At 40.0% G+C, this 72089-nt stretch overlaps 3 protein-coding genes and 3 long non-coding RNA genes across 7 annotated transcripts; 1 reads left to right on the top strand and 5 right to left on the bottom strand.

Moving 5' to 3' along the window:
* Nucleotides 1-6452: 6452 nt before the first annotated feature.
* LOC124256947 lies at nt 6453-6815 on the bottom strand. Its single transcript, XR_006893140.1, has 2 exons — nt 6705-6815; nt 6453-6563 (listed from the first exon to the last, which is right to left on the bottom strand). It is a non-coding gene; the product is annotated as an uncharacterized LOC124256947 (long non-coding RNA).
* Nucleotides 6816-12289: 5474 nt separating this feature from the next.
* On the bottom strand, nt 12290-12670 carry LOC124256965. Its single transcript, XR_006893146.1, has 2 exons — nt 12542-12670; nt 12290-12400 (listed from the first exon to the last, which is right to left on the bottom strand). It is a non-coding gene; the product is annotated as an uncharacterized LOC124256965 (long non-coding RNA).
* A 440-nt stretch (nt 12671-13110) lies between these two features.
* On the bottom strand, nt 13111-15516 carry LOC124256966. 2 transcript variants are annotated; one of them, XR_006893148.1, is made up of 3 exons: nt 14899-15516; nt 13573-13726; nt 13111-13225 (listed from the first exon to the last, which is right to left on the bottom strand). It is a non-coding gene; the product is annotated as an uncharacterized LOC124256966 (long non-coding RNA). The 2 variants fall into 2 exon arrangements; XR_006893149.1 differs by having other exon boundaries at nt 13601-13726.
* A 1449-nt stretch (nt 15517-16965) lies between these two features.
* LOC124256960 lies at nt 16966-26134 on the bottom strand. The gene is made up of 5 exons (XM_046690921.1): nt 25970-26134; nt 21621-21759; nt 18849-18980; nt 18225-18281; nt 16966-17059 (listed from the first exon to the last, which is right to left on the bottom strand). The coding sequence occupies exons 1-5, from the start codon at nt 26117-26119 to the stop codon at nt 17013-17015; spliced, it is 525 nt and encodes a 174-aa protein (XP_046546877.1). The 5' UTR covers nt 26120-26134; the 3' UTR covers nt 16966-17012.
* An 8263-nt stretch (nt 26135-34397) lies between these two features.
* On the bottom strand, nt 34398-50783 carry LOC124256948 (GDP-fucose transporter 1-like). The gene is made up of 6 exons (XM_046690907.1): nt 50644-50783; nt 48735-48795; nt 40782-40922; nt 39514-39630; nt 38568-38676; nt 34398-35546 (listed from the first exon to the last, which is right to left on the bottom strand). Exons 1-6 carry the CDS (start codon nt 50739-50741, stop codon nt 35005-35007), a joined length of 1068 nt encoding a protein of 355 aa, XP_046546863.1. The 5' UTR covers nt 50742-50783; the 3' UTR covers nt 34398-35004.
* An 821-nt stretch (nt 50784-51604) lies between these two features.
* Nucleotides 51605-63180, top strand: LOC124256954 (dolichol-phosphate mannosyltransferase subunit 3-like). The gene is made up of 5 exons (XM_046690913.1): nt 51605-51713; nt 55138-55257; nt 55841-55870; nt 62229-62306; nt 63098-63180. The coding sequence occupies exons 1-5, from the start codon at nt 51711-51713 to the stop codon at nt 63152-63154; spliced, it is 288 nt and encodes a 95-aa protein (XP_046546869.1). The 5' UTR covers nt 51605-51710; the 3' UTR covers nt 63155-63180.
* The last annotated feature ends 8909 nt before the right edge of the window (nt 63181-72089 follow it).

The raw sequence follows: 72089 nt of genomic DNA, 5'->3' as shown, positions 1-72089 counted from the left end.
CGCCGGCACGTTCAGGTTGATATTTACACACAGTGTCGCTCTTATCCCTCACGACTGATCTATGCCGCAGTATGCGATCGTACAGGATGGCCACCTTCCCAGAGTACTGGCTTTGAACCTGCCTGGCCAGCTCCGGGCTAGTGACCATGTCGAACTCCAGAGAGATATTGTCTATGGTGTAACTGGCCTCATCACAGTTCGGCGTACGCACTACTTTGCTGTAGTCGTTAAACGTGAGCTGGTATTCAAGCCTATCCCCCAGCGCAGCCTGGTAAAACGGCGCGTGTCCCGTGAGCAACTCGAAGTCAAGCGGCACGCAGAACCTGTTCCCGTACGCTTGGGCGATGGCCTTTTCACTGTCCGTGATTTTGTCCAGCTGGTCTGCCATAAAGCCATACCCCATGCGCAACCGGGTCGATTTGCTGATACCTTGATACACGTCATTGACGCGTTCTCCCTTGCTTTTCCAGAGGTCCCCGTAGCAGTGAAACACGTCGCTGTCGTCGATGCTCAACACCTCGTTACCACTGATCTTGATGGTGGTTTTCTTGATGATGGCTCGACCTACGTTTCGCACTAGCTCGCGTTTGTCGTTGTCGGAGGTCAGCGTGAGGTTGAACGCCAGTCGAACCGTGCCTGGTACAATGAGGTCATTCTCACCCAGGTTTGGAAATCTAACCAGCAGCGTTTGATTCTGGTCTATCTTGCTGGGATTGTTGGTGATGGTCACCGACTGGCGCACAGCTCTGACGCCTAGAGGCTCTCTTGATCTTCGAAACGAATCTAGCTTCCTACCATACATTGTTATATAAATGAAATATATAAGTTTTAATATTAAATAATGGCTGAAGGCGGTCATGAGTACATCCCTATGGATGATATGTGAGATAATTTCAGGGAGGATGAAACCTCGTTCCCCTTAAGTACTGAACTTGTACAGTTGGCCGTCGATGATTATTACGACACAGTTGAAAATAGAGACAACATCAAGCGGTTGGGGCGGGACTATGCCAAGTTTACCATCGATAAGAAGGGCATGCTGCGATTGAGGGCTCACCCGGGGGGTCGATATCATGAAAAAAGACGGGAAGCCGTATGCTTTGTCAACACTCACCAGTCGCCCTGGTGGGAGTCAACTGATCCGTGATGAACCAGGATTCATAGATTACGGTGGCGCGCGGCCTAAGCTTCCCTCGAAAGTCGTCCAAGATCTGCAAGCAGCCAGGCCCGAACTCAGTAATACCGGGGATGTACCCCAACGTGCTAAAGAAACGTGAGACAGTCTCGACAAAATATTGGCCACGTACCATGCCCACCCCTTGCCGGGTCTCGAATTTCCCCTGTGGGAACTGTACGGTCTAGACGAAGCCTTGAAACATGTGCGCGGACAACTCATGAACAACATGGGGAAACTGAACGAAGTCGATGAGCACATTGCTCGTGAGAAAATAAAACTCACCGAAACCAAGGACGATGATATGAATCGTCGTATCGAGGAGAGAATAAAAAACTTGGAAGACGAGAGACGGACTCGGTTGTAATCCGCTTCCATTACCCGATAAAGCCGACTGGTTTCTCAACATTAGGCTCGGCTCCCCCTACGTGTTCACGGATAACAAAGACAACTACCTAAACAAAGTCGTGAACAACGGAACCCTGCTCGTGGCTACGTCCCGACTCAGAGACGTAGCGTAGTCATCAGCCCAGTCGCCAGTATGGCAGCCCACATGCTATCGAGTAAACCGGGAGTGCAAGACGTGACATTGCAGTTGGTGTCTGAATTTGCTGGCGTGGTCAACATCCTGGAGAGTCTACCGGAGAACGCCACTCTGATCATCAAAGTCTACCTAGGGGAACCATCGCAGGATGAAGTCGAAATCGTGAAGGGGGTCAAACTCGGGTGGGTGAAACGGCACCAGTATCGGGTTTGCACTGTTTACGTGCGGGTGGGTGCCGACTCCAAAACCAGTCTGCAGGGAGTCACCGTGATCGTGGAAGACACGATATCACTAACCAAGATCTTCCTACCCGGCAACATACACTTCATGGGAGTGAAGTGCACCCCTGAACTATTATCAGAAAAACAGTTGGAAATTATCTCGTAATAACATTAAAGCAATGACCAGTCATCACCCCAACGCTATGCTTAACGACCTAAGGGACACGGAGGGATTTGATCAGCCTGGTGAGGAAGGTGGCTCATACGTCCTACACTTCAAAGACAACGTGTATAGGCGGGCGGCAATGGCCGACCATCTTCCCCAAATCACAGTCGGGGATATAGAGGAATTCGATTATCCTGGTCAGGACGACACCTTCCACATCCTATACTTGAAAAACAGCGTGTATAGTCTGGTGTCCCTATCAGACTATCAAGAACCCGAATGGCTGATCAACATGACCCTCACCGGACCTTATATCTCGATAAACAAAGATGGGTTTATCTCCGAAATTAGGAACAACGGTATCTTGCTCGGGGCATTCACTACGAAGTTTAATATAGGTTTCGAGCTAATACCAGGCAACACGGGTAACATGGTAAGTGGGTCTGCGGTGTTATACTTTGGCGTACCCGGTTTCCAATCGGGTTTGATGAATATGAAACCAGGCTCTATACTCGCCATAGAAGGCTATCTCGGGCTAGATACTGGGGGGCTTATGGTATCCGTTTTAGAGGGGTTGCGAATAGGTTGGAAGGACCCCCTATATAACCAACGTTGCCGTATCATCATATTTATGACCTCAGCTGGTTCTGCAAATATCTTAGTAAACCCCGAGTTCGTTCGTGCGGAAACAGCGCCAGTTATTGGCCTCTCACATATTTACATAACCGGTTATCTAAACCTTACAAGCTTCAAATACACTATGCAAGAATTAAATAACACACAATTAAAAAGTATCTCATAAGACATATTACAGGCGCACAGAATGGGGCTGTACCCAGTTGTAGAGGAAGTAGCAAAGACACTGGAAACTATAGACAGGTTCCGCTTGAGACAGTTATGTGACATAAAACACCAACTAGAACAAGACCGCGATAGACGGGCAGCATTGTACAAGAAGTACTATAGGGCTTTCAATGTCGTGGACGGGGCTGATACTGCCCTTATGACAACCAGCATGGGGTTAGGAGCAGTAAGTGTGGGGTTGTTGACCACCATCATAGCTGCACCCGTAGTGCTGGGCATCGAAGTAACAGCTGGGGTGGCAGGGTTGGCAGGGTTGGTGGGTAAGTTTGTATCCCGCAGACTGCATCGTAAAGCGTTGAAGCACGATGAGATCAGGGTTCTAGCTGAAGCAAAGCTGAACACCATAAGCGATCATATTTCTACCGCACTCACTGACAACAAGATCTCAGAGGAGGAGTTTCGTTTGATCCTCTCTGAACTCACAAAATATAACAAAATGAAACAAGAGATTCGATCCAAATCTCGTAAAAGTACTGCTATCAGTGAAGACGAGAAAAAAAAGTACATAGAACAAGAGGTGAAAAAAGCCCAGCAAGCCTTTATTACGAACACCAAAGAGATCATAGGCGATTCACATTAAACTGTTTCATCAAGGTCAACACGTCATAGCGGCACAGTAGTGCCACGTGTGGGCGGGAAATTAACTGGGGGCTCAAAAGTAGTAGATATACTGGGGCGAGATCTAAGGGCCTGACAAAAGCTTTATTTGTGAAATAAGGCTTTGCAGAGGCTTTTGTTGGACTTGATCCCGTACCCCCATTATATATACTACTTCGCAACAATATCATTAACAATATTTACATTCCTTTGACATTTGTCTCTGGAACCAGCTCTCAGTACATAGTTGTAATGGTTTTCCAGGGTGTCGAAAAAGAAACATTAGGTTGAGAGAGGTCCTTTCACTGTTTATTCTCACTCTAGGAGTGGTGCTTATTTTCTAATGTACATCTCAATATCACACACGTCCATGTTGCTATCTGTTTGGCAAAGTAAGTGACGTTACAATGTCACCAAACAGGATTACATCCATTTAAATGGGACAAACGAAATGATGAATCAATTTAGAATAAGTTAATATTATGTCGAAAGTACTAAATCACTTCATGTTGCTATCTGTTTGGCAAAGTAAGTGACGTTACAATGCTACCTAACAATTATATCAAGACGCTACAAATGCTCTCAACCAATTCCCTGCGGAAGGTCGCGGGTTCGATCCCCGATCGCGTTATACCAAAAGACGTTAAAATATGGTACTTGTTGGTCCCTGCCTGACGCTCGGTATTAATGGGTACAACAAGGACTGGTCGGCTCGTAGTCAGTATAATTTGTCTGAGTGGGGTATTCATGCTTCACTGCGGTATGGTATCTCAGTGGGCTAGCACTATAAAACCAGCTTAAGTCTGGGCTAGTACAAGCAGCCACATATACACATACACACGCATGCACGTCGTCATATGAGCGAAATATTCTCAAGCACGACGTAAAACCCAATTTCACCTCAACTCAACCAATTCCCAAACAAGATTAGATAGATTAAAATGAGCCAAAAGAAATGACCAATCTTTTCACAATAACTTACTAATAGAGGAAACAGAATTGGAAACAATATTCTTGCACCAGTTAGCTGTCATTCAAAGTCTGGCTACACTATTTAAAAAGATTGTAGCTGTACCGTCTGACAACTCTTTCAGTATAACCATTACAGGTATGTCTCATCACATCATACGTACGACATATCAAATAATGAAAAACGTGAACCCAGTTTGTTAAGTGAAAAGGGAATTTTCCAAACGTTTCCTTTCAACAATAGACCATACATGTTTTGTACTGGATTCTAAAGCCCCATAAGATCCTTTTAATAGACAAATATTACTGTATATATTGCTTGGTGGACAAAATGGACCACCAAGTCCCCGCCTGACATATTACCCATATTCCTTAGCAGGATCAAAGAAGGACTTTGTTCTTCCTCACAGAAAGATGTTTGAAAGAGGTGGAATGAATACCATATGGACACTCGGAGAGATCTACTTGAATATTTGCAATCTCAGAAAAGTATCAGGCAGGGTCTATTCTTTCAGAAGATTTCATTTCTACACCTCCGTTCCCACTTAAACGTTTCAGGGAAATGCTAGTTGTTTCAACCACAGAGTGTGTGTATGTGAACGTGGCAACGATGTATGGTGGCCTATGATTAGATGTGGATTTAGAAAATGATTATTCCATTTACACCCCAATTCCGTGCAAGCGATTTTCATCGTTTCCACGTTAACATCGTCGGGGTTAGAAATTTACTGTCAAACGTGTCAGCGTATTGTAGTACATGTCAGTTATAAAAGCAAACTGAGAGTTGTTCTCATATTGGTTTGCACACAATTAAACAGGGTGTTTTGCCTTTTCGGCGTCTGTTCAATAGTATGCTTCCAACTGAAACAATACAGAGTACTGTGGCACAAGATCTTAACGTTTCACGGTTGGTGATTAGCAGGTTACAACCAGGATATCGACAAAGAAATAGGGTTGATAACAGATGTTGGTCTGGACAGCCAAGGCCTTTTCACCAGAACGACTGGGTTACGAAACCATAGTCAAAGTGCCTCTTAAATTCACAAGTGACATGTATCACTATATGGGACATTAAAACGTTGGGAAAGGGCCATAAAGTGTAACTTCGGTGCAGATATTTTATGATCTCATATCATCCACACTGGTGTAATAGCCAATTCCTTCCCTCTGATTTAACAACATAGAACCTAGAAATAAACAAGAACATAAAACAGCTTAATCTGTTTCATATGCTAATGGGTTCCAAGTGGTGACAAAAGGTGACCAAAAGCTCCAACAAATACTGTTTGACAACGGAGTGATTTCAATTTTTATTATGTCAAAATGTATACTGTACTATACAACTGGTGGGCAGAGCGACTGACTGACTGAGTTTGATTTTACACCGCTTTTAGCAATATTCCAGCAACATCACGGCGGGGACACCAGAAATGGGCTTCACACATTGTACCCATGTGGGGATTCGAACCGGGTCTTCGGCGTGACGAGCCAACGCTTTAACCATTAGGCTACCCCACCGCCCCCATGGTGGGGCAGAGCGAACCATCAGTGTCAACATGCGTGTAGGTTCATCAATATACACATCGTTCCAACATAATCAAAGGATATTAGAATGATCAAGGTTGCCACTTGTTAGATTGCAACGAAGTCATTATCTGCAGAGGTGATCCAATCTTAGTGTGAAATGCGTTTTGTGTGCAATGCGGAGAGCATTGTTTCATGTTAAAGCAAAGCTATCACATGTCAAACATAACTGACTTTATATACTTTTGGCTGATTATGCATGATTCCGATTACTATTTTCACGAAATGGATGTAGTGAAGACAATGTAAATCAACGAAAAGAAATACATGTTTTATCACCTGCTGTCTTAAATTACTACTGTTGAGTAGTCTAATGAACAAGACATGACAAAGTTGATGGTTATGATGATTTATTGAAATCATACACTTGCAACGGAATCATTCAGAATCATTTACGAGATCAACTTCAATGGTGTAGTGCCACTCTCTCTACAATGGGGTTATCTGCAATAGAAACACATCGAATCACCTAATGTTCCACAATTTGACATAAAATGTTAAACATATATTTCCTGATCTTCTATGGTGACAATGGTGTCTACTCAATAAAACAGAAACATTTCTGTAAGATTTCATATTCCTTACCTCAATTCATTCCTCAATGTTCTCGATGGTCCTGGCGAACTCTTCCAAACTCACGTTTGTGTCTCCTACATGGAGAAATGTTGTTCAGGTCAGTGACAATATATATTCAGAAACTGCCAACGGCTGAAGGGATGATATAAATCCAGCTAGGGTCCATGCAGGAAGTAAAAGTACTGTAAGTCCCCATGGTCCCTAGTATGGTGATCTACTTTCAGTGGTTGGCGATCTATAGCCAATTTTATATTGTATTGTCCAAATAGTGCTATTAGTTTTAAATTTCCACACTAGTTTTAGTTGTAATTGTGATATTCTAGTTGTTATACTGTCCTTTGCAGACAGGTTTTTATAATATACACATATTACATTTCAATGTCTAATATGTTCTCGTCACGATATGGCTGACATATTGCCGATGTGACGTTAAATATTAACTCACTCACTCACTCACTCATATATTCAGATACAGAAGTATTCATCTTCCATCTTGTCAACCCTTCCTGACTCATAAAACATATTTCAGTAAAGATTACATTTGTATAACTGAGATAGTATGCATGAGCTCTAACCATTTTGATCTGCAAAAGAAAGCAACTCCATGGCCGATCGTCTGTCCATTATCGTCTCAGCTTCTGATTGGTCAATTGTTCCATCCATGTTTGCATCAAGGCTTTCCACATCACGTTTGCCTTGAAGGTAAAATAATAATGTTAAGAAAGATACACAGTGAAAGAAAGTCACCTATTGGACCATGAACTGTGTGTTTGTCTGCATGTTTGTTTGTTTGTTTAAATCCCTCAGTTACATTCAAGGTACATAACGGCGATCAGAAATGGACACTGGACCCGACAATTAAGTGACTGACATCATGAGAAGTGAGTCTTCTTTTGATCAGGATATGAGTCTTAATATGAAATAAACATTCAAATATCCATAGATGCATTCCATAACACCATGACGCCGTATAACTTCTCAAGATATACTTGAATACAAAATGCCAAAGACAACCCTGCATTGTTTCTGTTTCTATGTGTCGCTCACCCAACAATACAGATCCAACTTTTACTGCTGTGCCAGCTATTCTGGCAACTCTTCGCCATCGAACACGTCTCCAGGCATCAGACTCTGACACCATCACTGTGGCCACAAGCAGGAGGACAAGGAACAAACGCATTTTGTGGGCTGTATTCTGTAGGGAACATAAATAATCCTTGCACGATTTGAGAATTTTCTTAACAATGAAGTCATGTTAGTATGTTATTTTATAGTCTAAATAATATTTCTATCATAAAGTAACCGATTTTGTTTGAGGAAATAATGTTTGCCTTCCGTTCGGATGTTCACATTGCTGAGTTGTCTAACGTATCCTTAGCAGGTGGAGTTAAGATATCTCCTTAAATTATTAACACAAATACCCTTTAAAGCTATAATGTTATACTTACCAATAGTTGACAAATCACAACACAGTAACAAGGATGGGGCATTCCTCGTATTTATACTCTTCCCTGGGACAATCCCGTGAACTTTATCTGTGTGGGTTATGTGTTAGGTCCGTGTGTAAGAGAAGAGTGTAAATGGAAATGTGATGTCCGATAAGAAAATACATCAGTTCACACTTCCTTGGTATGATTTCAAAGAGGTTTGTGTTTGAAGTATGTTTACATCTGTTGCCAGACTGCCTCTATTAATCACTTATCACAATTTATTTGCTTTCAGGAAAGGGTGCCTGTGTGGGCAGAAGCGATTTAATGCACTAGTCTAATAGAATATATCACATTGATCTTAAAAGGTAGCTAGTGTTTACGGTTGTAACATATTGCTTTGAAACATTTCCACAAGTTGTCAATTAATTTGTCAGACTATAATGTAGATGGAGCCAACAACATTTGGGATAAAAGTTTTCTCTTCGTTGGAATCGTTCACAATACGGTAGGGTTAGTGGAGAAATAACGCTTGTGGATATACTTTAGTTGAGGAAAAGAAGACTTTTCAATATGTTCGTCAGTGAGTTGTCGGAACGTCCGTCATACATTTTGTGCTTGGCAGTCGACATTTTAATAGGTCAGTGCATCAATTTCGTATTGGCTATGCGACATATACTCACGTTTCTACATTTTATATCCCTTGTGAAAAAAGAGTCAAGTTGAGGCTGTGTTGTTTTTAAAGAAATGGAACTGTTTGATAAATTTAGCAACCTATGTTATCACATTAATAAATGGTCGTTTCAGAATTGGTAGATTAAATAAGCAGCTGAGATTCTTAGTGGCGGTATCCTCGAAGTACATGAGCATGTATTATTCTCCTCCTGAGTGTGGGTGGCTGACTTTCAAGTCGCAATTAGCAATATCAGACAATAAAATCCAGCAATTTCATCGTATTGGTCATGCAAAATATACACACGTTCCCACACCCTATATCCCTTGGGATAAAAGAGTCAAGATCATGCCTCTGGGATAGATTTGTTACTATATGACCCTTTCATATAGTCTATTTTAAATTCTATTTCAACTCTACTCAATCACTCCCGCACACGCACATGCAGATACACATTCACACGCACATACACAGGCACACACACACGGACGGACGCACTCACTATCTCTTAACAGGATGGTAAATAAATGGCTTTGTATGTGCTTGATACATCCAGAATATCCTAACGAAGTCAGTTAGGATGTCATTTTCCAGGTAAACTAGCAGAAGGGTAATATTAAATCTTTCCATATATTATAGTGAATTGCATCACAAAATTCAGCTCCTACAAAAACTCATCACCATCTTGTTTTACATAAATATCAACAACCAATTAAAACCGAGAAAAGCATTTCTTTCAGACATCAAAGGTTTCCGATGAAGTTTGATATAACTGTCATGATCGCAACAATATCATTAACAATATTTACATTCCTTTGACAACTGTCTCTGGAACCAGCTCTCAGTACATAGTTGTAATGGTTTTCCAGGGTGTCGAAAAAGAAACATAAGGTTGAGAGAGGTCCTGTCACTGTTTATTCTCACTCTAGGAGTGGTGCTTATTTTCTAATGTACATCTATATATCACAGACGTCCATGTTGCTATCTGTCTGGCAAAGTAAGTGACGTTACAATGTCACCAAACAGGATTACATCCATTTAAATAAGCCAAAGGAAATGATGAATCAATTTAGAATAAGTTAATATTATGTCGAAAGCACTGAAGCACTTCATGTTGCTATCTGTTTGGCAAAGTAAGTGACGTTACAATGCTACCTAACAATTATATCAAGACGCTACAAATGCTCTCAACCAATTCCCTGCGGAAGGTCGCGGGTTCGATCCCCGACCGCGTCATACCAAAAAACGTTAAAATATGGTACTTGTTGGTCCCTGCCTGGCGCTCGGCATTAATGGGTACAACAAGGACTGGTCGGCTCGTAGTCAGTATAATGTGTCTGAGTGGGGTAGTCATGCTTCACTGCGGTATGGTATCTCAGTGGGCTAGCACTATAAAACCAGCTTAAGTCTGGGCTAGTACAAGCAGCCACATATACACATACACACGCAAGCACGTCGTCATATGAGCGAAATATTCTCAAGCACGACGTAAAACCCAATTTCACCTCACCTCAACCGATTCCCAAGCAGGATTAGATAGATTAAAATGAGCCAAAAGAAATGACCAATCTTTTCACAATAACTTACTAATAGAGGAAACAGAATTGGAAACAATATTATTGCACCAGTTAGCTGTCATTCAAAGACTGGCTACACTATTTAAAAAGATTGTAGCTGTACCGTCTGACAACTCTTTCAGTATAACCATTACAGGTATGTCTCATCACATCATACGTACGACATATCAAATAATGAAAAACGTGAACCCAGTTTGTTAAGTGAAAGGGAATTTTCCAAACGTTTCCTTTCAACAATAGACCATACATGTTTTGTACTGGATTCTAAAGCCCCATAAGATCCCTTTTAATAGACAAATATTACTGTATATATTGCTTGGTGGACAAAATGGACCACCAAGTCCCCGCCTGACATATTACCCATATTCCTTAGCAGGATCAAAGAAGGACTTTGTTCTTCCTCACAGAAAGATGTTTGAAAGAGGTGGAATGAATACCATATGGACACTCGGAGAGATCTACTTGAATATTTGCAATCTCAGAAAAGTATCAGGCAGGGTCTATTCTTTCAGAAGATTTCATTTCTACACCTCCGTTCCCACTTAAACGTTTCAGGGGAAATGCTAGTTGTTTCAACCACAGAGTGTGTGTATGTGAACGTGGCAACGATGTATGGTGGCCTATGATGAGATGTGGATTTAGAAAATGATTATTCCATTTACACCCCAATTCCGTGCAAGCGATTTTCATCGTTTCCACGTTAACATCGTCGGGGTTAGAAATTTACTGTCAAACGTGTCAACGTATTGTAGTACATGTCAGTTATAAAAGCAAACTGAGAGTTGTTCTCATATTGGTTTGCACACAATTAAACAGGGTGTTTTGCCTTTTCGGCGTCTGTTCAATAGTATGCTTCCAACTGAAACAATACAGAGTACAGTGGCACAAGTTCTTAACGTTTCACGGTTGGTGATTAGCAGGTTACAACCAGAATATCGACAAAGAAATAGGGTTGATAACAGATGTTGGTCTGGACAGCCAAGGCCTTTTCACCAGAACGACTGGGTTACGAAACCATAGTCAAAGTGCCTCTTAAATTCACAGGTGATATGTATCACTATATGGGACATTAAAACGTTGGGAACGGGCCATAAAGTGTAACTTCGGATGCAGATATTTTATGATCTCATATCATCCACACTGGTGTAATAGCCAATTCCTTCCCTCTGATTTAACAACATAGAACCTAGAAATAAACAAGAACATAAAACAGCTTAATCTGTTTCATATGCTAAAGGGTTCCAAGTGGTGACAAAAAGGGGTGACCAAAAGCTCCAACAAATACTGTTTGACAACGGAGTGATTTCAAATTTTTTTATTGTCAAAATGTATGCTGTACTACACAACTGGTGGGCAGAGCGACTGACTGACTGAGTTTGGTTTTACGCCGCTTTTAGCAATATTCCAGCAACATCACGGCGGGGGACACCAGAAATGGGCTTCACACATTGTACCCATGTGGGATTCGAACCCGGGTCTTCGGCGTGACGAGCCAACGCTTTAACCATTAGGCTACCCCACCGCCCCATGGTGGGCAGAGCGAACCATCGGTGTCAACATGCGTGTAGGTTCATCAATATACACATCGTTCCAACATAATCAAAGGATATTAGAATGATCAAGGTTGCCACTTGTTAGATTGCAACGAAGTCATTATCTGCAGAGGTGATCCAATCTTAGTGTGAAATGCGTTTTGTGTGCAATGCGGAGAGCATTGTTTCATGTTAAAGCAAAGCTATCACATGTCAAACATAATTGACTTTATATACTTTTGGCTGATTATGCATGATTCCGATCACTATTTTCACGAAATGGATGTAGTGAAGACAATGTAAATCAACGAAAGAAATACATGTTTATCACCTGCTGTCTTAAATTACTACTGTTGAGTAGTCTAATGAACAAGACATGACAAAGTTGATGGTTATGATGATTTATTGAAATCATACACTTGCAACGGAATCATTCAGAATCATTTACGAGATCAACTTCAATGGTGTAGTGCCACTCTCTCTACAATGGGGTTATCTGCAATAGAAACACATCGAATCACCTAATGTTCCACAATTTGACATAAAATGTTAAACATATATTTCCTGATCTTCTATGGTGACAATGGTGTCTACTCAATAAAACAGAAACATTTCTGTAAGATTTCATATTCCTTACCTCAATTCATTCCTCAATGTTCTCGGTGGTCCTGGCGAACTCTTCCAAACTCACGTTTGTGTCTCCTACATGGAGAAATGTTGTTCAGGTCAGTGACAATATATATTCAGATACTGCCAGCGGCTGAAGGGATGATATAAATCCAGCTAGGGTCCATGCAGGAAGTAAAAGTACTGTAAGTCCCCATGGTCCCTAGTATGGTGATCTACTTTCAGTGGTTGGCGATCTATAGCCAATTTTTTATATTGTATTGTCCAAATAGTGCTATTAGTTTTAAATTTCCACACTAGTTTTAGTTGTAATTGTGATATTCTAGTTGTTATACTGTCCTTTGCAGACAGGTTTTTATAATATACACATATTACATTTCAATGTCAAATATGTTCTCGTCACGATATGGCTGACATATTGCCGATGTGACGTTAAATATTAACTCACTCACTCACTCATATATTCAGATACAGAAGTATTCATCTTCCATCTTGTCAACCCTTCCTGACTCATAAAACATATTTCAGTAAAGATTACATTTGTATAACTGAGATAGTATGCATGAGCTCTAACCATTTTGATCTGCAAAAGAAAGCAATTCCATGGCCGATCGTCTGTTCATTATCGTCTCAGCTTCTGATTGGTCAATTGTTCCATCCATGTTTGCATCAAGGCTTTCCACATCACGTTTGCCTGAAGGTAAAATAATAATGTTCGGAAAGATACACAGTGAAAGAAAGTCACCTATTGGACCATGAACTGTGTGTTTGTCTGTATGTTTGTTTGTTTAAATCCCTCAGTTACATTCAAGGTACATAACGGCGATCAGAAACCACTGGACCTGACAATTAAGTGACTGACATCATGAGAAGTGAGTCTTCTTTTTGATCAAGATATGAATCTTGATATGAAATAAACATTCAAATGTCCATAGATGCATTCCATAACACCATGACGCCGTGTATAACTTCTCAAGATATACTTGAATACAAAATGCCAAAGACAACCCTGCATTATGTCTGTTTCTATGTGTCGCTCACCCAACAATCCAAGTCCAAATTTTCCTACTTTGAGAGCTATTCTGCCAACCCTTCGCCATCGAACACGAAGACGTCTCCAGGCATCAGACTCTGACACCATCACTGTGGCCACAAGCAGGAGGACAAGGAACAAACGCATTTTGTGGGCTGTATTCTGTAGGGAACATAAATAATCCTTGCACGATTTGAGAATTTTCTTAACAATGAAGTCATGTTAGTATGTTATTTTATAGTCTAAATAATATTTCTATCATAAAGTCACCGATTTTGTTTGAGGAAACAATGTTTGCCTTCCGTTCGGATGTTCACATTGCTGAGTTGTCTAACGTATCCTTAACAAGTGGAGCTCAGATATCTTGTCAAATTATTAACACAAATGCCCTTTAAAGCAATCTGCACAACAAACACAATATCTGTAACTGATGATATAATGTGAAAATAATCAGAGTAAACACTGTACTACTGTATGATTATATGTGTAATAATGTTATACTTACAAGAAATTGACAAGTCATGTTAGCCTGTTATAATATTTTCTAAATAATATTTCTCTCATGAAGTCACCGAACAAGGAGCAAACGCATTGTGGAATGTATTCTGCAGTAAACATGAACAATCCTGGCACGATTTCAGAATTTTGTATACACTGAAGTCAATAATATTTCTCTCATAAAGTCACCGAACAAGGAGCAAACGCATTGTCGAATGTATTCTGCAGTAAACATAAACAATCCACGAAAGATTTCGGAATTTCCTAAACATTGAAAAAATGTCAACTATAAGCATATTACGATGGCTTTTAAACTATATTTCCGTTTATAACTTGCAGTAAAATATACTGAGGAAATAACGTTTCAATAGCGTTAGCGTGTTGATAATGCTACGCCACATAAGCGCATTCTCACCTGGTGGAGTTCCGATCTTGACTGATTATTATTACGAATATACCCGTGAAGACCCGGGTTAGAATTGGCCTTCAGCAACCCAAGGTTGTCGTAAAAGGCGACTAACGGGATCGGGTGGTCAGGCTCGCTGACTTGGTAAACACATGTCATCGTATCCCAGTTTCGTAAATCGATGATAATGCTGTTGATCACTGGATTGTCTGGTCCAGACTCGATTATTTACAGGCCGCCACCATATAGCTGGAATATTGCTGAGTGCGGTGTTAAACAATAAACCATACAACCAAGCAAACATTACGAATACCCTCTAAAGCTATATGCACAATAGAATATATGTAACCCTGGGCAGCTGACATTATGTAAAAAGCGTCTGCAAATGCTGAGATAAGCAGGTTAAATAGTTTCCTGATATATTACTCACCAGAAGTAGACAAATCACAACACAGTAACAATGATGGGATATTCCTTGTATTTATACCCTTCCCTGTGACACTCCTGTGACCCCATCAGTGTGGGCAATGCGTTAGGTCCGTGGTTAAGAGAAGCGTGTAAAAGTGCATGTATTGTCCGATCACAAAATATGGTAGTTCAATATGTCCCAGTCCAACCAGCTGTAAATGGCTACCTCGTAAGGATGGCCACATTATCTTGGTGCGCCCAAAGGCTGCAAGAGTTGTATGATCCCCAAGGAGTTGAATATTGAAAATACGGTGCCGCTGAGATCGATATTCAAGGATCGAGGGAAAAACAAAGCGCCTTGAGCAGCTGAGCTGGATATTGGCGCTATACAAATATTAGTATGTATGGCGTTAGAGCTGCAGAGACATTCGTTCTCGTCACTGTCAGCATAGTGGACAGATACGGTATGTAGAGGTATTGTGGTTGTGCAAACCAAGGCATGATTACGATCAACAGATCCATAAGTACAGCGCACCTAGCAAATGCAAATGAACAACAAAAGACGGGTTTACGAGCAAGTGAGTGAGTGAGTTTTGTTGTTCGCTGCACTGAACAATATTCCAGATATATGGCGGATGTCTGTAAATAATCGAGGCTGGACCAGACAGTCCAGTGATCAACAGCATGCGTTCTACGCAATTGGGATTCGGTGAAATGTGCCAACCAAGTCAATGAGCCTGACCACCCGATCCCATCAGTCGCCTCTTATGACAAGCACGGGTTACTGATGATCAATTTGGTTTCATGAAAAATAAAATAAATTTTAAAAAATAAAAATTCTAACCCGGATCTTTACGGGTAATTTACGAGTAAGACCACACGGAGTGACCAAAATGAGTGACCAAATTCTTCAACAAAGATGGTATGAGAACGATGACTTCAAACTCTATACCATACTATGAAACAGGTAGGCAATCAACCAATTGAATGAGTGAGTTAAAATGTGTAAGTCACATTGGCAATATGTCGTGTCTGATCAGGCCATACGTTAATAACAGATAATGTTATAGTGTAACATCTGTCGACAAGGGACAATAAAGGAACTAAAATATCACAGTTAGACATTTAAAACTAGCATGTAACGTAAAACTTATGTCTGTAACTTTAACACACAACAGTTACCCCTTAATTCGTGTTTTTGTCATTCAGGCGTTTTAAGACCCCCTGATGATCTGGGTTAGAATTGATCTTCAGTTACCCATGCTTGTCGTAAGAGGCGACTAACAGGATCAGGTGGTCAGGCTCGCTGACTTGGTTGACACATGTCATCGTATCCCATTTCACTAGATCGATGCTCATGGTGTTGATCACTGGATTGTCTGGTCCAGACTCGATTATTTACAGACTGACGTCATATAATAATGATAATATAATAAAGTGTACTTCTGTAGGGATAAATTCCATACAACAAGTGCATGCTCGAAGCGCGTACAAACAGTCCATTATTGCCCCTGATAACCCAAGCTGCAGGTGCGGCACTGCAGGTGGCAAGTTGCTGTGTGCAAACTGCGTAGATCGAAGTTCATGAGTGAGTGAGTGAGTGAGTTGAGTTTTACGCCGCACTCAGCAATATTCCAGCTATATGGCGGCGGTCTGTAAATAATCGAGTCTGGACCAGACAATCCAGTGATCAACAGCATGAGCATCGATCTGCGCAATTGGGAACCGATGACATGTGTCAAACAAGTCAGCGAGCCTGACCACCCGATCCCGTTAGTCGCCTTTTACGACAAGCAGTCGCCTTTTTATGACAAGAATGGGTTGCTGAAGACCTATTCTACCCCGGATCTTCACGGGTCTCGAAGTTCATGATGTCAATCACTGGATTGTCTGATCCACACTGAACGATATACAGACTACTGTCATACACAGTTGCTTGAATTATGTGAAACAAACAAACGGATTCATAACGGCCTTTTGGTTCTGCTTTACAAAAATCTTAGCTGAAACTCGCGAGACTCGCTAAACTGTCTCAGTTTATACTAAATCTATGGTGTAGAGGGTCAACCTAAATCAGGACACAAACGAGTGACAGTTTGCAAGTTTATTCATCCACGACATGTTGCCATGGCAACTTTACTCCCCATCTTCCTCTTCCTTGTCTTCCGTCTTAGCATCGGCATCTAAACAGCAAAGAGAGTGTGAGTTAGGTTGTTTTCACGCCGCTTTGAGTGGGTGAGTGCGTTTAGTTTTACGCCGCACTCAGCAATATTCAAGCTATATGGCGGCGACCTGTAAATCATCGAGGCTGGACCAGACAATCCAGTGATCAACAGCATGAACATCGATCTACGCAGTTTGGATACGATGACATGTGTTAACCAAGTCAGCGAGTGTGACCGCCCGATCCCGTTAGGCGCATCTTACGACAAGCATGGGTTACTGAAGACCGATTCTAACACGGATCTTCACGGGTAGTGAGTGAGTGAGTTGGGTTTGTGTTACCACCGCTTTGAGAAGTATTCCAGTTCTATCCCAGCGTGTCAGCCTATTGTATGAGGAAAACCCAGAGTTAGGCACGTCAAAGTGGAAATGGATCAAGTAAACTTAGAACATAAACCAGGGCAACCCGGTATTCGAACCAATAATCATACGATGTGCCGACCCGTGCAGGTCCCGGGTTAGAATTGGTCTTCAGTAACCCATGCTTGTCGTAAAAGGCGACTATGCTTGTCGTAAGAGTCGACTAACGGGATCGGGTGGTCAGGCTCGCTAAAGTTGACACATGTCATCGGTTCCCAGTTGCGCAGATCGATGCTCATGCTGTTGATCACTGGATTGTCTGGTCCAGACTCGATTATTTACAGATCTCCGCCATATAGCTGGAATATTGCTGAGTGCGGCGTAAAACTAAACTCACTCACTCACTCACTCACTCATAAGTTTTGTGGAATGCCGAAAAGGAAACACATCTGCTTCACGAATTGCGGCACAATAGACGGATGGGTCTCCAAGACTGACGTGAGTAAGTTTCTGCATATACAAACTTAACTCGTAACTGTACTTCAGTGTGTTTTATTGGTATGCCTCATTCTTGGAAACAGTTGTCTCCCTTTATACCAAAATCCATTGCGCTGCAGTGCTGTTTGTAGCAGGGTACCGCCTCACTTTCATTTCAATATTTTCAACAATATATTGGGACGGTGGTATAACCTAGTAGTTGAAGCGCAATATTATGGTATTATGAGGCAAAGCTATTTTTCAAGATTTTTGTTAGAACGTAGTTTTGTCAAACTATTTCCAGGCGACCATATGGTCGGTTCCAAAGATGGAAAAAATGGAACCTACCTGCCATCAAGCTGCGGAGGCTGCGATTGAACTCTTCGAAGGTCACTTTGGAATTCCCTGTGAATAGTATCACATCATCATTAAACTGAGTGTTGTGGAGTAGCCTAGTGGGTAAAGTGTTTGATGGTCATGATGGTTCGATCACCCACATTGGTAAAATGTGTGAAGACCAATTCTTGAGTCCCGGTCGTAATTTTGCTCGAATATTGCTAAAACCATCGTAAAACTCCAGTTACTCACTCACTCAGTACAATGAATGTAGATTGACATAGTTTTGTACTTGTATGGTGGGGGGCGATGTGGGTAATGTGTTCGCCTGTCACGCCGAACACCTGGGTTCGATTCCCTACCATGAGTACAATGTGTGAAGCACATTTCTTGTGTCCCCCTTAATTTTATTGCTTGAACGTTGCTAAAAGCGGCGTAAAACCATACCAGAAATGGGCTTCACACATTGTACCCATGTGGGGAATCGAACACGTGTCTTCGGGCGAACCAGCGAACGCTTTTAACGACATGGCTACCTACCGTCCCCACGCCAAAGACTGGGATATTGCTGGGATATTGCTAAAAGCGGCATACTTATTCACTAACTTTATTGCACACAAAGTAAAATCCACTTACCATGTTCCTTCGCATGAGAAAGTACTTCCTCCGCAAAACGTGCGCCAATGACCTTTTCTGCCTCGGACTGGTCGATTTCACCATCGTTGTTTTCATCCAGATCCCTGACGTCACGTCCATTAACCTTCCCTGCTGAAAAAGAATGAAGCGGCATAAGAATGAATGTTATATTGCTATTTCACGTTTAATTTCACTTGTAATGTAAACAGAAAAATATTTTCAAGAAACGATGGGTTTGTTTGTTGTTTTTATCGCAGCACTGAGATACAGTCAAGCTATTCGGCGGAGGTCTGTAAATAATGGAGTGGACCAGACAACCCAGTGACCAAAAGCACGAGCATCGATCAACGCAATTGGGATATTATGACATGTGTCAACCAAGTCAGCATGCCAGACCACCCAATCCCGTTAGTCGCCACTTACGGCAAGCATGGGTTACTGAATACCTGGATCTTTGCGGGATAAGAATTAGGTATAGAAGTGAAAAAATCTCTTTACAGGAAAATAACATCGATTTAACTTTGACTGATATACAGGACCCTGATACATTTCCGGTTGTTGTATAGAAAATAATGAACACCACTACATCCCAGCCTTTCGATAATCCTAAATGTTAGTACCAAGTGTCTGTTAAGGTGAGTTCATCGAGATGAGGTTAAACGTCGCCTTACGCCACCCTGGTTTTTTGTTGTGACATGATGTTGTATCTCCCAAGAAACAAAACCGTGGTTTACCATGAATATTACACTAATACCGGGTAGGCTTATTCCCCTGCCATAGTGAGAGACGGTTTCCAATGAGAGAGACGGGCAGAGATCATGGACAGAAGCGGACGGATTGTGCGGCGTCGGTCAAGGCCGTTGCCTCACCAACGACTACGTCGATGATGAAGAAACGTCGTCCGACTTCTGCAGCTCTGTAAGTGACAGAAGCGGGTTTCCGCAACGGGAACATTGGCCCAACGGTCCTGGTGTGCGTTCTGTCACGTGTTTGACATTAACTTGTACCATTTCGATCATGGTTCCACAACCATAATAAACATGGCTGCTGTCGATATCACTGACTGACTGACTGAGTTTGGTTTTACGCCGCTTTTAGCAATATTCCAGCAACATCACGGCGGGGGACACCAGAAATGGGCTTCACACATTGTACCCATGTGGGGATTCGAACCCGGGTCTTCGGCGTGACGAGCCAAGGCTTCAACCACTAGGCTACCCCACCGCCCCCTGTCGACATCAACTACACAGCTGAATTTTGCCATCAGTCCGTTGTCCACTATCTGGAACTTGAATCCGAGAGCGAAATGAACACTCTTGGGCACCTCTAACGCCGAGAGGGGTTATGGGGTGGCCTAGTGGCTAAAGTGTTCGCTCGTCAGGCAGACGAAACGGCTTCGATTCCCCACATGGGTACAATTTGCAATGCCCATTTCTGGAGTCCCCGTGATGTTGATAGAATAATGCTATAAACGGCGTAAAACTAAACGCATTTACTTAGGCCGGGTAACGTCAGGATTCATCTGTTAACTTCTTTGGTATGGCTCGGCAAGGGATCGAAACACCGAAACTGCGCTCTCAAGGAAGACGATGTATCCACTGGGCTTTGTTGTTCATGAGTGGTTGGTTGGTTGTTTTGTTGTTGAACGCCGCACTCAGCAATATTCCAACAAAATGGCGGCGGTATGTAAATAATCGAGTCTGGACCAGACAAGCCAGTGATCAATAGCATGAGCATCGATCAACGCAATTGGGATACCATGACATGTGTCAACCAAGTCAGCATGCCAGACCACCCAATCCCGTTAGTCGCCTCTTACAACAAGCATGGGTTACTGAAGGTCAATTCTAACCCGGATCTTCACGTTCCTCATGAGTGGTCATCATAAGGCGGCATCCTGCTTTCATTTGTAAATTCAAAGGGGTTAAAGTAGCGTTAAATGATTGTCTCCCTGAGAGGGTACGAAAGTCCCATTTCAAACAAAGTATTTTCATACGTGTTTTAGTCACTGAACATATGTTCTTTTAATGTTTGGCTAAAGTCGAATACAATCACAAACGGCTGAAGGGTTGGCGTAAATGCAACTTGGGTCCAACAGGTAGAAAAAGTACTACACGTCCCCATGGTCCTTAGTGTGGGGATCTTTCTTCAGTTGTTGGTGATCTATAGCCTGTTTCTATGTTGTATTTTCTCAATAGTTCGAAAGCTTTAGATATTCAATACTAGTTTTAGGGTAATATGTGGTTTTGTAGTTTATAACTACAGTGTACATTCATTTCCCCAACCATCAACTAACACCACACCCCGCACACCCATCCCTACCCCACCCAAATCCTATCCTAATTCTCTAATAAGTTACTCCTTGGATTTATTAACAACTGAATAATACTCATCTGTACGAACATTCATGAAACAGGTTTTTATTTGGGAGATTATTCCAGGGGCATAGATACCATTATTAAAAAAAGCCCGGACTTACACGTGATTGTTTCTAAAAGGTTCGGCAAAACCTCAATACTATCTATATATGAAGCTTTGCAACCTATCGGACTTACACGAAAAAATTGTCTTGCAACGCGTCTGTATTCTGTTACTACATACGAAAGCACAGTTATTCTGTAACTTACCACGAAGGCACATTTTAAATTGTTCCAAAACAATAAATAATGATTAATATCAATTATAGAATAATATCAATAATCAGAACTTTCGGTGAACAGGTTTTACTCTTTTGGGGTAAACATAGTAAACATAGAAAGTAGAAATATTTACCACATCTCACGATAACACATTTTATACTGTCCCAGATGCGACGTCTCCTTCTACTGAGAAATCCCTCTGTATCGGGCATCATGACCAGTGGCAGGAGAAGAAACACAAGAAGCAGCCGCATGATCTTTTCCTCTGGGACCTAGAACAAGAGATGGTGTGTTTGGTTAAAACCGCGCATCCTCCCGAGGCAAGGGAGGTAACTGAGTACAAAAATGCAGTTTCCGACCCTGCCGAACAAGGCCGGAATGATAAGACCCACGTGGCCCCAAGTACTGCTTTTTACTGTCATGCTTTTGGCTTGAAACTCACGCTTTTAGTACTCATGTAATGCTCTCAAGACAAAACTGATAAATATCACGCCAAACATGATTTATGTGAGTGGATTCAAAGGCACAATATCACACATTTTCGACAATAGTTTGGCCTATACCATACACATTGGGTCATGTGCACTCACTTTTGATTCCTATTGATGCAGTAAAAGATTTATCATCCCTTACGACTTGCCTGAAATCGATAACTGAAACTTCAAGGCGAACAGCTTCCAAACAGGGAACGACTGCCATATAGCATTCTCTTCCCACAGAGGTTACTATGTAAACAATTGCTCCATACATCGAAATCTGTCAGACGATATTGGTGTTTGCCGAACTGGTTTCAATCACAAGTTGTGCTTAGGATATTCGAAAAGAGCGCTCAAAGGGACATAACTCTTCGCTTGAAATAATGATCGGTTGGTAGAGGGCGAGAGAGTCGATTTAGTGCAACGTTGCGTTTAATATTGTAATCTAAAAACGTAATAATTTGGAATTAATTATAAGGTAGCTTCCCTTGGGGCTAATAGTTAGTATTATTGAGAGAAATGCAATTTTTGTTTTTAGGGAAGTGTGGTGTGACATAGTGCCTGTGCCTTTAATTACGTGTAGTTATTATCTTTAGCATGCACATTTTGATTGCATAATGTGCAGAGCGTATGCACCCTCCATTGGGCGTGGACACATATTTTCTACATCTTTTCATGTTTTTAGTGAAGATGCTTATGTCAACTGATGCAGTCCGGGATGGAAGATGCAATGTACTATATTCCGTTTGGGTTCAAATGAGAACGATGAATGATTAAATATCTCGAAATAGGGATAAGTTCACAAAACATAAATAAGACACATGGCCCTGAAACCTCTGTACCCAACGGGATCTGAAATCTGACGTTTTGTGATCGATCGCGGAAAAAAGTTGTTTTCGAAACCATCATGTAATATTGCGCTGTTTTCAGGCTTCGCGCCGAGGGGTAACAAACGGCTGGTGGAACAGCACAAGCACCCCATGCAGGTGCAACTCACACAGCCAGGTGAGATGACCCCAGCTAGTCATGCGCTGTTCCATCAGCCGTTTAATGGACCACAGGCATTAATATATTATTATCTGGGTGAATTATCATTGCGGCTCGTTGAGCAGAACTATTGTGAAAGTTTTAGGTTAGTGAGTTATGTTTAACACCTAGGTACCAATATTCGTGCGGCCTACTGTGAACTTCTGCATCTCTTTGCAAATACCAATGACTGAAATCATGACGGACAGTTTACACGGTCGGAATAAAATGACAGGAAGCAATAATCACAGAATCTGACCATTTATGTCAGCTATTGTACGGCCGAATTGCCTCTGAAGGCGAAGGGGGCGGTGGAGTAGCCAAGAAGTAACGCGTTCGCCTGTCACGCCGAAGGCCCGGGTTCGATTCCACACATGGGTACAATGTGTGAAGCCCATTTCTGGTGTCCCCAGTCGTGATATTGCCGGAATATTGCTTACAGCGGCGTAAAACCATACTCAGTCAGTCAGTCTGAACGCGAGGGTATAGTTGAGAACAGGTGTACATACACTACCGGACGAAAGAGAGTACACTTGAAAACTGGATCTGACCAAAACATTTCGGACGTTATCAAAACGTTACTAGACTGAAAACAGTCACCGAAACACAGCTAACATAAGGCCAAAAACACAGTTATGATCATCGTGTCAGATACATCACCAGCGAACTAATGAGACATTGTTGAACTGAAAAGAAACTATTTTATCAAACTTTACATTCCAATACACAAGCTTGTATCAGCTTCCAGTGTAGGTAAACACAAACGCAGGCACACTATCGGTCGGTCCCGAAAGACCCTTGGTCCTGACTGTGTTGACTCTTCTTCAAATAGTCCCGTGAAGATCCGGGATAGAATAGGTCTTCAGCAACCCTTGTGCTTGCCATAAAAGGCGACTATGCTTGTCGTAAGAGGCGACTAACGGGATCGGGTGGTCAGTTTCTCTGACTTGGTTGACACATGTCATCGGTTCCCAATTGCGCAGATCGATGTTCATGCTGTTGATGACTGGATTGTCTGGTCCAGACTCGATTATTTACAGACCGCCTACATATAGCTGAAATATTGCTCAGTGCGGCGGAAACTAAACTCACTCACTCTTCTTCAAATAAGCCGAACAAAACATATTTTGCCATCTTGATTCTCAACTTACGGCAGAAATTGGATTTATGATAGGCCCTGGCCGTTTTTAAATTTTCTATTAACTTTACCAGATGTTTTCACTTAAATGGCTTTGTGGATCGCTTAAGATTTCTGTCACAAACTTAAGATAGGTTTACGGTGTTCTTATCGCTACGAAGGCTTTGTGGATTGGACCCGTGAAGATCCGGGGTAGAATAGGTCTTCAGCAACCCATTCTTGTCATAAAAGGCGACTATGCTTGTCGTAAAAGGCGACTAACGGGATCGGGTGGTCAGGCTCGCTGACTTGGTTGACACATGTCATCGGTTCCCAATTGCGCAGATCGATGCTCATGTTGTTGATCACTGGGCTGTATGGTCCAGACTCGATTATTTACAGACCGCCGCCATATAGCTAGAATATTGCTGAGTGCGGCGTAAATCTAAACTCACTCACTCACTCACTTTGTGGATTGGGCCCCTGGTCTCCTGGGCCCTTCTAGTGTACCTATGATCATGCGCCTAAATACCAGATAAGCCGTGAATTAGATTCCAGGCTCGCCAGTACTCAAGAAACAAAATAATGTTTACCAAGCAATCATAGATTGTGAACGTAATGGATTTTGATGCAGTTTAAGATGAATATCACTTTTTATTATAGTATTAAAATATAATGAAACATAAAGGAAAGAAGTTAATAAACATTACTGCAATGTGCATCCGTACATTTATAAATTGGTTTGACTAATACTATTGCTAATTAAGACCATATTTAGGCTATATAGTCTGTTTGCAGTGAAAACGTGCCGATAAATTTCACTTTAAACACAAACGTAAATCAAATAAAAGTGAAATTAGAAGTACGAATCCTCATGATTTTACCTTGCCAATTGAACATTTAAATCTCAGAATTTTATTCACTTTAGGATAAAAGTTGTTGAACAAACGATCATAGTTTCAAATCGCTATTGTTGGTTAAACAACTTTTATCCTAAGTTGAATAAAATTCTGAAACTTACATGTTTAATTGGCAAGGTAAAATTATGAGGATTCGCAATCTTAATTTCACTTTGTTTGATTTACTTTTTTGTTTAAAGTGAAATTCATAGGTACTTTTTCACTGCAAACAGACAATAATAACAAATGCATATTAAGAAAACAGACGCTCCTTAACCCTTTGGCTCCTTAACCCTTTGACAGATAAACATCAAATTCACGATTGTCTCAAAGGAAAAACTTGATCCCAGTTAGTCATCATTTTTTAAGGTAACTCGGATAACTCGAAGTATTTACGTGGGTCTCTTCGACTTCGACACAACGGTGCTTGTCATTGTTAATGGCCTGTGACTTGTCTGTTGTGTGAAAAAAGACTTTCAATGCAATAGTTTTCCAGTTATTCACAATCACTCCATTCATTTCATAGAAATGTGACCGCCTCCATGGTGTAGTGGTTAGAGCGTCCAACCGGAGAGCGGAAGGTCGCGGGTTCGATCCCCGACCGCGTCATACCAAAAAGACGTTAAAATATGGTACTTGTTGGTCCCTGCCTGGCGCTCGGCATTAATGGGTACAAGGACTGGTCGGCTCGGAGTCAGTATAATGTGTTTGAGTGGGGTATTCATGCTTCACTGCGGCGTGGTATCTCAGTGGGCTAGCACTATATATAAAACCAGCTTAAGTCTGGGCTAGTACAAGCAGCCGCACATACACATACACACGCATGCACGTCGTCATATGAGCGAAATATTCTCAAGCACGACGGTAAACCCACTTTCATCTCACCTCACCTCATAGAAATGGATAATATCATTAATGTAAATAATGCAACAGGTGAAAGAGCACAATATGAAACGCATCTTACCTGTTCGTGATGCAGTGGTGTAATGGATAGTGGAGATGTGGGATGGGCGGAAAATAAACACCACGCTCGTATACCTGTTGATAATAACAAAGCTAATGGACCATCACACCTTTTTTTCAAATTCCATCTGCCATGTGCTCTCGACAGCATGTGCCAAAAAAATATCGATTAGTGTAGAGTACGCAGTAACACGATCGAACAAGAGATATCGGGCGATCCCTTCAGTATGCCACCTCGTCCTATTCACGCGTAACAGGTTACTATGATAATACGCCCGTCGTCTACATATTCTGCGCAAAGTTAAAAAACACAGTGAGTGAGTTTAGTTTTACGCCGCACTCCACAATATTCCAGCTATATGGCGGCGGTCTGTAAATAGTCGAGTCTGGACCAGACAATCCAGTGATCAACAGCATGAGCATCGATCTGCGCAACTGAGTTACGATGACATGTGCAGAGAAAGGGACAGCGAGAAGCACGTTCACAGACAAAGTTATTCATTCATTAACCTGTGCTGTGCCGTCTCCATCCGTTCTCAAACACCTGGCTGTCCCTTTCTCTGCACTCCTCCCTCTTTACAAATAGTGAACTGTGTCAATATTTTCATGATAGATTGTTAAACAACTTTTTATTTTTAGGACAAAAATTCTGCAAAAAACTCACACAGTGGGTATGATGTTTTGCTTATGATCAGCGTTTCATTGAGTATTTTATGTTTATTAGTTTTCGAGTTAGATTGCAATTCATCGGTCCGCTTTTGAGCAAAACGCACTATAGCTGTGGAGGCGCACATGTGTGCTTCACGCCAGTCGTGGTGCCACATCACACCTACCAATCCACGGAGCTGTGAATCATTTTAGGATCAGTTTACATCGGTCACACGATCTTGTGAAAATATTGATGGGAAACGTTCCCGATTGTGGGCGAGTTGTTATCTGATAGTGAGCACACTGGTGTCAAAACTTCACAAAGAGTTTTTTAACACCTTTCGTTTATGAATATTTATTTTGTAATGTGGAATATTTTCATTAAGAGGCATTTAGAAATTGGACCAGTAAGAAATATGTATGAACAACGTTTTTATTACAATTAGGGGCGTGGATGGGAGCGGGGGATGTGGTGTGTGTGTGTGTGTGTGTGTGTGCGTGCGTGTGTGTTTTTACCCTCTATACCGGGAATATTCCACTGCCCCAGGGAAATTCTGTAGTGAGTGCAGGGTCTCCCGGAAAATATTACTTGTACGGAGGGGTTGAGAAGGCGGTGGGGTTGCCTAGTGGTTAAAGCGATTGGATTTCCAACATGGGTACAATGTGTGAAGCCCATTTCTAGTGTCCCCTACAGTAATGTTGCGCGACTATTGCTAAAAAAGGCGTAATTCCATTATCACTCACTATTACACACATTACAAAGCTAGCTTAGGAAGTTGTTAGAATGTACACTCAAACAACAATATTTATATTTCAGCGTGTAGCCAGGTGAGTGAGGCATTTATCTATAGAAAGGCGCTGATAACTTCAAATGGTATTAAGAGTCTCTTTTTCAAATGTATGTATGCTGGCAAAATATATCATTTTGCTATGGTTCACGAAAATTGTCTGAAACATTAAAGATTTAGTTGGTGCACATAAAACATGACCTCCAAAAGGTTAGGGGGAAATGCTCCTAGGGAAGAAGAAGGGGATGCCCCACCCCACCCCCACCCCCACCCCTGACAAGCATGAGCGTTGATCTACAATTGGGATATGTTTGTGTCAACCAAGTCAGCGAGCCTGACCACCCGATCCCGTTAGTCGCCTCATATGACAAGCATGGGTTACTGAAGACCAATTCTAACCCAGTAGGGGCGGTGGGGTAGCCTAGTGGTTAAAGCGTTGGCTTGTCACGCCGAAGACCCGGGTTCGAATCCCCACATGGGTGCAATGTGTGAAGCCCATTTCTGGTGTCCCCGGCCGTGATGCTGCTGGAATATTGCTAAAAGCCGCGTAAAACCAAACTCAGTCAGTCAGTCTAACCCAGTAGCTTCAGGAGAGAGCTGGGGTAAATTGCTGATGGAAGTTGCTGATTGAAGTTGCTGGTGGAAGTAGGTGAACCATACTATGTCAGGTGAATCTCTTCCATGTCCAGTTCACAAAGTTCATCAGACCCATCAATTTAAAAGAAAAATCAGAAACGTTTATCTTCCCATTTTATTTCTAAGAAAATATACAGTGTATCCCTCATATGTGTAAGAACAGAGATGTGTAACAATAAATCCACACTCGTCACCATGGCTAGCAAAACATAACTAACCACAGTATCAACAAAACAAAACACACAAAACACAAGATCAGACTGAGGACACATACACCAGGGAAGGTTGGCGGAGCATGGATTTCATCTGGATTGTCTGAGTGGGTAAGTAGAGGTCACTTCTTGCAACAACTAAACTCTAATCCTGATTTTGTTTGTTATTTAATGACACATTTAGGAAAATTCCATTTACATGATGATGGTATGTGAAACATCTACATGGATTCAGACAATCCCGTGATTAATACTATGATCTGTTGTTGGGTCAAGCGAATCACCAAGCCTGACCACCTGATTGTTTTGTCATCTTTTAAATCCAGAACAATGCTGGTTACAATCAAACAAGAATCCGAATTGGGCACTTTTCTGAATCTCACAGCATTTATCTGCCACTAAAATGGTAATGGCTCATTACCATCTTGATGATGGTATTTCAGACTCACCTTTCTAAACTGACTACCATGAGATATCACTTCAGGTAGATTATGCTGAATTACCTTCCATATGTATACTTATCTGATCATATGTAATTTGGTTCAACAAACTTGTACCACTGCGGGCGCATTCGTGACCAACTCGTGTTATTCCGGGACAAGCCTCTTCTTGGAGGTTATGGAAAGGGGCGAGTGGTGACGAATGCTGCGCGCGTTGAGAACATAAGTCAGTGTAACCTCTGATTTGGGATGGGTTAAGAATCTAGAAAAGAGGTGACCGGACTCAAATAGTTTCACTGTGGTTTTGCAGCCATCACAGTTTCAAGAAAAATAGTTTGAAAAACAATCATGTCAATATAAACAAATATGAATAAACATCTAAAACATAACAGTGTACAAAGACTTGGATAAATTACCTAAGTATTTAAAGAATAATCCATTGGCAATGTACAAGGTCACAGCAAAGCTTTCAAAATATTCTATGTCAGACATGCTAGTAACATTTTTCCAAATTAGATCAATAAGTGACAAATAGAATGGCCAATGCAATTTGCTATTTTGACTTCTAAAAAACATTCCCATGGGATTTTTTTCATGTGAATTGACTTGCCTTTGCATGTGTTTTTGATGGGTGCCATCCATGACGAAGGATATGTGTAAACAGAGACCATATAATAGATAGGCTGCACAGTACAAGCCGTAGCACTGATGGTTTTGCGCACTTGCTCGAGGGCCGTCCCTCTATTATATGGTCTCTGGTGTAAATGCTTGCAAACATTTGCAATTGATAGTGAATCATAAACACATGCTTATGATATAGGACAGACTCTCCTTTCAGTGGCTGTTTCTTATGATCATGGTGTCCCGTCTAGTTGCATTAGTGCAACCAGATGAAAACAGGATAAAGTTGGAAACCTTTTATTGGAATGGGGCAGTCAGATCAATCACTCTGACACAGTATCACTGAGAATGTAAAAAATAACATTTTAATACGATCGTTATAAGGATGCACATGTATGCACTACAAAACAGCATATAACCAACTTAACTGCTTCAATGTAAACACAAAGATGCCCTATAATCAGCCAAGAATGTGTATCACATCTAGTGTACCGGATTTAAAATACAACTCAAACTATAATGTGTCCTATTTGCACTGCTCAACAATGAAATGGATACTATGCTTACTCACATGCCTCTGAAAGGCAGAGACGACAAGCACATACTTTCTACTTTCTATACTAGATTCATTACATTAGATACCAAAAAAGCAACCCACAACAACCTTCAAGTTTGAACTGTAAGTAATTTTATCACTACCCTTACTGGCAAACAAGGATAAGTTGGACCGGCGCAGAGAAAAAACCATAGCTGCACACGCCTTGCTCATAAGACTCTCACATGGTCGGTGTAGCAAGTCGGTAATATTCGGATATAGATATTTATTTCAAGACAAAACTTCATGTCAAAGTTAGGTGAGCACGGTCAGCTAACACATTCTCAGACCCAAGAAGTGGAATACAATGTTATTAAAGACATGGAGAAAGAATGTACATCTACGAAACAGGCAGTGTTAAAAGCTAGCAATGCCATGCGCTTCACCCATCGCACTATACTTGGATCGCGACAACCTGGGGCTCCTTCGCTCACAATGGCAAGCGCTAGTGGGCGGCACTCATACATGCTAATACCGGTCAATTGGCAGGTTGGTGCTCAACTTGTCTTTGTTTGCCAATAATACAATTTAAAAAACAGTACAAAAAATTCACATCTAAAAATTAACAGCAGTGATGGCATATATAACTGCTTTGTAACTATTTAGAAAACAAGTTTCAAATAAGTTTGTTCAGTACCAATCTATCACTGAAAATATACCCTATTTGTTTAACCTCAATGAGTGAAAAGATTTAAGCCATGTACCACAACAACCCAGTCTCCACCTCCTTTGGTGAATTTCATCACACACAAACCAGTGGTTGAGAGAGTGAACAAATATATTCATCATTTAGCATGATACAATCACTTATGCAGTCTATCTCATAGGGCTCCAACGATTCGGTTCAATTCATTGAAAATCGAATCTGACACCTTAGTTTAGATAACCATTATAACTATTTCGATTAGATATTTGAATATCTATTTAAATTATTTCCACACACTTGACTTGTGAAATTTTTACGTTATTTGCGTTTATGGTCCTTGACATTGGGACAAGAAAGTGAAAAGTGCTGTTCTGTGTTTAAACATCATATTTCATTTGTTTGAAAAAGGTTACATCATTTACATTCCTGATTTCCTAGTCATATCTTGGAATTAATTTTCAGTGTGATATGTTTTGTTTATTAAACTATGAGAGTTAAATGAAATCTGATGTTTTTACCAGTCTAAGTAAACTTAAACTCAGTATTATTCGTTACACTGCTATACTGAGTCAACAAATCCTAGTAGAAGGTCGCGTCAGCTAACCATTGAGCGACCTATGACCGTCGAATTAAACGCGTGAGACGAGCCGAACGAACTTAACTGATCAGACGACTACTTGTTAGGGTTTGGGCGGGACTTACAAAACAGTTTTTGGATTTTCTCTTGCCTGGTCGCTGACACTGATCTATCAACAAATGAAAATCCGCATAAAACCCAGATATACGATTATGGGTTTCTAATGACATGGTTACTATTTGCTTATATTTTCTCAAGATGACATCTTTGAATATTGACAAAAACACTATTTTCAGCGACTGTTTACTCATTGCATGTATCACTCGGAAGCTATCGACTCGAAAATAGCATTCGGAATCGTTCGAGTTTTTGAGGTAAAGGTTCAAACGGTATGTGCGAATGTTAACTTTCGCGATTTGGTAAGCTGTGATTGGTCAGTCCAAAAGGTTAGCTGACGCAACCTTCTACTCACAGGAACCCGTTATCGCTATGTAGGTTAAACATAGACCATAGATCTACACGCACGTCATATATATAAATAGACTACTCTATCTATGGTCTATGTTTAACCTACATGGCAATAACGGGTTCCTGTGCTTCTACTAGGTTTTGTTAGACTCAGTATAGCAGTGTAACGAATAATACTGAGCCTAAGTTTACTTAGACTGATGCTTTTACTTAAATGAAGAAACAAATCGAAAATGATCGAATCAAGGGTCCAATATCGAAAATCGAATCGAATCAAGGTCTGGGTGAATCGTTGCAGCCCTACTGTCTCACAGTCCCTGAACCACAATATTTTCCCTACTGTCTCACCCTCCCTGCAATGCTAAAGCCCTAATTGTGTGCACCACTCAGTTACACATGGGTTCATTTGGGACATAAACAGGGCAAATCTAAAATTCAAATGAACAATCCTGGTGCAGATAAGGGACATAACTCTGTTTAGTAAGTTATGTTACACATGTCATTCTCCAACCCACATTATAATACACCCATCAGTTAAAAAATAAAACTACAAGACACTCTTACTTCATGGTCTAATGCGGTATTATACAGGGGTGTTGTGAACCTGTTAGTGAACCTGTTGGTGTATATGACTTCAAGTCTCCCTCAATAGCAACATCAAACAAAAACAATGCTTCTTCCCACACAACACAACAAATACACCACATCACATGGTTAAACCTTCACATAGACTGGTTAAGTACAAGAATTATTCAAAGGATATCACATAAGGCCTGACCAGTTTTATTTCTTGTTTTACTGCTCTGTGGTCGTATTTTTTCAAGAATGAAAAAAAAATGAAAAATCATTTTCCCCGCAAATAAAATAAAATCCTTATGTTATCATTAGCCAAAAATGTAAACTAACAACAAATTATTTTGATTGTTTTTGCCCCCTTATACACTTGCCAGAAGTTAAATAATTTTAATATTTAGAAGAAATATTACTTTGACTGGTGATTTTATTTTATTTTTTTCCCCTCCTGCCTTTAGGTTTTCTGAGGACAAAAATCCATAAAACAAGAAATAAAATTGGTCTGGCCTAAGCTAATGCTGCATGAAACAAAGTATGTGTGAAGCAAATGTGATTATGTCATATCATATTGTATAATCATGTAAACAGTGGATTTGGAACATAAGAAAATGATTGTTCATTGTTGCGAATAACATATCATGAATTGGCTCAATAGTGGTTAATAGGCTGCATCGTGATTATATGAATTGTTAATCAACTGTGACATGAATCATGTGTATTGTGAATCATTGCATAATGAATGGTATGAATCATGCAGTGACTGCATCATGAACAGTGTACAGTCACAAATTGCTGATGATGCTGATCTTGTCAGAAACTACAACATAATATACTGACTCCATCTCTGTATAACCTCACAACCTTTTACATACACATAAATCGTTGAACACACAGCTGTGAAAGCATACGCAAAATCAACATTATTTACATGGGCCCTTTCCCACAAGCCACCCTTACAGGGGTTCAAATTTTTTATTTTTTTTAAGAAAGTAACTTATCCTGACTAATTATCCACTTACCCTGATTTTATGACATAATTATGATGATGTAATTATGAAAGAAGAAATCAACATCGTATTTGATGTTAATGTTTACTGGACTATTTATTGAAAAGTGATAAATAGCAAAGAAAGATAACTCTACTTTATTATCATTGCGAAATTTAATGGCTACATTTTGAGCAGATATGAAATTAAATCAAAGTTTATTTGCAGCTTGAAACCATAAGTGGAAATTATCTAGTAGCCCACGGACAAGTAAGATACCATTATTTGATTGCCCGAAATGAAAACTGACATGTCCCGAGCGTCGGGCGATGGGATTTCTGAACCCCTGCCTTAGCACTACCACTGTCAGTCATCATTGTGCTAAGATTGAAGGGTCAATCTTATCAATAAGATGATCAAACAGGACATGCCATACTTTAGGATTACCTTCTGACAGTGGTGATGCTAAGTGGCATGGGGCCCTTTTTAACTGGCGTCAATCACAAAATAATTCTTTTTGGATTTCATCATTATCCAGACATGAAAGTCAAAACCATTCTGGAAACATGAAGTTTAAAAGTTTACAAGACAAGGTAAGAGCTGAAGCACTTCATGATTTTATGAGCAGGTTAATCCTGCATTCAATCAGTATGCAAAGACGTGTTACTCTATTCAATGTTCAACTTTAAATGGCCACATTGGAAAATTAAACCCAGTCATCTGGTTTAGATTTTATTTCAAGATTCAATTGAAATATCTGGTGGTCAGGTTTGCTGACTTGGTCAGTGCATGTCTTTGTAGTTCAGAGCTCATGATGTTAATCACTGCATTGATTATTCACAGACAACTGTTTAACCATGATATTGCAGCAGTGTTAAATGACACACAAACACTGTTACCATGGTTACCCTGTATAACAGCTATATGTATCCATGGTGATGCAGAGATGAACCGATGAAATTATAACAATGTCCGTCATTACCAACGATCAAATCCCATCCTGACATCACAGTTTGATTCAAGAGATCAACAGTTGTTCCCATGCTAAATATACACAATGAAACAATCAGGAGATCATACCCCAGACATTTGCAATTCCAAATCCAGGTTCATTTGGATCATATCACAAACATTCAATCTTATTAAAATCTGATCTTAATTCAGGCAACCGCAAATTTAGGTCTTTTGCCACTTTTAGCAATATTCAAGCTGGGTGAGTGAGGTCTTTTGCCACTTTTAGCAATATTCAAGCTAGTCACAGCGAGGGACACCAGAAATGGGCTTCACACATTGTACCCATGTGGGGAACTGAACCCAGATCTTCAGCGTGATGCTTTAACCACTAAGGTACCCCACTAGCCCTTCAAACTGGAAAATTTCATTCCAGACTATGTGTAAAAAATAGTTTGATAAAGTTGTCAATCCAAAAATTGAATCAACAAAATAGCATGTCTAACATACAGTCTAACAGATGGCCAAGGTGGTGGGACTGGTCATGAAATGTGCTTAGGAATGTCTCTACCATTTCAAATGTCTACACCATCAAGTGGGGGGATAGACCATGATTTCTTTCAGAATTCCCCCAGCAAGAAAACACATTCACCATCTCTTTCCTGATATGGTACGTGACACTGATGTTCCTGATGAACGGTCCTTGAACCAAAAGGAATGTCCTTTGTTCAGCAGCCGTGAGAAATAAGATCTGATTAAAATGAGATTGTTACAAATATACATGGCCCAGCCATTCTGCAGCCTCAGGCGATATCAAATGGAAATCATATAAATATGTACACCCTTTGCATGAAGCAATGAATTATAATAACCCTGTATGAACAACCCAACATTATTATGCTTTTGATGGTGCGTTCTCATCACTGGAAACTTCTTGTAATTCTCTTAACTTGGCTTCTTCTGCATGCTTTTCTTTCATTTCACGTCGTTTAACTTCCGTGTAGCCTGTCGAGCCGCCTAGGACGACAGCATTGCTCAACCACCATAGTGCTGGCTTAACGTCTTGGTAAAACACACAGGCGAGAACAGTCTGAGCACACGCTTTGGCAGTGCCGGAGATGTTGTGTGTCAGCGGTGACGTCAGCTGTATCTGCATGCCGGTCACGTAGCCGATGGCGAAACCGAAAATACCGCTGACGATCATCATGTTCCAGAAGTGGATGTCCCCGATCTTTGGGAAGTTCAGGACCTCTGAAAACTCTCCGGTCACCAGCATCAGGGGGAGGAACAACAAACTTGCGTTGATGTTGTTGTAGAGGGTGATGCGCCAGATGTTGTTGTCGACAAGGGGGAGAACTTTCTTCACGTAGATGGAGTTGAGAGCAACACTGGCGCTTGCCATCACGCCGAAGAATACACCCATTAGAGACAGAGAACCTGTAGGATAAAAAGGTACAAATATATATTACTTTAGTGGATTGATTCACGTCTTACTGCAATATAGATACTGGCTTGTCTGGGTTTGTTTCCAATTTAAGAGCTATGTCTCTCGTAAGCCTATGCTAAAAGATGTTACTGTCATCTCAGACCTATGGCTTTTGTCAAAAGAACAGCAGTTACAATTAGTGGTGGTCCGATTAATTGTAATAATTGAAGATTGGTTGAAGTGCCTAAACGACCAAGCAGTCGATCATGTTTTCTCATAATCGAACACAAACAAGTTTTGAACACTTGTTTGCATTGACAATATATTTCACAAGGTTGGTTTTGTCTGTTACATTTCAAAAGCACTACAAGCACGTTCCAAGTCATGATTGAATTTATCTTAAAGACTCCAGGAAAGTTATGTTCCTAACATACTAGTCATCCTTTAAAGATTTGAAATTTGCAAATGCATTTTGTGCAGTCTGTCAAAAACCCCAAAGAGCTGCATGTTTTTTCTTTATTTCTTGTGCATTAACAAACAAAACCAGGGAAATTTGATAAATGACGCTAACCAATTATTTTCGATGATTGATCGGTTGTCATAAACCAATCATCAATTGTGAGATTTTAACCAATTCCCAACACTTGTCACATTCCACTAGAGTTACAGTGAGTGAGTGAGTTACGATTTCAAGTCACCTCGGCAGTATTTTGTGACTAAAATAAGATACACACTCATAAAACATAAAGTTAAATTATAAAAACCTGTCAACGAAGGACAGTAAAAACAATTATATCACAGATATAGATTTAAAACTAGTACGTAAATCTAAAACCTCTTAACTATTGAAGAATATACAATCTAAATATATACAAACAGTCTATAGATCACCATCAACTGAAGGTCAAGTTACAAATAAGCCTATGTTAAATGATGAGAAAGTAGCCTGATTTCATTGAGTAATACTGAGGTCTAAAATCAATCTATTTGTTAAAATAACTAATCTGAAAACACAAAGTGACCTGGTTTCATGAGTGCATAATTATTTAGAACTATAACTACATGCATCTTTAACATTTTGCTTCTTATAAAATTATTTTTGTTCCAAATACAGTGAATGGATATTAAATGTTACTATTCTCTTTGAAAACTTAACCAGATTCTGAATTAACAAACATCCAGGATAGCAAATTGTGAGTACAGAGTTATGCCCCTTTGTATACATATGAAGAAACATTTGTAACTACTCGTGTCATTCCGGCAAGCCGGATGGCGTCTCGTACCCCTCTAGTGGCCATGTTTACGACTGGGCCCTGTCTAAGCGCAAACGGGCATGGAGATGAAAATAGTCTAGTACCATACCAAGGAAAGATAACTCTGAATTTCCAAACATGGCTCCTAGAATATCCTATATCCCGTGGGCAAAACAACAATACAGTCATTTCCTTTGTAAACATGTTTCAGTGTTTAAAGTTTCTGATCCTTTAACTCAAAGTTTATGTTTAAATTGTGCTTTGCATAGTTTACCGAAGTTTCAAACTTCAACGGTGTCACCATTTTCATGCTTCGAAATGCGTTTTACTACGCGCAATTTGATTGGTTTGCCACGATTCTTGGCAATAATGGCGTACGATAGGGGTACGAGTCTTCTTGTAGGTCACGGAAAGAGGCGAGTAGTTACGAATGATGAAGAAAAAGAAGGCGTGCATTCTGACTGCAGAGCTCCAGATAATTATTTTGACTCAGGGGTATGTCACTCCTCAAAATTAAAATTGAGGAGTACAATTCAAAATGGAAATAAAAGGAGGAGTATTATTTCACAGGTTGCATGGTTTTATTACTTTCAAAGAGACACATAACACTGAGCAGCTTTGTTTTAATAGCCTTTTTGGTCTGCACTCGCTTATAACCACATGCAACCACAGGAAATTTGTTTTGTCAGTGACACTATTCCAATCATGTTTATTCTTAATACAGATTTTATCTACATTGTCATAAATCATTGATAATATCAGACACTAACTTTTCCTTGCTAATTGAAACAGTTTTCCTTTAAACTTCGAGTTTTGTGGTTAGACATTCTTACTGCAGACAACAGGAAATAAATGACAGTGCGTGTATAGCTATTGCGTATTAAATGTTTTAGGGCCATCACGTAATCTACAGTAGCCCCAATGCTGTATTATTACAAATACAGACCAGAAACGTTGTGATAGTAACGTTGTTTAAGGGTTTGCCTTTAAAACAAATCGTGCCCCGAACGTAGATTAGAAATATTAACGGAGATCATTCCTGAAAAACTGACAATCTTCCCTTCAATACAGACAACCCACACTATTCAAGATCTTAATATGTGTAGGACTGAAACAATATTTTGACAGGTTTGGTTCACGCAAAATCTGACTCGTATTCTGAGAAAGTTATGAGTATCTTTCACTCATTGTTTTGACTTTTTATGCGTATATCTGAATTATCCATGCGTATTTTACACAGATACACATCTTATCTAGAGCCCTGTGACTGACATAGTTTCACGAGATATTGATGAATGTAGATGTGATACAAAGTTTGATGAGACATAACCAACACAAAGAACATAATGACACGTGACCTACATTACCATATTATATGAAGACACAAGTCCTACACAACAGCGGTACATATGAGTAAGTGAATGAGTATGGCTTTACGCCGCTTTTAGCAATATTCCAGCAATATCACGGCAGGGGACACCAGAAATGGGCTTCACACATTGTGCCCATGTGGGGAATCGAACCCGGGTCTTCGGCGTGACGAGCGACACTTTAACCACAAGGCTACCTCACCGCCCCTATCTGCTGTCAAAGAAGAAGTAGAAGAAAATGATGACGAAGAAGGTGATGAAGAAGATCAAGAAGTTGAAGATGAAGAAGAAGAAATTTATTCAGTTTAAAGGCCACAGGGTCAGGTACATTACATAAAAAACAGTAACTACATACATTATGACACAATGCCTACAACGACAGATGTACATCATCAATGAAGTGGCTTACCTGAAACCTTCTCCTGATCCACCCCGAGGAAGAAGCCGAATATGATGACGCCACAGCAGATCAGTGCCTTCACCGATGTCGTCTGCTTCAGCAGCAGGTAGGAGAATACCTGAATGGATGAGAATTTCCCTTTAAGAAGTTGCATATATCTGTATGTACATAAAACCAACATTCTTATTTGCTTCTGTAAGACAACATGTCAGTTCTCAAATTTATGTCACCATTGAGGTCTTCTCTGTCAGTGTCAATGTTATGTTCACTTCTGGAGTACCAGTTGTACCATATTCAAACACCCACTCTGTAACATCACACAGTGGACACCTCTGGATGGAGAACCTCCATCACCCGCACCATCCATATCCCTGTGAAATCTGGTTAGATCTGGTCCACAGCTTCCATGCTTGTTCTAAGTGGCAACCAAATCGATCACATGATAAGACTCAACAGGTTTGACTGATTGCGTGTCATCGTACATCGACAGCGTGGAGGGTTGCATAGTTGTCCACCCAGCAGTAAAATTGGGTACCTGGTATGATACAATGGTAGTCTGAATTTGAACCTTGAGAGCCTGACAGGCGACCGGTTGTATTCTCCACATGGAGTGTTCTGTACTCGTTGACCAGGGGTAATATGTCAGCGCTTTGAGCATGCAATGTGCATGGATAAACGCGCAATATCAATGGACTATTATTATTATTATTATTGTCATGTGAAGCAGTAAAGTGTTACGCCGGTGCCATCACGTAATCATTCTTGCTATGTCCATAATTATTGTTGTATAGGATTTATGCATACTGTATAGCATTATTATAGCCATACATTGATACTACTATGCTGTGTGTAACATGGCAGGCATGGGCAATGTCAACTATTCTATATACAGGCAGCTGTCATATAGTGATGAGGTCAGCAACAAACAAACTGACCACAACAAGTCCATACTGACCACATTAAACACGGTAGTTAGAGATCGGCCGACGTAGTAGAAGGCGACGCCCACAAACTTCAGACAGAGATTGTTGAAGGAAATCATACAGACGAAGATGATCGACAGAGGCAGCGTCTGAAACAGGAATACATCATGATCTTCCTACAAATACTGCATTTACATCTCCACTTGTCTTGAGTGAGGAGTATCTTTTGATTGTAATTTATGTGAAACACTTTAATAACATGATTTATATAAAACTACATGTAGGATACCTAAGTGAAAAAGACCGCCTCCGTGGTGTAGTGGTTAGAGCGTCCGCCCAGAGAGCGGAAGGTCGCGGGTTCGATCCCCGACAGCGTCATACCAAAAGATGTTAAAATATGGTACTTGTTGGTCCCTGCCTGGCGCTCGGCATTAATGGGTACGACAAGGACTGGTCGGCTCGGAAACAGTATAATGTGTCTGAGTGGGGTATTCATGCTTAACTGCGGCGTGGTATCTCAGTGGGCTAGCACTATATATAAAACCAGCTTAAGTCTGGGCTAGTACAAGCAGCCGCACATACACATACACACGCATGCACGTCATCATATGAGCGAAATATTCTCAAGTACGACGTTAAACCCAATTTCACCTCACCTCACCTCACCTAAGTGAAAAAACACATGGCAGAACTTTAAGAAAATTCAAACATCCTCTACGGGAGTGAGTTTAGTTTTACACTGCTTTTAGCAATATTCCAGCAATGACATGGCGGGTGGGCACCAGAAATGGGCTTTACACAGTGTACCCATGTGGGGATACGAGCCAGGTTTTCGGCGTGAACGAATCAACGCTTTAACCACCAGGCTACCCCACCGCCCCTCCTCTACATGTTTTCCATGGTTGTCCTGATTTGAGATCAAGAAACTTCACTGAACTACAAAACTGGATTCTCCAGTTTGTCTCTACATCATATATACCTGGCATCTCTCCTTGTAACTTGCATTGCCAGTCTGAGAGGAGTTGCGAGAGTCTGGTTTTATGCCGCTTTTAGCAATATTCCACCAATATCACAGCAGGGAACACCAGAAATGGGCTTCACACATAGTATCCATGTGGGGAATCAAACCCAGGTCTTTAGCTCGACGAGCAAACGCAATAACCACTAGGCTTCTCCACCGTCCCCAGTCTGAGAGGAAGTTATATTTGTGTATATGTGTATTTCTCTCAATCAAAATTAGTACAAATCTTCATCAAAGTCATTTGTGTACATAATATAAGTAATAAAAGAGTCTACTCACAGCTCTGCATAGCTTGAGGTCGATCACAAATGGAGGGAAGGTGACCTTTCCTGGGAACAGTTTTCCAGATAAGCTGAGCAGAGCACACAGCAGAACAGTTACAACACACTGGAACCAGGTCACAAACAGCGGAGCATTGAGCTGAAACATCGCAACACATCACAACATTACCCTTGGAAATAAACGCTAGTCTGCTAGCCCCTGGCTACTAAATTGTGCTGAGGGCAAGTGAAAATGAGGGATTGTGTTTGATGTAATGTGTGTTGGAAATATTCAGGTTAATTTGGGTGTAAGGTCCATTTGACAAAACAGCAAGTCAGCCAATTCTACTGATAAGATTGGTGGTTGATTGGTTGGTTGGTTGGTTGTTTAACGTCGCACTCAGCAATATTCTGAGGCTATATGGTAGCAATCTGTAAATAATCAAGTCTGGGCCAGACAATGCCAACAGCATCAGCATCGATCTACGCAATTGGGATACAATGACATGTGTCAACCAAGTCAGCGAGCCTGACTACCCGATCCTGTTAGCTAGCTCTTACGACAAGAGTGAGTGAGTCAGTCAGTGAATTTTAGCTTTACAATTAATACCTAATGTGTAACACACCCAGTAAATCTGTCTTGCAAAGCAATGCCATGTGTCAAACAGGTGTCCTATACAACGAACACCTAACATGTCACATATCCAGTATATCTGTGTGCAAAATGTTATGTGATTGTAGCGGCCATAAAAGTTCAAAGTCCTGTGCTGGCATTCGAACCACAGACCTTCTGATCCAAAGTCGGACGCCTGGTGAGTTAACCCCGTCAGCAAGCTGACAAGGTGAGTGAGTGAGTGAGTGAGTTTAGCTTTGCGCCACACTTAGCAATATTCCAGCTATATGGCAGCAGTCTGTAAATAATCGAGTCTGGACCAGACAATCCAGTGATCAACAGCATGAGCATCGATCTGCGCAATTGGGAACCGATGACATGTGTAAACCAATTCAGCGAGCCTGTCCACCCGATCCCGTTAGTCGCCTCTTACGACAAGCATAGTCGCCTTTTGTGGCAAGCATGGGTTGCTGAAGACCTATTCTACCCCGGATCTTCACGGGTCATCAGCTGACAAGGTAAGGATGTCATCTGTGGGATGACTCCACTCTCTGCTACATGTCTAATGGCTGTGTCATACACCTCAGTCATTCAAGGGGCACATGACAGTCTGCACTTTCTCAGACAGGAACAAACATCAAGTTCGTGTGATCAGCTTATCGCTCCAGTGCCCAGGAGGTGGCTGTAAAGGCTGTGCAACCAGACTGACAGAATTAGACCTTGTCACAACACAAACATGACACACTACGCTTTTGACATTACAGCAACCATATAACTTCCCTGGCTACAAATTTCTGGGTCAATATGCCTCTACATTTCTCAGTCCAGGTACCAGCTCCAGATTATAAACTGTGTATTTGCATAAAACACATTGCCTCAATAACTTTAACAACTTGCTGACAAATATGTGGGGCAAGTTGCTAAACCCCCAAGTATAACACTCTGTGTAATTAACTACTGTTTCCAGTATCCACTGTTTATGCCTGGATATCATTAAATATTCATTTTTACTGACTAACATGATTAAAAGCAGACATCACACTTACATAAACTCTACAGTAATTAATGCAAAAATTGTGAATTATTTATTGTTAATCTGACATGTAGATCGCTGCTGTGAGATTCTGTGGCATGTACACATGTGTGAGTTTATGTGACATGTTCACACAAGGGGGAGCACACAACCAGGCAAAAATTAGTCCCCTAAAAGAATAGATATTCAGAACTAACAGTTTGTTATTGAATATTGAGGGTGCACGGTATTTTCGGTATATCAGTTTATTGAGGTTCAATTTTTAGTTTACTGTTTCCAGTTTAAATGTGTTAGTTCTACTACAATTAATATCACATTTGTGTTTAATGTCAGATGTTCATACAGTATTTGACAGCATTAACATTGTGTGATTCATATTTAGACTTTATTGTTTATTTATGAACTTTTGGATTTATTATAAACATTAAGAAATAACCTTATACCGCGAAATGAATTACAAATAAAAATACGTTTTAAAAATTACTGTTGCATTGTAAACAAAAATGTAAAACTATTTCCTTTGATAATGTGTGTATTCAGCATTCATTTTGACCACAATAGCACCTAACAAAATAGTGAACGACAAAAAATTGTGGGGGAAGTCGAATGTACAGGAAAAGATTTTTTCAGATTCCTCAAAAATGTTATATTTTGCAGTAAGTATCACACAATACATGACTCATCATGGCAATTAATGCAATACAATAGTTGTACCCATCACTGTAAACATGATACAATGTTCTGCAAGACTTGCACTATTGCTGGTATTATATTGACCGTATACCATTCTGATACCCTATTGACTACTTCAAAGGATAAAAATAAAATAAAGGTTCTAAGATTCCCTAAATCATGAGGCCAATAGCTCTATCAAAATCCTTATCAATATCATAATCAAGATCAAGATGGTCCTAAAACCCACTGTGACTGTCCGAAATGCCTCTGGCTAAACAGAATTGCAAGCATGAGTTTATCAAAAGACTTGAAACAGATAGACATTCCTCTAGCCCTGGATATAGCTCATTCTTGTTTTACCAAGTTGAAGGCAGATCTCTAGAGTAATACCTCAAGGGCAAGTATGTCCACAGGCTGTGACAGCTTGACAATATGCCCAGGTGTTAAAAAGGTTTTGGTAAATGTATGTAACCCACAGATTTAGTAGTCAACAAGCTGGTGCCTGTCCTTTCGTAATCCCATATGTACCAGTGAACAGATGGTTGCATTAGCCAATATTGTACTCAAACAACTGATACATAAAATGCACCTAATATATATAAAGACATAGAACTTTTCACTGAAATATATGGAAAATTTCTCCCTTTCTACAATATGTTTGCACTTGATCTGAAATACATTTTATAGCAAACAAGCACTTGATATGAAGAAAGTTCTTCCACTTCATGTTTCAAGTTCCAAGTACATTTTATCAGGTCAGGGAGAACCTCAAAACGAGCTATAATAGTTAGAGATCTAGCTATAATAGTTCAAACGAGCTTTGGGCCTATAGGTCGATTGAGCTATAATAGCACATACATGGAAGAGGCCCTTTAAGAACAACTTTCCGCACCGTGGTCATGGCATCGCTCCTCTCGACTGGAATCGTCTTGCCCATATTTGAAGCTACTTGCACCACAAACCCTAGCGTTTTTGATATATGAGAGCTGCTAAACTACCTAACCCTATCGACATTTACACTTGGGAGACAAAATAACACACCTGAAAACTGAAAATATACCCCAAAACGTGGAGTCCCACCTCGCGAACGTCTGAACTTGACGATTGCATGACTTCCGGTTTGGAAATAGTACTCGTTACACATGTATTTTTTGTTTTCCACTAACGTTAGACGCATAAACAAAAAAAATATGCAAGCCCAGTGTGGGACACATTTATCCGTCGCGCGAATTCTGGATCTTATGCGTATTTATCAATAAATAAGGTCTATCCTTGTTTTTTATCGAATTTGTATGTGTCTTTTGGAATTGAAATTCCAGTCGAGTGGAGCAATGCCATGACCGCGGTGCGGAAAGTTGTTCTTAAAGGGCCTCTTCCTTGTATGTGCTATTATAGCTCAATCGACCTATAGGCCCAAAGCTCGTTTGAACTATTATAGTTCGATATAACTATTATAGCTCCTTGTCAGGTTCTCCCCGACCTGTTTATGTCAAAGTCTAATTTTCTGAAAGGATGTTAGTCTGCCCCACAGTGGGAGCCACAGTCCCTGAACCACATTATTTTCCCTACTACCTAACCCTTGCTGCAATGCTAAACCCTATATGAAGAAAGTCTAGATTCCCTCTGGTTTAGGCTGAATTTCCCATCTCACTGGGGCCCCTTTCCAGTTTAAATTTATATATTCAGAGACTAAGCGTTAGTCTAAAAGGATGTGTACATATTACTTTTGCCATGGTTTTCATCAGCACAAACTTTTTTGTTAAATAAATATGATCTCTAGATACGGCCTTAACATGCTGAAGTAACCAGAAGATATATACACTGCTAGGCAAAGGAATGTATACACTTTAATATTACATTACCAAAAGTAAAGTAAACAGTCAGAAAACACTGCAAGACTAAGGTGAGTGAGTGAGTTTAGTTTTACACCACGCTCAGCAATATTCCAGCTATATGGTGGCGGTCTGTAAATAATCAAATCTGGACCAGCAACCCAGTGATCAACAGCACGAGCATCAATCTACGCAACTAGGATATGATGACATGTGTCAAATAAGTCAGCGAGCCTGACCACCCGATCCCGTTAGTCGCCTCTTACGACAATCATGGGCTACTGAAGATCAATTCTAACCCAGATCTTCTCAGGTACAAAACATAACTATGAATGATACGTGTATAAAATACATCACCAATAAATAACCATTATTTGTTTTTTCACTTTTTACCACCATCAAACACTGGGATGTACCTTCTTTTGAACAGCAGTGTACCGGGAATATTCAGAATTTACAAAATTAAAACAAAATTAGCTAGTTTTGACAGTGATTACAACAATGCCCCTGACACTCTTATACAGCTTCAAACCATGATAACCTTGAATATTTTAAGCAACAGCTGCTCAGGTATCGATATATGGATAATGACAATACCAACTGATCAATACCTTATATGTGAACCAGTTGGAAATATATGTACAGTAACGATCAGAAAAATGCGACTTTTCACAGACATTGTTTCAAAATTAATTTACTGTAAATTCAGTTATATTTTTCATACATCCACTCTGGATACTGAAGTTTACATTTATGCAAGTCAATAGTCTGTTAGTCCACCGTTTCTCTCGATGCACTGCTGAATACGGCGTCCCATGCCTACAATCAAATTGTCTATGTAGTCCTGGGGTAGGTCCACCCATATTTGACTGATGAGATTAGACCACTCAACGACACTCTTTGGCTCCAACTTTTCTAGTTTGTCCTTCATAATCTGCCACACATTTTCAATTGGGTTCAGGTCTGGTGATGCCGCTGGAAATTTCTGTAAGGTCACCTGACTCGTTTCAAACCGGTTACAGCTGTGTCTTGACTTGTGTACAGGTGCATTGTCCTGCAAAAGTTTGAAAGGTATTCCACTCTGCCCTATATGGGATTCCACTATGCCTTCTTGTATAAGTTGACAGTACTTCCGTGAATCCATCTTTCCTGTAATAGTTAGCTGCGCCGTTACCCCGAGTTTGCCTATACCACCCCAAACCATGACACTGGGTGAGAACTTCGGAACCATTTTGCAGCTACGTCCACCTCTTGACCACCCCTTTCTTGTGATCCTATAAAACTGAAACTTTGATTCGACCGTAAAAATCACATTTGAAAAGTCTGTACCCTGCATTTCCCTGCACCACTCGAGCCTTTTCTCCATATGTGCTGTTGTCATCAATGGAACTTTTCTTCGCACTCGCTTCACATATCCAGATTGCTTTAAAGATCTTCTGATTGTCCATTCTGATACCTTAGGGGTTCTTTGACTTGACGCCTTCACAGCAAGCTGTTTTGCAGACCAGTTTGGGTACGCCGCTGCGAGACGCGTGCTACGTCGTCTGTCATTTGCCCCAAAATAGCACGACGTCCAGATCCAGCCTGTTGCTCTGTCCCAAACCCTGCGTCAAATTTCTTCAAATTTTGGTAAACAGAGGCCCGATGCAGTCCCGTCAGTTTCACAAGTCTAGTTACGGATGTAATACCTGCTTCATAATATGCCAAGAGTCGATTTCGGTTGTTTTGTAACGTCATGGCAAAGCTTCGGTATCGTCTGCTAGCAACGAGGTCACGTGATCAAGCCATCCCTGAACCCAAGGGAGATAATTCCATACCAACGAGGCAAGCTACTGGCGGCTAGAAACAATGTATTTCGGCTTTTTTTATAGTAGGATCGAGACTACAGAATAAAGTTTTTTGTCACATTTTTTCTGCTCGTTACTATATATTGAGAACACATCAGTCAAATTGCTTGCTCTCAGCATTATTATCTACTGATTCCTTTTGATTGTTAAGCAAATACATTCTCTTGTACTGTAATCCTTGGTAGAATCTGTGGGTGGGTGGGTGAGTGAGTGAAGTGAGTGAGTGAGCTGCATTTCTGAGTGTGAAATGACTTATCAGACGTAAGAAATAGTACTTTGTTATAAAATTCAAATAAAAAATAAAACGATCCAATATCCCATCTCCATTACAGTTTTCTTACACTACAGCATTAGAAAACTTAATGTACAAAGTAGGATAACAAGTCGTACGGATAGTAGACTAAAACATCTGTACAGAGTAGGGTTAATTATGATAACCCATGCAAAAATGCTCATCATTATTTTGTTGAGAGTTCATTATAGAAACAGCATCAAGTTAAAGATATCCAAGATGTTTGTGACTGTAATACTGTGACGACATTATCTGTTCTTTTATACGGCAATGCAGATCTGACTAACCAATCATAAAATGAAATTATATTAAAAATGTTCATCGCTATACAGGTAATTCAAAAAAGATTCCTATTGGTTCTTTACACTGTACCTTCTGTTGAAAATTACTCCCCTCAATTCTCTAACAGTTGCTTGTTATGTAATTTATTACCATGGTCAGTGTTTGAAATTGCCTCTAGTCTGAAGGCCTGAGGCCAGTGAATTTGTAAAAGGGCAGGCACTGTAAAAAACTTCAAGGTACTTCGGACAATTAATAGTTTTATAGAGTAATCTAAAAATATATCTTTTTAGAACATTTTCTATATATAGCTTAAGAAAATTAAATTATATCTTTTTAAGTATTTGGGGATGATGAAGTGGACAGGGATGAAACTGATGTGACTTTGGTTGTCAGGTAATACAAGTTACCTCCCTTATCCTTTCCCTTGTGTCAGCTTTTGATTGGTCAGTAAAAGGTTAATAAAAATCAAGGGTGTGTAATTTGCAGCTGCAAGAACCGTTGGAATGGATCCAGGAGTTAATGTACATATACAGAAATACAACCCCTGGGGATACAGAGATGTGATATATGATAAAAGTGCAAAATTATTGATTTATTTCCTACATTATGGAAGTCATGTTGTTTGTACAATTAAGAAATAATTTGTCTCCACTCTAACTCATCATACACACAGAGCACCCGACACTCCCATGACACATAAAGGCAGATGTTATGAACAAAAATATGCTAAAGCCTCAATATTTTTCACCTTAAGATATTGTCATAAATATGAGACTATAGGGGTAGAACGGTAAACCACAATATTAGTAGATATACAGTTCAGTATACTGTAATGCAATCCAAAAATTCAATATTTTCGGTTTTCGTACCGTCATTTATTAACCTTTTAAAACCTTTTCTAAATAGTCTAGAAATCAAATCATTTTGTCAAAATCTATGCTTTTCTTGGCCAGACGACCGTTATTTTCTCAGAAGTAAGTTCTCATATACCGAACCGAAACGGATCGAACTGAAAGTCTTGTACCGCAATACGTACTGTACCGTGGTAAGAACATACCGTTTCACCCCTATGAGACTATAGGACTATAGTTAACTTAACATGCTTAAAACCCTTCTTATCGGGGCTTATCTCTGGTGTTTTGTGTTGCTTCATATGTGATGAGATATATTTTTCCTGTGATCATTTAATTTGTCGTGAATCTATACTTACCTGACAACCATGTTGGGATTTCTCTTTCACACAACATGCCTTGGTGCAGATATTAACAACAACTTATGGGATAAGTTTTCACTGTACATTATTGTAACTATAAAATAAATGTCATGAAAATCACCATCACAATATTTAGTTAACAAATAAATAATCTATAAAAATGATTTATTTTTCTATTTTCTTACCTTAAGGTCTTTACTGCTGAGTAAGTATTTATTCACAAATACCATCGATATGGAAATGAACCTGAAACAGTGAATAAATTTGCATGTTTAGTACATCTTATCATAATATAGACTGTATACTGGACATTTGAGCATGAAAACTAGTTTATCACGTTTATGCAATGTATGCACCGATCACTACACACTGCCACACAGGCTCAGAGTTACTACACGTACGAATGACATTGGATCAGATAATACATCCTGCAGCCAAGGATAAGATCAAATTAATAGCAAATATGTGGAGAACAGGATCTGATATACTACACCTCATAGGATCAGATTTGCAACACACATTCCAGTGCTTGAAATTAAGCATTAACATTACGGCCTCCATGCTAACAAACCTACTTTATCCCCAGATTCAAACACTATGGAGAAGGAATTTGAACGCACAAAATTTAAATATATGGCATCAGGGGTGGAAATAACCCATTGCCCGACGCCCGAGTCCAGTGATTTTTTCTGTCGGGCAAGCAATTTGTATATCACACTGTACCGGTGTCCAGTTGATATTCCAATGTTAATTATGTTGTTTATTTAAAAAATCAACAAGAAAATGGCCGGTATAGAGGAAAAGTTATCAGGGCAAGTGATTTTACATGTGCCACTGTACCGGAGTACACTAGCAATTTTAAAGTTATTTCCACCCCTGTCAGTGTCATGGAACAGTGTATTCGCCTGCAATACAGTGTAGGTGGTGAAAACATACAAACATAATTTCCAAGTTCCAGACTTATCTCCTACAAATGAAGTGGTGATTAAAAAAAATAATTTTTGCATGTCACTAAGTATGAATGAAGAGCCAGTCCCAAAAATTAACAGTCCTTTCTTTTTTCTAATTCGGGAAATGGGGCAAGGGGGAGTGGGGCAGTTTTGTAAACTTCCTAAAATATATTAGATTCAAGATTACTATTCTAGTTTTCTTTCAAACAAATTCTGATGTGCACAACTCCCCAGATGTCCCAACTTTCCAGTGACACAGGTGGTAATCACAGAACAGATCACTGATGTAATATAAATGATAAACAGCCCCTACATAATTTATTAATGACTAAATACACAATCATATCTGTGAATTTCTGTCAGTACCCTCAGATGTATTATATTACTATCCTGTTCCAGTTTTAGCGATTGATTGCTTATATTGTATATTATACATATTCAGGAATTGATGACAAGGTTATCATGGAACAGCTGATAGATATGAAAACAGTAACTAGTAAATGGTTGGAGATATCTCTGCTAATAATTCAAAACATCTTGATTATTGTAAGTGAGTAATCTTCTTTATGTTTCAACATAAACCTGCGATTTAGCTGGGTCTACATATTTTTAAATCCCCAATTCATTTTATATTTTGGGGGTCCAAAGCTGCTTAATCGACATACACTGATTTTCATGACATCTTATAATTTTAAAAGAATATTTATGTGGATTATATAAATAAATTGTAAAATCAATATAACATAATGTTACAGCATGTAAGTGTAACTTGAATCTTAATTAACTTCATTGAATGAACATTTGAATGTGACACCAGTATTTTCTAGGGGAAATGTTCTTCCGTTCCCCCAACCCTAAACCTAACTCTAAACCTAACCCTAACTTAAATTTTGGACTTTTAGTCATTTTGTGAGTTCTCTAGTAATTGTTGTGTTAAGTTTTGTTAACAATTTTAGTATATGGGAGTACTGCACTTTACACTTATATTTATAAATAGTATTTGGGATCCCGGGGGAACGGGAGGAACTCTTACCACTATGTTTACAATATTACAGGCCCATCGGACACTGGCAACGTGGCCCGTTGGCCCGGTGTCAACTACACATTGACTTCACTGACATACAGAATGTTACAACAAGCTTACCAGTATGCAGCAACCACAGATGCAATCTTCAGCGATTTTGAAGCAAACGATTCCATTATTACTTTCCTTCCAACAGGATTATAACTAAATGAACGCATTAATCCAACAAGTCCGTGGTGTATATATATACACGCCTAACAAACCGGTTTTCGCACTACACAATCTACCATGCCAATAATATCCGGGTAACCAAATTTTACGGTAGTGTTTCATGTGATAAAGCCGTGCAGTAATGGCTATCATCTAAAATTATGACACTGCTCAACATTATAAACTGTAATAGTATTGGATGTTGGCTATTTCGTATTTGTTTTGAGTTATTTTCTCTTACTCGTGCCAATTCTACGCATCACTATTCATAGTGGACTATTTTACCCAACACCGTCTGTGACGATTTATGGTTGACGTAAAAGTATGCAATAAAGGAAGATGAAACGATGATAATACGCTAGCTTCCCGGGGCTAATCAACACCTAAAAACGATCTTGTGGGTCGTAAAGTTAATTTTCTCCAACTTATAAAGAATAAGACATTTAGCCACATACATCATAACGTTTTATGTTAGGGAGAATTTATTGTTGTATTTAATTTTGGGGCACAATATCAGTTAATATAATCAAATCAATAATAATTCTATACATTATATAGAATTTTATTATATCTTAATTAGATCTTTTTTCAGTTTGAATTTTTTCATGACATTGTTTGGAAAATGATTGCAAAAACCTAATGAACTTTATTATCCCTATTTATAAAAACAGTTCAAGTAAATGAATAATAAAACGGAATTATATTTAAAATAAAGAAAGATAATACACATTCTGATATCTTTGCAAAATATGTAAACACAGTTATTTTAAATATGCACAAATAGGATGTACAAATCTATTTGGTAGTTAAATACAGTTGTTTTGGAAGTATTCCCTGAGAAAATATTCCAGACGAAGGTTAACTTTTTAGAATAATCTTTGCCGGCGCGTGTCCACTTTTCGTCTGCTGGCGTGGCAAAGGATTTGGAGCAAACTTTCTTGAAATAGCCGACCGCATGTACTTTTGTTCTTAGAAAAATGGTAATTCTTCCTGTGTGTTTATATATTCAGCAGTGCCAAGTTTCAGAGGCTGTTTATTGATTGATGAGGTGTACATGTCCTGTTAAAACAGTAGGCTTATGTCAAATCCGATAGAAGCTGAGAACAAGAACGAGAAATGCATGTGCGTATGAAATGATTAACACTGTCGGAATAATTAGTTAGTGCCTACTTGACTCAAATGTGAAGTAATATGAATTGTTCGCAACATTATTCTGGATATCTGAGCTGAGTTATATCTGTTTTGTGTGCTGATTGACTTTTTCTTGACAAGTCTGATGCAATGTTTGTCATGACCGCTTGATGATGTTTATTTACCCAAAAAATAATCACGAGATTTCTGCTCTATTGCTAGCCAACGTCCACAGCTCGCTAATACATAGCTATGAATCACACCGTCAACACTTCTAAATTCAGATGTTGTTTGAATCTCCGGCTTTGGCTGGGCTCATGGGTAGTTTTGGGCATGGGTACTAAGATGTATGTTTCAGGTATGTTTCTGTATACAGAAATGGGCATACCCTAAGGGACCGTTCATAATTTGGCAAGGGGGGGATGATGATGATTTGTATTGAGAAGCATGTACAATGTGAATTACCCCCCACCCCACCACAATAAATAAATAAATAAATTAAACATTTTATAAAAATTGTACAAAATAAGTGACACCCCACCCCACCCCTGCATGTCATGTACAAAGCATTGTTTTAAACATTATGTCATGTACAAAATTGATGACCCCTAACTCCCCAGAAGCGAAATGGGTGAACACCCCCTCCCCCTCTTAAAATCATCATCACCATCATCCCCCAACCCCCAGCCATAAATTATGAACGGTCCCTAAAGGTAGTCAAAATGCACAAACATAGTCATGTACCCACAATGGCTCACAAGTTCATATTCCTCAACAAAAACCTGAAACCTGTTCATGTTGTAGTTTCAGATTGCCTCATTACAATGTGATACTGTGCATCACAAAATATTTTTTGACACAATAATAATTTCTCATATAATGATCAATTCCGATGAATGCAGAATAGACTCATTATAGGGTATGTGTGTGTGTTCCGATTTGGCAAAGAAGCATACCAGGGTGTGGTTGTACAAAGCGATATTGGCACTAAGGGGATACAAAAGATTTACGACAATGTGTACAACGGCAACCAGGGAAACATATCTGTAGTACCCTTCCTGACAACAACTCCTTCATCCCAGTGTAGTGCACATATCACAGATATTTTTACACCCCCATGTACTTGAGTCATTTATCTTTGCATACGGTTAAACCTTTGGAAGTCTATTTTCATAAGAGACATAAGGTATGTTAACTTCATGGCTTCTCTTTACAGACTCATAAATTTTGACAAAATACAATTCTGATGCAAAAATAATTGTATTAAAAGTGGTTGGGCAATTGGGAACAAGCTGTGTAGTTTTTCCCAATATTCTGTTTATTGCATTTCTCGCTATATATTAGTAACCAGTGGATGTCAACTTGTAACAGCAGTGCCCAACGGATTTTGCTGCTTGGATTGATCTCTTTAACTGCTGTGAAAGTAGAAATAAATGTTAGGTAATTTCCACCAGGAAATGTATCCATCCATATGTTGACATAGATGCAAGGTGAGCTTATAAGGTAGTTATCAACATGGATTATATCAGGTATATGATGTACTAAGCTGCACTAATGTTTACTCCAGATAATCTAAGCTCAAGGCTCCCCATTTTAATGGCCCCCGGGTAAGATCAGTAAATCTTTTTACGACTATCACATTGCCCACAGTGTTTGCTGTGATCCATAGCCAACCTGATCAAACAGCCTTTCAAACTTGTTAATTAGCCTACTTGTTTTAAAACGATTAATCAGGAACATTTTCCAACAACATGTAGATATATTTATGACAATGAATAGATAAAATGTGGAGAAATGTTTTAAAAAATCATATTTATGTGTTGGGGGGATGGTGAGAGGTGAGAGTTTCAAGCTCTACTTTACCCAAAAAACAAATTCTTGAATAGGATGTAACCTGAATAGTGTGAAGATGTTTTGAGGTGTAAATAATGCAACGTGTAATTTGTGTTTTCAGTCACTTATGAAACACATAATTATGCATGAGTGAAATCTTTAGCTTTGGGACATTGCTTTAGGCTAGAGGATTAATGCGCAATATTTTCTTTAAATGTTGCCAAAAATATGAGTCCGGGCAGAGTTATCGAACAGTATATGTTCAAATGTTTGTTAGTAATATTAAGCCTTATGTCATTTGGGTCAGTGTGTTTGACATTAGAATTGCTTAATCCTCAAGTAAAGCATGTAGTAACAAGGCAGTCTTGATGATAATTAGATTGTCCCCCCTCTCCTCCCTTAACGCATGGTTATTGAAATGTACAATAGGTCACCACTGCTCGTGCTTACGTAAGTGCATGATGTTGTCGCATTGGAGCATAGTAGACAGAGCGTAAGTGTGGAGAGTGGAATGTAAGGGGGTTCATTCTCAGGTGTGAAATACCGAAAGGCGTTAAATTATTGAAGACCCATGAAGGTCCGGGTTATGAATCTTCAGTAACCCATGCTTGTCGTAAGAGGCGACTAATGGGATCAGGTGGTCAAGGCTCGCTGGCTTGATCGACACTTGTCATTGGTTCCCTTGATTGTTTACTTGCGCAGATCGATGGTCATGCTGTTGATCACTGGAATGTCTGGTCCAGACTTGATTGTTTACAGATCGCTGCCAATATAACTGAAATATTGCTGAGTGCAGCGTAAAACTAAACTCACGCACTCACTAAATTATTGGACTTGTTGTTACCCTGCCTGGAACCTGGCTTTAAGTTTGGAATCAATATACTGTGTCAAAGTAGGCTCTCACAGTGTCCTGACTCAGTTGTGTACAGTATTCCTACACACTTATGTGATACAACTTTTGCATTACTGACAATGGCATGAAATAGCATTCACTCCCCATACATGCCAAAGGTTCTGTGAATCAGGCTCAGGCTGTTTGGTCTTTTTTTATTTGTCGCATGATCGGCATCAACTGTTTTCATAAAAATTGGGGATGAAATAAGTCCAAAGTTAAATATCTGACATGAAAATATTTTTGTGATTACTCACCATACTCAGTGTTTATAACAATTTATTAACAACTCTAATAGTACGTTCCATGGATATTTCATGAAATAGAGCAGATTTTGTGCACGATGAATTAATACATTTAAGATAAAGCTTCCACATGTACCTTTGGTATCATATATTTTGATAAATCAAAGATTTAAGCTAATGTCACTTTGTTTATGTAAAGCTGCCTTTGGTAGAAGACATTTTCGATCTAACAAATATAATAGCATAATGCACTTTACTTTACCATTTTAATGTCATGATGTCTATATGTTATTCTATTTCCAGATTCCCAAATTGTTCCAGTGGCTCACTGGCGTCAGCCTGCTGATGTCAGTATGGTTCAGCATAGTCTTTGGCTACGTGAAACTTGATATGCCAGGAAACTGTCTGGAGGTTGTGCAAGTGGTACGTTCAATCAGGTCTTTTAGTCAAGACTTTATAACACTGATATACTGTTTAAAGCCGGATCATCAGTTTTGAGCATAATTCCCAATTTGACCAAAGTCCAAAACATGTACGACCATGATCACTTCAACTGTCTTCCAACATCAAGATGCCATGCCATAATGTAAATGAAAAGCTGTTTAAAGCAGATTTAATCCCAACTCTGAGGACAATGGTTTGTCATTTGGAATTCACCATGCAGAGTTGTGTCCCTTTGAAGTGCTGTCTGATGAGGATTTAATGAAACTTATGTCACTTCGCTATGTGATAACTGTATTAACAGGACACCTGGCAAGAATTAAAACAAATGAGAGTTATCTCCCCTAGACTTGTGACTACAGTTGATTTAAACCTCTGATTTGACCTATTTTTCTGTCATGGCTTCTTCACTCTGCCCATGTTGGTTCTTTACCACATTAATAACTATATTGACATCTTAGGTCTGCATTATTTTGTTCTTTCCTTCCACATGAAGAAGACATGGCATCATACAACTGCAATTCTGTTTAAAACAGCATTAAAACAAACTCAGTATTTCTTTCAGATGCCCCTGTATCTGCTGATGTGTTTTGCTGTAAGTATACAAATATCTTTATCCCCAATATTGTATAAAAATCACTTTCAGCAAAATGTATGCTATTTGATCTTCAGGTGTGATAAGGTGTCACATTATTGTTACAGTTTAAAGCTTAACTATGTTATATTGACTCAGAAAGCTGGAATACTCACAAAAAATAAAACATGTGGAAAATTGATCTTGCTCCTTTTTCAGGAAAATAAGTAATTTGCTGAATGTTATCGTGAATTCTTTCCATTGTTAAAACAGTTCTGTAACTACTGGCATTAAATCATAGTGCCCATATTGAAATAATGATAGAAATGTTAGTTTTCCTTATTCTGACTCATGATCTTTTGCTTATCTCCCTTTTCCTTGCGAATGGTAGCGGAACACTTGAATCCCTTGTAGTTCCCGAATCGGACGTAAAAATACACTCACCCACGAGTTACCTCCCTGTTTTCCCATGCAAACAGTCATGTGACCAGCCTTACTTGTCACTCTCTCATTTTTCTGCCCAAGCAGATGATTGGGCGAGCACTGGAGTCCCGTATACGGCATATATCCTTTGTATTTAGATCCTTTTTATCAAAATTACGCTGTGTATGGTATTTGGATTTAACTATCATGTATTAATTGTGTAAAAAAAATTGTAATTTGTGACAGTTTTCATCATAATGTAACATGTTTACATTTCATGAAATCTTGCCTTGTTTGCAGGCACCGGCTATCAGTGGCTGATCCTCACCCCCAATGCCCATCGTGCATTAACCCATGTTCTTCCAACTCACGTTGTACATATTGCAGTACATATTGCAAATTTGCAATTTAACCAATATTTGTCTTATATCTATAGACGTGCCATGGATCGGGTGAGGAAGTCATCACAAGTCACTGTTGATAAACCTGGAGATCAAGCCGATAACCATTAGTTGTTTGCTGCTGCAGATATACATAATTCTGGTGCTATGTTGGATATGTTGGGGGTTGAAAAAGAGGTCTGCTACGACGGAGTTGACGCCCTCTCAGATTAAGAAAAAGACTACTGCTTCTCCCACAACGCAGAAAAGAGCAACTACTACTAGGTCTCTATCGAAATCCACACGACCTAGCAAGTCAACTCACCAGAAGTTGTTTAATGAGGAGATCATTCTACCACACGAGACAGACGTGTTTGATAAACCACTGTTACTTCTGCCTGAAGTACCTACTAGATCGGCGACACAGTCGTCCTCTACGACTTCTAGATCGTCTCCTGCAACTACAACAGTGGCCCTGCTGTTTAACAACCAACCATCAACTTCTCAATGCAGTGAAGTTGAAGCACACAACACATCAGCATTCGCAAACGCTTCATCAACGCCGAATCAGTTCCAGTCAACGCAGAACTTCGATCCTTGCGACTTTATGAGGCAATTTACTTCTCAAATGATGGCCATGATGGAACGAAGTTCTGATGAGGAAGCGAAGGCACGACAGGAACGCTCATCAACTTACAACGTTCACAAACCCTCAGACCTACGCGGATCCAATACGCCTCTCAGATGTACATCTGCAGACAACGTTGGCGAACGTAAACGTTCGAGAAGGTCATCACAATCGGACGACTCTGTCATCATAGAACAAGATGGAAGGTCCGCGAAGGCTACTAACTCTACGAGAACTTCGTCTACGAACCCTCAACATTCGAGAACGCCTAGGAATGCATCCGCAAGTGCCAGCCGTTCCAGATCTACATCTCACAGCTCTCACATGCGAAGGCAAGGTTCATGAGAAGGAAGTTCGCGAAGAGACTAGTTCGCGAAGGGATGGATCAAGAGACAGAGGTTCATGAAGGGAGGAATCACGAGACAGAGGTTCGCGAAAGGATGACTCACGACATTCGCGAAGGAAGGTTCGCACACGGAGGATTCGCATAGGCATAGTTCTACGGAACAAGAATTATCTGATGAACATACCGACTATGTCTTTTCAGATACGGAAGTTACAGCTTGGATAGCTAATGGATTGAACTTAAAGTCTCCCTCCAAGGAATTGGATGAAGTTTACACATATAAGATGTGCAAGGACGACTTCGACTCAGTCACCATTCCTCCTATTGAGCCTATATCCAAGGTGCCTTCGAATCTACGCACATCTTTTGACAGAGCTACTAGATTCCAGAATCAACATCTGCCAGCATTTAATGCGAGGAAATTCCCCTTACATCACATGGACCCCTTCATGAGAGCGCCGGACTTAGATGAAAATACAAAACTGGTCAACGACTCTCGGAACAAGGTCTGCAAGGTGGAGGATAAAAAGTTGGCTCAACTTGATACAGCGACAAGGAGATCCTTCTTCGGATTAGCGAGGTCCAGAGCAATCAATGAGGCATTGATTAACAAGTTCCAGAACCCCAGTTCGGAAGAAGATAGAATGATATTATCTGCTCTGCTCACTTAGAAAAAGGACCAATACTTCATATCAGATCATCTGGCCTCAACGTCGGCAGATCTCACCTTATTATGGAGACAGGGTCTACTGGCATCGTGTTCCTGGAGTGACAGATTTACCCAACTGCTACTAAGAGCTCTTTGGGCGGGGGCCTACCATCTTCGGAGGTGAGATAGATGAAGCAGCTAAGGAAGCTACTCAGGACTCAAGGGAAGTCATGATGATCAAGTCTATAGATACTCTAGCCAACGTCATTCGTCATACTTCGCAGAAGTACAACAGCAAGTCGAAATATTCCGGTATCCAGAAGGCTAAGGAGAAGAAGTACTCCAACTTTAGAGGCGGGACTACGTCTCACAAGTACTGCGAGAAGGGTACAAAGTGCAGCTCAAGGCCACACCACCATTAACCCTCAGACCGATGGTCTTCAACTATACAGATGAGCAAGCAGACAAGCTACAAGAAGCCATCAACTCGCTTCTAACCAAGAATGCGGTAGAAAGAATAGATCAACATCATCTCACACCAGGCTTCTACTCCCCAATTTTCCTGGTACCCAAGAAGAATTCCAAAGAGATATTCAGGTTGATTTACAACATGCGCGGAAATTCAACCAAGACTATCTACTCAAACCGGAAATGTTCAGAGTGATCCACCTACCTCAACTCAGACTACTAATTCATCCAGCAGACTTTATGGCCAGCATAGACCTCCAGGATGCATATCTACACATCCCCATACATCCGGAATCAAGGAAATATCTACGATTCCTATTCAGAGGTCAGCACTTCCAATGGAATGTCCTACCGTTTGGAATATCGTCGGCTCCGTGGTTATTCACACAAATAACCAATCCCATAGTCGCCTACCTACATCATCGAGGTCTACGCAATGCCTTTTACCTGGACGACGGCATACAGTTTCATCAAAGTGCCAATCAACTCAGCCAGCAGCTGAACTTCACAATCAAGTTGCTCACGCAACTAGGATGGCTAGTGAACCTGATGAAGTTGGAGTTGGAACCAAAACAAGATCTACAATTCCTGGGGATAAGATTCATCACAACACAGAATCGAATTGTGACCCAAGAAGATCGTTGGGTCAAGATACAAGCCATGATTCCTCAAGCAGTCATCTCTCCGTTAACACTACGAACATGGCAATGTTTACTCGGTCTACTAACCTCAGCACAAGACTTGACTTGCACAGGAAGGTTACAACTATGGCCATTGCAACGATTCCTGGCAAAACATCTGGACAGCAGCGACCCTATCTCGCTACCAGAACATCTCAAAGTGTACCTACTTTGGTGGACTCACAGGTCGAATGACTGTGGAGGGACCAATTTACAAGAGCCGGTGTTCGACACACATCTTTACGCAGATGCATCACTACAGGGATGGGGTGCACATCTCAACAACCAAGTTGCATCAGGGAAGTGGTCAAATGCAGAACAGCATCTTCACATCAATCTGCCAGAATCGAAAGCTGTGATCAACGCGGTACAACTATGGTCGAGTTCGCTGAGCATCAGAATGCTGATGATCCACATGGACAACTCTACAGTGACATTCTCCATAAACGGCAAGGATCAACAAGATCGCCAAGCCTATTGCAGCTCACATTCCAGTTGTTCAACATCACAGAGAAGGCAAACATCTGGATAAAGGTGTGTCACGGGAGCCAAGAACGTACTAGCAGACACTTTTTCCCGACCACTTCATCCATCACCCACAGAATGGATGCTCCATCCAGAAGCGTTCCGGCTCATTATAAGGGAAATAGGATCCCCATGCATAGACCTGTTTGCCACGAGGTTCAACAAACAACTACAGGCGTTTGTTTCACCAGTACCAGACCCCCAAGCCTGGGCAACAGATGCACTGAGCATATCATGGGAAGGACTAAACGCTCACGCGTTTCCCTCTCTGATCTTACTACCGAAAGTACTGTTGAAGATCAAACAGACACAAGAGCTACAACTGACTTTGGTCGCGCCCTACTGGCCAACGAGAGTCTTAATCCTAGACCTAATAGAAGATCTCGGAAGTCCAACCCTCAAACTACCAGAATGGCCGAACCTACTCAGACATCCGCACACCAAGCAAGTCCACAGGAACCCAACACTGTTCCAGCTACACGTGTGGACCGTATCAAAACCTGTCTGAAGAAAAGAGGATACTCCGCCATAGACATCTGAAAGGTTCGACATTATCAGCATATCTGGCAGCCATCAGTACAGTCATCACTATAAAGTCAGGCATCAAAAGTACCAGAATTACTAGCTCTGCTGCGATGTTTTAAACTGGAGGACCAGCAACAGAAATTCAGAGCTCAAGCCTGGGATCTGAATGTAATTCTACGTCATCTCATGAGTGATGCCTACAAACTACAGACTACCTTCGAGCTACTCACACAGAAAACTCTGTCTCTGCTTGCCCTAGCCACAGCAGCTTGTATGTCTGAGATACATGCGCTGGACTTTGGACGAACTAGGTTTGACACAGGGCACTGTGCTGCAGTACATCTAGATGGGACCTTATTGCAAAGAATCAACTACCTGGTCAACCAGATAGACAGTTCCATGTGCCAGCGCTATCTACAATCCTCGGGCCAGAGGACACCCAGGACTTATCCTTGTGTCCTGTCAGAGCCTTGAAGATATATCTTCAAAAGACTAAAACAAGGAGAAGAAAATTCAAGCGCCTATTCATCCCCTTGTCGACAGAGACCGCCGTGGAAGTCTTACGAACGACAATATCGTTTTGGATGAGAGCCGTTATACTAAGAGCCTACAAAGCAGCAGGATTAAAATCGCCAAGAGCCTCCAACCCACATGAAGTCAGAGCACTGGCATCAACACTTGCTCTGCATGGGAATTGCTCTATATCATCAATTATGGAGGGCTGCTTCTGGAAGTCGGATACAGTGTTTGCAAACCACTACCTCCGAGACATAGCCACTGAAGACATCTCCAGCATTCACCAGTTTGGGCCTCTTGTAGCACAACAACTAACGGTTCCTCAAAGGCGCTGAGTTGGAATCTCACCTTTTATCGCGTTGACTTGTTGATAACTTTTACTATGGGAAAAGTTCTAGTTTGAAAGTCCATGCGCACAGTCTAGACTAGGCTAGCATGAGTGATTATTAAGACTCTGTACGGGTAAAGATCTTACCTGTACGTAAAGGGGTCGCAACTCATTTATGATAAAGATCTTATCATAATCTATGGGTTGTTATAGATAACTAGTAAAAAGAAGATACTAGTATATTTTAAGCCACATGAATCTAGAAGATTCACTTGTCTGAGAGAGAAGTATGACAAGATGGTAGTCTCCCCCGAGTTATAACGGAAATTGGAAGAATAGGATCTAGGAAATGCTGTTACGCAGTACCTATGGGGGGGATACAGGACGTATCTATGGACAGCTGATGAATCCAGGAAGTGGCTTGACCCCCCACAATCCGTCGGATTCTATAAGCAAAAGATCATGAGTCAGGATAAGGAAAAATGTGTAATTTTTTAAGTAAAATTGATATTTTATACTTATCCTGACTCATGAGGAGAAGCCCTCCCAACCTTCCCGCTGGAAACACTTCGGATTTCACAGTAGATCCAGGTGCATGGGCAGAAAAATCAGGAGAGAGTGACAAGTAAGGCTGGTCACATGACTGTTTGCATGGGAAAACAGGGAGGTAACTCGTGGGTGAGTGTATTTTTACATCCGCGTCGGGAACTACAAGGGATTCAAGTGTTCCACTACCAATCGCAAGGAAAAGGGAGATAAGCAAAAGATCATGAGTCAGGATAAGTATAAAATATCAATTTTACTTAAAATATTACATTTTTTCTCAAACAGTAGATAAAATTCAACCAGAGATTGTAAATATTTTGTCATAAGTAGATATGTTTGTCAATGATAATCTCTTGTCATTTCAGTGTTACTCTTTGGCTGTGGTGGGATATAGGGTGGCGACATTTAATGACTGTGTGGATGCATCAGAAGAATTAAAAAGGGTAAATATAATTCTAATTAAGAATTATGGTTAGTGAGAATTTGTTGTCAGCAATGTGGTAGATTTGGCTCCCTATTGCTCCTTGTGGAGCTTGACAGGAGGTACAGTTGGAACACAAGTTTCCTTGAATTAAAGTAAATAAATCATTATTCAAGACTAACATTTGATGTACTGGTATTACTCACTTTGGTTAAAATTTCCTTGTTTTAGAGTGCCAATGTCACTTGAAACATAATTTTTTCAAAAATATTTTGGAAGAATTACAGCTTGAATGAAAAGTGTTTCTACCTCACTGAAATTTCACCTGAAAACCTTAAAGCAGAACATCTTTTTGTGTGATCTGAGGCACACATGAAACAAATAAAGTTTAATCCCAGTTACCACAAGCACCCTTTGTGCATACGCTGCAGTATAGGTTAATAAGGAGGTTTTAAAGACACCTGCCTCTATCCATGATTGATAGTCCCATGTGGTATATGATTGTCTCCCTTTGACTGTCACTATTTGTTGATACACACACTTATAGCGTAATTTCAATGCAAATATTTCATGTCATATTTTCTTATTTATTGTGCATTTCAAGGACAGCTGTATTTTTATATTATTGAGGTGTAAACAATGATAATTTGCTAATAGTTGTTTTAAGTCTTTATCCAATTTACTTACTTACCAAGGGCTTGCTGGAATATTGCTAAAAGCGTTGTAAAACTAAACTCACTCACTTACTACTTACCAATGGTAACCTATGGTTTTATCAGTTCCAAATAAGCATGCCTGTTTTTTCTTTTGCAGCAAATAAAGGAAGCCAGAGCTGATTTGAAGAAAAAAGGATTTAAATATTTTGACTAACAACGATCAATAAATTCACAAAAATATTTTTTGTATTCTTAATGCATGCAACCAGTGGGATCCATGTCCTTGACAAGGGTGTTTCATTTGGAGTAGAATATTTAATGTTCACAGTGGGATAAAATAGACCAATAGCAGTAACATATAATTTCATAGAAATTGTTTGTGGCAGATTGTACTGGTAAAAGCATGGTTATTGTGAGGGGTAAATGTAATGTTATTTTCCAATGCCAGTGTGAGCATTTATCCAGCAGGGCTCCAGATAAGGGCTGTATCGGCATATGTACGGATAAAAAAATATGCACAATACGGTAGGAAATTATTTAGAAAACGTAGCAAATACGCACCACAGCAGTGGTGTACGGTCTTAGAATCATTTACAAACGTATTTATCTGAAAAAGTATTGTTTTATTGTTCATTGACCTGTTTACACAAGAATCAATGTTGTGGTGCATACATGAAACGAAACACAAGATTACTGATACTCCATTAATTTCCATTCAGTACTCTACATGTACATTTAAGGTTTTCCAGTACTCCTATATTGAACAAATAAGGAGTACGTACTCCTGATGTTGAAAACTTATCTGGAGCCCTGATCCAGGGTTAAACAAACATTAGGTTGGGTTAAACAGGCTATGTACTATCACTCTGCAGACTTATCTTATTCAGGTTCAAGACATCTTGTGTTACAAGATAAAGATGCAAAGATGTAGTCAATATTTATATTTCACAAGATTATATTGTTATGAGTGTTGAAAACGATTATTACTGTTTCATCAGTTTGCTACATTCTTGTTTGAGATGTTTGTGTGTATTATGCCCCAGTTTGTCATAATTCAGGGGGCCCCCGAGTCATGTCGAATGTAAAACTCATGTAGACTTCACCTTTTGGGTGTGCCACAGTCCTTTGATTGGGTTCAAAATCCAAATTCATTTCCATCAGTTAATACATTTAATAACCATGATTTTCCCCCTAATCTGACCAAACTTATCACAAGACAGCCATTAAATAATATAAACCAAATCTTGACAGTTACACAAGCTATCATTTTGTACATCCTGTATAATTACAAGTCTTTCACATCGGATTAAACACATTCATATAGGTTGATGATTTTGCTCAGTACTTGCAGTGGGACCACTTCTGTATTCTGTATACTTTCATGACAAAGCAAGATTTTAGTTTTGATTTGTTTGATATTTATTTTGTCTGATAATAGAGACAGTTCGTGGATCATGTTAAGAATACTTCAAGAACGGAATGCACCATTTAGTCTTATATGTAAATATGTGGGTACCCCCGATAATTCTGTTTGTATGTCATGATACCAGTATTGAGAAAATATAATGTTATTGAGAAAGTCATGTTTTAATTTCTAAAATATGAAAAGAAGTTGAAAATTGATTCTATGTTATTGCAGATGCTGGGTTGTACCAGACACTTAATGTTAGCCTTTTGCACATAGAAATCACAAATGCTGATAAATAATATCCACTGCAAGTCCCTCTGGATGCCAGGGGTGGAAATAACTTTAAAATTGCTAGTGTACTCCGGTACAGTGGCACATGTAAAATCACTTGCCCTGATAATTTTTCCACTATACCAGCTGTTTTCTTGTTGATTTTTTTACATAAAGAACATAATTAACATTGGAAAGTCAACTGGACACCGGTACAGTGTGATATACAAATTTGCTTGCCCGACAGAAAAAAAACACTGGACTCGGGCGTCAGGCAATGGGTTATTTCCACCCCAGGATGCAGATGAATATTGGCATGATTGAAACTAATTAGACTTGAGACTTCTACTTAAGATTTATGAGACATTTCTGTGCTGATAAGAAATGCATCAATGTTTGTGACACATGTCAAATTTCTTTCAATCAAGTTCTCATTCAAACTAAAGGTATCGCATTTATGATCATAAGCTAATGGCAACACATGCACATTGTATTGTTTGTTGTTGGTTTGTCATTGGACTGCCCCAATCTGTTCCTGAAGGTGCACAGGACTTGGCAGATATGTGAATAAATACTCTAAACTGTATATCTGGTACCTGAATCATGTTCACGTATACACCACTGTCATCACATTGTGCGTCCTTTGCTGCATCCACAAGTCATATTAGGATGTATAATTGTAAATATTGTACCAGAGTAAGTTCTTGTTATGCTCTTATGTATATTAAAACTGATATTCTGTATTGTTTTGTTTGTTTTACTGTTGCATGAAGAGAGAACAGCGACAGAAAATAGCACTGGACTATTCTCAGTGGGGCATTTTGCAAGTTAAGTGGTCAGAGCATCTGGTCAGAGTGTCTGAAACTCAGCAGTGTAAACTGAGAGCCTTATGAGCCAGCACATTTAAGGAAAACTGTAGGCTCAGTGGAAAAAAATATCTGCCCTAACATTTTAGCTGAAGAGACGAACATATATAAATATTGCATATAGATACACATACTTTTAGATTCCAAAACAAAAATACATCACAAAATGGCATCACGAAACATTGTTACAAACAGAAGAGGCATATCAGGAATAATATTTATAGCTGTGTAGTAATTATCAACAGCAAGTAATGTGATACCTTCGGCACGGCGTAGAGTCCATATAAACTGGTCTCAATTCTTGCTATGTTCTTGGTAAGGATGACTGAATAACCAACAGAATATGTTGAAGCTGGACCCTGTTTTACAAAGCAACCTCTGTGTTACGAATCATTCACCATGTTTACATCAGAAACTGCTGGCAGAAATATAAAACTGATTAAAACAGGATTAGCTCATCCAGATGTGTAGAGAGGGTGAATTCTATTCTCTTGGTTCGACAACAAATGTTGATCAAACGAGATTCAAGCTAAATAGTTTGAGGATCACATAGAAAAGTGGCCAGAGAACATGAAAATGCTTAAATTCTCATCGAAATCATCTACCACACTGATTTACATTATTCAATGGTGATGGAGGGTCTTTTTTCACAGTTTTGTAAGAAGTCGTTCTCTTGGCTGTTAAAGTATGGCAGTTCCTACCACCTCAGGCTTCGATCACTTTGTACAAGGTGCCAACGGTCATGACCACTGATTGTGTTGTCTAGTCCATATTCATTATGAAGCCAGACCGGGTCCGGGTTAGAATGAACCTTCAGTAACCCATGCTTGTCGTAAGAGGCGACTAAGGGATTGGGTGGTCAGGCTTGCTGACATGGTTGACACATGTCATCAGTTCCCATTGGCGCAGATCGATGGTTATGTTGTTAATCACTGGATTGTCTGGTCCAGACTCGATTATTTACAGACCGCAGCCATATAGCTGCAATATTGCTGAGTGCGGCGTAAAACTAAACTCACTCGTTATCAGGCCATGGTGGTATACATGCTGATGTGGATGGAATATTGCTGCAAACCAACCCACTCATCCTTGATGTGCATGGTTATTTTACCATACACTTACGATATGGCCTATTTCAGAGTTAATTACCTGGGGTAGGTACTGATTAAGTTTGCAAAGACCTATTTCAGAGGACACCAGGTAATGACTACATATGTTAAGTACTATTTCAGAGGACTCGACATAATGACTACGTTTGTAAAGACCTATTTTAGAGGACTGACTGACTGACTGAGTTTGCTTTTACGCCGCTTTTAGCAATATTCCAGCAATATCACGGCAGGGGACACCAGAAATGGGCTTCACTCATTGTACCCATGTGGGGATTCGAACCCGGGTCTTCAGCGTGACGAGCCAACGCTTTAACAACTAGACTACCCCACGGCTCGGAAACCTCTTAAAGGACCCATGGATCTTACTATATTGAATGTGTGAAAGCACTATTTCATAGACAAACCATTTGGAAATGACTTATATGTAAAGGCTCTTAGTATGTCGAATGTGCTATACAAATGTCGAACATAACAAACATATTTCAGAGGACACCAGGTGATGACTACGTTTGTAAAGACCTATCTCAGAGGACACCAGGTGATGACTACGTCTGTAAAGACCTATTTCAGAGGACACCAGGTAATGACTACGTTTGTAAAGACCTATTTCAGAGGACACCATGTAATGACTACGTTTGTAAAGACCTATTTCAGAGGACACCATGTAATGACTACGTTTGTAAAGACCTATTTCAGAGGACACCAGGTAATGACTACGTTTGTAAAGACCTATTTCAGAGGACTCCAGGTGATGACTGTTTGTAAACACCTATTTCAGAGGACACCAGGTAATGACTACGTTTGTAAAGACCTATTTCAGAGGACACCAGGTGATGACTACGTTTGTAAAGCACTATCTCAGAGGACACCAGGTGATGACTACGTTTGTAAAGACCTATTTCAGAGGACACCAGGTGATGACTACGTTTGTAAAGACCTATTTCAGAGGACACCAGGTGATGACTACGTTTGTAAAGACCTATTTCAGAGGACACCAGGTGATGACTACGTTTGTAAAGACCTATTTCAGAGGTTTGTGAGGACCTTCTTCAGTAGAGGCAAGGAAAGTTATTATTGAATTGTAAACAAGCATCAGGGGATGAACATTTGAAACCTGTTAATATCAGAGTAAATCATTTTACAAGGGAATCCGTGAAGATTTCAGTGCATGTTCAAGTCCCTTAATTTCCTTGGGCTGAAAGGGGTATATGTAAAAGCCCCTGGGGCGGAGGTGAGTTTGGATTGAATTGCTCTTGGGTTTGAAACCGAAACAAAAGCCGAACATTAGGAATATAGAAGAAGGGTCATGTGATATTGCGAAGAGTGAGTTAGTGAGTTTAGTTTTACGCCACTTTTAGCAATATTCCAACAATATCACGGCGGGGGGACACCAAAAATGGGCTACATTGTACCCATGTAGGGAATCGAACCCGGGCCTACGGTGTGACGAGCAGACGCTTTAACCACTAGGCTACCCGACCACCCCTTATATTCCGAAGAAGCTTACCAAGTTTAGTTTAAATTGTCTGCGTCACTGATGACTATTAAGTTTAAACATGTTTTAATTTTCTCTGTGATAAAGGATCGACTCACCAAGGAATGCTTGCTGGAGCTATTTTACCATGCAGTAACGACTAAAATACGCTAAATATTGGAGTAGTCTAGGTTATATGTCGCAGGGGCATCACGTGGAATTACATGCTCAAACACGCATCATCTTAAGCATACAGGTCTTATGTATATACACAAAGAGTGAGTGAGTGAGTTTGGTTTTACGCCGCTTTTAGCAATATTCCAGCAATATCACGGCGGGGGACACCATATATACACAAAGAAATGTAAAAGGTTGGGTTCAAAAAGACCTCAAACAAAAGTTGTTTAACGAACAATAGGATGGGGTCATGCCCTTGTTATGTTCATACCTATTGTATACTCATGAGAATTTATTAATCATAATCATAATCATCATCGTTGTCGTCGTCGCCCCGAAAACTGTTGGTCTTCCTCACGTTTTTCAACAGTCACACTGGTCAAATGTAAACAACTATTTAGATACTTACGCGCTAGATTACATGGCAATAAATAAGTATGGCAATAAATAAGTACGGCAAAAGCCTTCCTTCATCACAAGTAATTAATACAAGATTTTAAAGTTGTAAGTTTATCCCAAAGGATAAACACATTCGAGGACATTCACTTGTAAGACACCAGCTATTAGCGATCTCTGAATACAACGTAATGATTCCTTGTGATGTTATTGCCGGCTTATACATAACGTTATACCTATAATCTCCAGGGCTGTGTGACCTACAGGTGAGGAATGAGGTACACTACAGTTTGGCCTGTTACGACGTATTGCCTGCTGTCCGCTCTTACGTCAACAACAGAATATGGACTCTCGCGTAAACTGAATGCATAAGATTCCCTCCTAATGTCTATATGTGTACAATAATTGTACAGCTACACAGAGACATTGTGTATATGTGCACATATCTATAAGGTAGCCTTCTGTATACATGTGTTGTTCTATTGTTGCATGCATGTTGTTTAACGCCGCACTCAGCAATATTCCAGCTATATGGCGGTATAAATATTCGAGTCTGGGCCAGACAATCCAGTGATCAACAGCATGAGCATCGATCTATACGCAAATGGGATACGCTGACAGCGAGCCGATCCCGTTAGTCGCCTCTTACGACAAGCATGGATTTAATGAAAACTATTTACCTAAAACCTATTGTACTAATCCAGGTAAAGCTAAATTCAAACTCCTCATGCCATCATCAGATTGTAAACTTACAAATTATTTAGCTATCCTTATTTATCATGCAATGCATCTAAGATCATTAATTTGTAATGTACACACCATGTGTGTGTGTGTGTGTGTGTGCGCGCGCGCGCGCGTGTGCGTGCGTGCGTGTGTGTGTGAAAGCTAGAGGTGGTCCGAATAATTGAAATAATAGAAGATTGGTCGAAGTGACTAAACGACCAAGCAATCGAACATGTTTTCTCATAATCGAACGCAACCAATCTTGGAACACTTGTTTGCATCAACAATATTTTTCACAATGTTGCTTTTGTCTGTGTCATTAAATTTGCATTCTATAAGCGCAACAAGCTCGTTCCAAGTCATGATTTAATTTATCTTAAAGAATCCAGGAAATCTGTGTTCCTAACATACTAATAATCCTTTAAATATGCAAAATTTGCAAATGGATTTTGTTTAATTTGCAAAAAAAACCAAATTACTACATGTTTTTTTAAATATTTTTTACAAAGACAACAGGAGCATTTGATAAATGACGCTAGCCAATTATTTTCGATGATTGATCGGTTGTAATGGACCAATCATCAATTATGAGATTTTAACCAATTTCCAACACTAGTGTGTGCGTGCGTGCGCGCGCGTGTGTGTGTACACCTATGGGTGGGGTCAGGCAGACAGAATTCTGAAATGAGAGACAATGTATCACTGGTAGTCGGCATATACAGGAAAACGTCTCCATACACGTTCCTTATTGAAAGATTACACATGTACAGTGCTTATGTTTAAAGAGGTACCTGTAAACACATGGGGGGCGGTGGGGTAGCCTAAGGTTAAAGCGTTGGCTCGTCACGCCGAAGACCCGTGTTCGATTCCCCACATGGGTACAATGCATGAAGCCCATTTCTGGTGTCCCCCGCCGTGATGTTGCTGGAATATTGCTAAAAGCGGCGTAAAACCAAACTCAGTCAGTCAGTGTAAACACATGGCGTCTGTGAAGAGAGACACATTCGTGTATTCACACATTATCTTTATAGCGAGACGCGGGTATACGTGTAAGGCCTGTATAGAGAGACACAGATTATATACATGGTCTATCTATGACACTGCCATCCTGGTTCCCGGGCCTCTCATTAGTTTATATAGAGCTCTATATAAACCAATGAGAGGCCCGGGAACCAGAATGGGACACTGCATGCATCAGCAACTTTGACAAGGTATTCAAGAACTACAATGAGGAGAAATTATTACCAGCTGACACTGTAACCTATAGCAGTCTCTATGTTTAACCAATGTAGAATGATCCAAATCAATATTGAGTTTCCAAGCATCGTCAAGCATTGTATTAATTAACTGTGTAAACATCATTGTAAAGATATTGTTGCCAGGTATTGTTTTGGTACTAGAATGAAAATGTTATTTTGTATGTATTTATGCGGTGCGTATATTTTGCATACGAATGTTGGGTAAATATGTTTGTAAATAGCTATAGAGATTGGTATTGGTGGAATATTGCTAAAAGCAGTATAAAACCGATACTGCTTAATCAGAAGAAAATGAAAGCACCCATTCGTCCCTCCTCTTCCCCTCTCCTCCCTCTCCCTCTCCTCTCTCTCTCTCTCTCTCCTCTCTCTCTCTCTCTCTCTCTCTCTCTATATTAGCACCTCCTTTGTTACCTTGTGATCTGACAACGATCCACATGCCAATCATATTCACGACAAACCCAGTATCGGTAAATGTGTTGGAACATTAAGCCCCCTGGGATATATTATTCGAGACCTTTTAGTGTCAAATGATGAGAAAATAAAGTCATTTGAAACAGTCTTCTACTTCAGATTGAAACAATTCTCCACCACAGGATATATCTGTAAGGTGGCGTCCGTTTGTTTTCTGTTGAGAAAGAGAATGTTTAAAATGAATTGTTCACAACTATTACCAAAGTGATGTAACGGATGTAAAGCATTGTTTTATAGAACATACCTACATGTAAAATTGGTTTGAATAAATATATGATTGAATGAATGAACACCTTAACACGTGTTCGTCAGTGGATGACACACACGCACGCACTCACGCACACACACACACAAATGGAATGGGCTCCTATACACACACTTTGAAATGGTCCCAACAGACACAAATGAAATGGAGGCTCCTATATAGCTTCACACGTGTTCAATGATCCGAAGGTCAATATGAGGTCAATATTTTAAAACGTATAAAACCCAGTCAAATTCTATTTACTGCTATAAACATTATCATATACTATAGTATTTTCAGTACGAAGGGAATTTGGATTATTACTGTTCTTGTAGGTGATAATTATATATACCTTTCACTGACCTAAAACTCTTATAGGTCATTATTGCAGGTGACACAATTCTTCCCAATTCTACCAAACAACTACTGTCAGCTGTCGTATTAAGTGGGTCGTGCATTACTCACTATATGGCATGTGAGTGGTGCGTATGTATTCTCCACAAGTGGAAAGTTACTGTTCCTGATTCAGTCATATAATAGCAGGAATAATCTACAGTCTTCCTTTCTCTCTGATAATGGCTAGTTCCACCAACAGTTCGCTGTCCCATGTATGATCATAATATATAAGTCCCTGGTTATTTAATAATAGTCTGGGGAACTGATTGACTGAATAATGGCATGAATTATGAAGAATGATCTATCTCAAAGCCAATTTTTTTTCCACATAATATTGAGCGTATTAGTTCGTC

Source organism: Haliotis rubra, unplaced genomic scaffold, assembly GCF_003918875.1.
Source record: "Haliotis rubra isolate DU_JTF1 unplaced genomic scaffold, ASM391887v1 Scf645, whole genome shotgun sequence".
NCBI lineage: Eukaryota > Metazoa > Mollusca > Gastropoda > Lepetellida > Haliotidae > Haliotis > Haliotis rubra.
Note: the sequence above shows the minus strand (reverse complement) of the source record. Positions and strands in the feature narration are given on the sequence as shown.

Excerpts from the sequence above, each read along its gene's own strand:
- LOC124256960 (XM_046690921.1), bottom strand. The coding sequence starts at position 26,119 with ATGCTGTCGAGAGCACATGGCAGATGGAATTTGAAAAAAAGGTGTGAT. Across the intron at positions 21,760-25,969 it reads CACCACTGCATCACGAACAG|GTCCCAGAGGAAAAGATCAT; the intron begins GTAAGATGCGTT and ends CTCTTGTTCTAG. Across the intron at positions 17,060-18,224 it reads CCTCCGCAGCTTGATGGCAG|ATGCCGATGCTAAGACGGAA; the intron begins GTAGGTTCCATT and ends TTTGCTGTTTAG.
- LOC124256948 (XM_046690907.1), bottom strand. The coding sequence starts at position 50,741 with ATGCGTTCATTTAGTTATAATCCTGTTGGAAGGAAAGTAATAATGGAA. Across the intron at positions 38,677-39,513 it reads TAACTACCGTGTTTAATGTG|GTATTCTCCTACCTGCTGCT; the intron begins GTCAGTATGGAC and ends TCATCCATTCAG. Across the intron at positions 35,547-38,567 it reads GGATCAGGAGAAGGTTTCAG|GTTCTCTGTCTCTAATGGGT; the intron begins GTAAGCCACTTC and ends TTTATCCTACAG.
- LOC124256954 (XM_046690913.1), top strand. Across the intron at positions 55,258-55,840 it reads GTCTGGAGGTTGTGCAAGTG|ATGCCCCTGTATCTGCTGAT; the intron begins GTACGTTCAATC and ends TATTTCTTTCAG. Across the intron at positions 55,871-62,228 it reads ATCTGCTGATGTGTTTTGCT|TGTTACTCTTTGGCTGTGGT; the intron begins GTAAGTATACAA and ends TTGTCATTTCAG.